The following is a 72,089-nucleotide window of genomic DNA, read 5'->3' as shown; positions in this document are numbered from 1 at the left end:
CACTGATGCGCCTGCAGCCTCTCAGAGTTCCTGCTGCTCTAAACATTAAAATAATTATTTCATTTTCTGTTCCTCACTTCTGATTACCTTCAATGGTGTCTGTTTGTTGCAACCAGCAGGTACAAAAACTACTTGTTTTTATTTGACTATTTTTCTGTCCTGCCTGTTTATTATCTTCCTGCATCTCCTCTCAATCCTAAAGAGAAACTGCTACCTGGGTTCATATATATTCACCTCATGAGTTACCTTTGAACTGCAGTTCTAAAAGATCTACCGACCGCTAAAACAGCGGAGTGTGTGCTGCACGCCGGCCGCGTCAGTTAGGTGCGTCACTGAGGACAAAACAGGTGATGCGCCCCAATTCACAGCAGCGAAACTCATCAGGCACAAATAAAAGATAGAGAACATAAAAGGAAATGAGCCGACATGAACGATCGCGTGTTATTAGTTTTTGAGGTGGCGACACCCCATTTGATAATGTTACTGTGGCCGTGCTCAGGACGCAGATGTCTGGAGCGCGTCAACAATCAGAGCTTTGCATGCGCAAGCTGGTTAAGGTTAGGATGGGGTGAGGGAAAGGTTAAATTGCAAGAGGGAAAAGGTCACAATTCGGTCAAATCTCTGTGACATTTGACCGACAACAGTCACTCTGTTGACTTCATCTCTGTAGTTTGACTCATCCCCTCCAGAGATGAGCCCAACCACGGTGGTGTCGTCCGCAGACTTAATGAAGGTGTTAGAGAGATGGATCGGAGCACAGTCCCATGTATAAAGTTTGAACAGGAGAGGACTCAGTACACATCCCTGAGAACCAGTACTGAGGGTGATGTTGCTGGACTGATGAGGGCCAAGTCTGACAGACTGCGGTCTGTTTGTGAGAAAATCCTTGATCCAGCGGCAGATACTGTTGGTAAATCCCAAATAAGCCAATTTCTGGACCAGGAACTCCGGAATGATATGGTTAAATGCTAAGCTAAAGTCTAAGAAAAGCATTCTCACATAGCTTCCCTGGTGCTCCAGATGTTCCAGCGCAGTGTGAAGTGCTATGTTGATAGCATCATCTGGAGATCGATTAGCCCTGTAGGCGAACTGATGTGGATCTAAGGTGGGTGGCAAGCTACCCCTGATGTGCTGGCAGACCAGTTTTTCTAAGCACTTCATCACAATATAAAGGCTATAAATATATAAATATAGAGCCTGGGTTCTCCCTACGGCACATACTCACTCTTGCTGCCCTACACTACAGCTTCCAGGTCATCGTGACGGTGCTGGTTCTTAGTCTGTTTCCACCAGAGGCATGAAGTACAAGTTTATGCCTCTGTTAGGCTGGGGTTTTCCCTCATTACCAAGGCTTCACGAGTTCCTTCCTCTTACACCCGTGTCAAGCTGGCAGGTAACGACTCTGGCGTTGAGTCACACCTAAAGTGGTTGTGTTTGGTCTGCTAGCACGCTCCAGCAGTTTCACTGGTTAAGGGACTGCAACAGGAACAAGCACTGTGGGAGGTCTTGTAGAAGGACCACCAGCGCTGAACAGGTGTGTGTGTGTGTGTGTGTGTGTGTGAGTTTATTTAGTATTTTTAACAAAGCTAATTGGTTCAAGTTTTCTTATTTGTGACTTTAATTTATCTTATGTTACGGGCTGAGAGCTGAAGGTGGTGGCTGGTGGTCCATCTTCATGTGTGTCCAAGGATTCTTTCACTCCTGAATGCATGGCCACGAGTACTTGGGGTACCTTTTGATTAAGTTATATTTTCTTTATTGAGATTCAACCTCCCAGTCATCCACTGGTAAGCCTCAGCCTGGGTTTTAGTTGGAGCTGAGGAAAATAGTCAAATAATTGATGCATCAGGATGCGGACATAAACGATTCTGCATCGTAGAAGAGTACGCCATAATCGATTATAGTGGAATGTAGTTTTGTTTTTTTAACGGCGGCACCAGTGCAGCATCCAAATCTGTCAGAGTGAGCATCCTCCACATTTACCAAGTGGTTCCGCCTTAATGTGGTACTGCAGGGCTGAGCGCTTGAGTTGTAACCTGAGACTGAACTGGAGCCGAATCAGCCCGACCGGTTCTGTTGGATTTGGGCCGTGAATTATGTTAAATGAGTGGGTTGTCATGCGGCGCGGTCCGCTCGCTCGCACAGTAACTGAGAGAGAGAGAGACACTGTCTGCTCACAAAGAGAGAGGATCGGAGGACGCTCCTCCAAACACGCGTTATTATTTTCATAATTTCATTATTGTTTCTCCTGGAAGCGCTCAGTCAGACCGAGTGCTGTGATGTAGGGAGATCCAGTCTTGAGGAGGGGGCGGGGTCAGTGATGCGGCTGCAGCGTGATCGTCTGTCTCTTTTATTTAGGGACATGGAGAAGTTAAAAGGAGAGAGAAATAGAAGATAGAAGTTCTTGTTCCACTTTATTATTTTGTCTCATGAAGATAAACTGATGTTAAATTCAGCTTAAAGAGAAACTGGGAGGAAGCTTTGGTCCATTTTAGGTTACAGGAGGTCTTGTCTCCTATCTGCTCCTCCAGAGACAGCGTGGACATGAGGGTTACATGGTGAGGGTCACACAGGACAGGTTAGTGGAAAGGTTTGTAGTTAGCTGGTTAGTGAAAGAGATCCATCAGCTGGGTAATTTAATCCTAATCCAGCCCACAGCCTTCTGCAGGTGTTATTATCAGAAAGAATAAAACACACATCTTAAATATTATTGGAAGTGTAGAATTTGTTTTATGTTTTATTATTTTCTGCATCAAACAGAACTTGATTCATTCTCCAACATTTCAGAAACGAACCACTGGGTTCAAATAAAATAACAAACTAAGTCAAACATTTCATTTGGTGTTATTTCTGACACCCTTCAACTGTGGCATAAACATCTGACTCTAGAGCTGCTCAGAGACATTAAACACTCATATATGAACCCATTATGTATTTTATTATTACATTATGTGTCCTGTAGGTTTTCAGTACTTTTTCAGACTTAGTGAGTTTTTGCAAAGCGTGTTTTTCTCAGCCTGAGGCGTGGTGTTGAACCAGGAAACAGATGTTTTACTTTGTTAAATCTTCTTAAATGTTTTGTCCTAACCTGTTGTGAATGGAGAGCTTTTGAGGGACGGCAGGTTGTGTCAGTTACGTTTTTGATTAAAAATAAATAGATAGGACTTCCAGGTATGGCGGCGAAGCGAGTGGAAGCGTAGTCAGGATCTCAGCGAGGGTCCAGCATTTCGCCATTTTTTTCAACTACGGATAACATCATACTTCGATAAATATTTAAGGGGAAATACAAAACTAAAAAGATACAAACCACAGAAAGGAAAACTGACGAAGAGAAGGAAGGAATGGCGACGAGGGAAGGGAATGAAGACGCCCAAAACACGATGGCCACGCTTCAAGCTAGCATGGAGGCTATCCGGGAGGAAATCATGGCTAGCCACGCAGATATGAAAAAACACTTCAGCGAAGCTTGGTAGACGATGAGAGTCGACATGAAGCAAGAGCTGGGGAGTTTTAAAGACGAGATGAACAAGAAGATGGATGAGGTGGGGGCCAACTTAAAAAGCGCGGAGACGAGAGTGGAAGAAATGGAGCGAAGAGTGGAGCGCTAATGCTAAGGAGGTGCTCCTTCAGACCGTAGAGGAACAACAGCGAATGCTGGCCAAGCTAACTGATCTGGAGACCCGGTCACGGAGGAACAACCTTCGTATATTTGGAATACCAGAGGACCAGGAAGCTGACAACCCAACTGAATATGTGGAGAAGCTCTTAAAGACTGAACTAGGTATGCAGAACGCAGAGTTGGGGATACAACGATGCCACAGATCACTCGGTCAGAAGCCTCCTGCACACTTGCCCCCCAGATCCATGATTGTATGTTTCCTTGAATATAACATTAAAGAGCAAGTGCTGAAGAAGGCATGGTTGAAGAAAGATATACAATAGAAGGACATCTGATTTACATGGATCATGACTACCCGATAGAAATCATCCAGAAACAAAAAGAATATGCCCCGTTACGGAAAATACTGAAAGAAAAAGCCATTAGATTCCAGACACCCGCCCCAGCAAGGCTCAGAGTCTTCTACAAAGATGGTCCAGTTACCTACATGAATGTGACATCAGCAAAGCTAGATCTTCAGAGGAAGGGCCTGCTGAAAGGAGGAGAAGATGAGGGATCTGGAGAACCGTCCAGCAGGGGACCAGCTCAAGGGACGAACGGGACTCAAGCAAGGCCAAAAGACGATTCGTGGACGGTCAGCGGACGAGAGCGAGGACGGGGAAGAGTCGTGGATGTTCAGGGGGCTCGGGAAAAACGTACACGTTTTCACCACCCATCCCAACTGAGAGACTGAAACTGGTTCAGAGGTTGTGAGTAAACATTCCGTTTAAGGTTGATTAACATAGGCAAAGAAACACTGTTTGAGGGAGTGAAGATAAATAATATTTAATATTAAGATGCAGATTAGGATTGTAATCGTGTTCACTTACCAGCAGACAGCTGTGGTTTGACGAAATTTAATAATCGGACCGCTGGACTGAGAAGAAGAGAGTGCATTGTCGCCACCTACAGGGGGTCAGGATGGCACCAGAGCAGACTTCACACCCCCACTTGAGGGGCCCTCTACAGAGAGAATTCCCCTCATAGTCTTATAAGTGAATTTTTTACTTCTTTCGTGGAAGTCACGTTCAAATGTACGTTTAGTTGTTGTTCGTTATGGCACAGGTTTTTTTTTTTTTACGGGTCGGGTTGATCAGTGCAGGGAGAGCCTATTTTTTAAATGTTGTTTTAAGAGAACACCATGTCATTTCAGGAATGTAACATTATACCATTAAACGTCAACAAGCTCCATGACCCCATTAAGAGGAAAAAGGTGGCTACTAAGATGAGAAGGGAAAAACAAGATATAGTTTTTTGGCAGGAGACCCACCTAAACAATAAGGAACATGAGAAATTAAAATTTCTGGGGTTCAAACATATATACTACTCATCATATGGACAGAGACGTGCAAGGGGAGTGGCAATATTGATTGGAAATAAGACTCACTTTCAGTTAACTCAACAAATAGGGGACAGAAAAGGGCGATATGTTATGGTAGTGGGGCAAATTGACCATAAACCAGTGATTCTACTAAATGTTTACAAGCCGCCAGGCAATGATCAGGAATTTATTAAGAGATTATTTAATCTGATTGCGGAACACACCAAAGGAACCCTAATCTGTGGGGGGGGGATTGGAACGTACAACTACAGCCCCATTTAGACACCAACAATAAGACTAAAAGGATGAATCTGGAAACAAAAACAGTTAAAAAACTTCTTCAAGAAGGAAACATGATGGATGTCTGGAGGGAGCTGCATCCCAAGGAAAGGAGCTACACTTTCTTCTCATTTCCCCATAGAAAGTACTCCAGATTGGATTATTTCTTTATGACTAACACTGATAGACATAGAATCCTCAGATGTAAAATAGGAGTAAGAGATGTATCAGACCATGCAGGGATCTATCTATCTATACATCTAGAGACGGAAATAAAACAAACTAGCTGGAAGTTGAACACAAGCTTGTTAAATGATCCCCAATGTATACAATTCATAAATGACGAGTAGGGCTGCTCAATTAATCGAATTTTAATCACGATTACGATCTGAGTTTTGGACGATTATAAAAAACAAAACAAGCCGATTATTTGCTCCTCCCGCTTGCGCTGCCCTGAGTTACAAATGAAGCGCTCCTCCACAGTGTTGCCAACTTAGCGACTTTGACGCTATTTCTAGCAGCTTTTCAGACCCCCTTCTTGACTTTTTAATCCTAAAAGTACCTGGCGAACATCTCAGAAACATCTCTGGTAACCCTTAGCTACTTTCTGGATAACTGTCGTCGACATTTCCTGCAAGTTAGCTAAACACTCCGCCTGTGCTCCGGACCGTTCTTCAGGACATTAGGAAAGGGAATGATGCAGTGATGTGTCGGTCGCTAAAGAAACAGCTCTCGGAGCCGGCTCCCTGTTGGAGTAACCAGAGTGAGTGACACACACACCGCACCTGCAGACTCCTGAGCCACTAAAAACAGCTAAATGTGCGCGTGCAGCGTGCTAAACACACGTGCAGCTTGCCCCGATTGCTGTGAGACCGGGTTGGGGGGTGGGGGGTGCAGCTGTGGTTGGGCAATTATTACATTAACTGATGGACTTGTAAATAAATAGTTTATAAATAAGGTAGAAATAAGTTCCTCACGCTGATAATTAATAACTAATCTCTCTGAGGACACGGTGCTAGTGCACGCTCCTACAGCACCTTGACACGACTCAGTAAATGTTACGCAACATTTTGTGAACATCAATTTATTTGCATGTATTTGTTATAAATGCCACTGTATAATTCTTGCTGTCAGTATTTGCAAGATATTGGTATTTGGGTCTGTACTGGTTAGACTTAAATGAGTTAAACCAAGGTCTATAGCCCTTGGGTCATAGACTATGAGCTATAAGTATACTGGTCTTTTTATACTGGGAATCAGGAGTTATTTTAGTGATCATCTTGTTTCTTATTTTTGTCCTGATTGTGCCCTGAGCAGTTTTATGACTGAATAAAAACAAATAAAATCAACATAAATTGAAAAATCGTCCTAAATAATCGTGATCTCAATTTCAGTCACCATAATCGTGATTATTATTTTTGCCATAATCGAGCAGCCCTAATGACGAGTATAAAAGCTATTGTGAACTAAATGATAATAAAGAGGTATCCCCTAGTATTATATGGGATGCATCAAAGGCAGTAATAAGAGGAAAATTGATCATGTGGTCCTCGAACAAAAAGAAAGAGAAACATAAACGAATGAATGAGTTATTAGCTAAATTAAAGAACTTAGAGACTAAGCACGCCACCGTTAAGGACCTACGACTATTGGAAGAGATTAATTTAAGAACACGGGAATTAAATGATATATATGACAGACAAGAGGAATTAAAAGCTAGATTTGTCAAGCAAAAATACTATGGTTATGGCCCTAGGGCAAAGAAATTATTGGCTTGGAGAACTAAAAAACAGGAAGAAGAAAGAGGAATTTATTGTATTAAAGATGAAGAGACTCAAATGCTGTGTTATACTGCTAAAGAGATACAAAACTCAATTGTAAACTATTACAAAACACTATACTCGCAGACCCGAGAGGTCGACCCTCTACATATTAAGAAATTTTTACATTCTTTGGACCTACCTAACATTGGGAGGGAACAAAATAAAAAAACTAATGCAACAGATTATTAAACAAAAACTGGATAAAGCCATTGCAAAGACAAAAACAAATAAAATGCCGGGTACGGATGGTTATACCTCAGAATATTACAAAATCTTTAGAGATCTGCTCTCGCCACTATTATTGAAATGTTTCAACTATGTGTTAGAGGGAGGAAAGGCACCACCGTCCTGGAGACAGGCAATAATCTCAGTAATCCCGAAGGGGGGTAAGGACAGAAGGCACTGCAGCTCATACCGACCAATTTCAATTTTAAATATGGATTATAGACTTTTCACCTCGATAATAGCAGACAGACTCAAAAATATGCTACCTGAAATTATTGATGAGGATCAGACAGGATTTCTCAAGAACAGACAGATTCAAGACAGCGTAAGACGAGCCCTACATATATTAGATTATATGAATAAAACCCAGAGCCTGGATGCAGAAAAAGCCTTTGATTCTGTCCGATGGGAATACCTTTTTCTGGCTATGGAACGATTTTGATTCATAGACTCTTTCATTCAGATGATTAGGAACCTATACTATCAACCCTCAGCGAGAATAAAAATAAATGGGAGTTTAACTGAAGCGGTAGGACTGGAAAGAGGTTGTCGGCAGGGATGCCCGCTCAGCCCAGCCTTATTCGCCTTATTTATTGAACCACTAGCACAAGCCATTAGGGAGGACGATCAAATTAGGGGGATGAGGATAGGGAGGACGGAATACAAGATAGGTCTCTACGCAGACGATGTTCTGCTGACTCTCGCGGACCCAGAAAAAAGTCTGCCCAACCTATTGACAAAGATGGAAATGTTCGGAGAACTCTCTGGATATAAAATAAACATCCAAAAAACTCAAGCGATTACACATAAATACACACCTACGGCAAGGATCAAAAACATATCCAAATTTAATTGGAACAATGAAATAATTACATATCGGTATTAAGATCCCCAAAGTACTGACAGAGATCTATGAAATAAATAACTCACCAATTACAAAGGAGCTAAAAGAAAACATCCAAACTGCCTCTTGATTTATATAATAGAATCGACATGATCAAAATGAATATATTGCCTCGACTACTTTTCCTCTTTCAATCTATACCGATACACATACAAGCCAAACAATTTGCACTATGGAACAGTATGCTCTTGGGATTTATATGGAAGGGCCGCAAACCTAGAGTTAAATACACAACACTACAACTGCCTAGGGAGAAGGGTGGACTTTCCCTCCCAAACTTAGAAAGTTATTTTAAAGCAGCACAATTAAGATATTTACTCTATTGGTGTGACCCATTGTATGTGACAAAATGGAAAGATTTAGATATGACACAATTAAAATTACCACTACAGACAATATTAGGGGATAAAAAATTATATCTGGAAAAGAAAAAAGACTTGAATGAATGGATTAAAACACCTTTAAAGATGTGGTTTGACGAATGTGAGAAACATGAATCAGACACCAACATAAAACAACTTAGACGGGTCACAAGCGATAGGGAATTATCCCCAGCACAAATAGATGGCTGCTATGCGGCATGGTCGACAAAAGGGATCGGACCATTTTGCTCAATAGCAGGGAGGGATGGACTACATAGTTTTGACAAATTAAGGGACACATATGGTTTGGAAAACCTGGATTTTTTTTAGATATTTCCAAGTCAGATCTTATTTCAACAGTAACATAAAAACAGAAGAACAGAGGGACGGCCTAGTCTCCCTTATAAAAGAGGCATATCAAAGTCAGATTAAAAACAAACAAATTACTAAACTTTATCAGAATCTACAATCACTCAAAGACCAATCAACTAATTATATAAAAATTTAATGGGAAAGGGAAGCACAAGTCACCATATCGGATGAAAGTTGGGCAACTATATGTGAAACACAGGAAAACTACCAGTTCGGGTTACTGGAGGGAATTCACTTGGAATTTTTTTTTTTTACCAGGTTCTTCATAACCCCTAAAATAAAATGCAAACAGAGAGGCCAACAGAGAGAAGGACATTGCTGGAGACAATGTGGGGAAAACATGGCAGACCACTTCCATATTTTTTGGAATTGCCCGGTAATTCAGCCGGTAATTGGAGGGAGATGGCCGACACAATCACAGTCGTGACAGGTTGTGAAGTAGTTAAGGATGTCTGTACTGTTTATTTGGGTGATATCCCATCAGTAGTCCCCACAAGAGACAAATATTTAATGAATATCATGCTGGCAGCAGGCAAAAAAGCGCTTACCAGGAAATGGCTAGAGAAGAATGCCCCAACAAAGAAAGACTGGCAGGGAATAGTCGAGGAAATATACAAGATGGAAAAACTGACAGCCTTTTTGAACCTTAAATTGGATCGTTTTCATAAGAATTGGGAGAAATGGGAGAGATTTACTAACAGCAATACCACGCAATGATGGAGGGCAGGTTGTATAACTGAGGTTTAACCTACTCCCGTATGTTTACTGGAAGTGGAAGAGCCTGTTGTGGATACGAACACTTCATAATGGACTGGAAACACCCCTTAAGAACATCATCAGAGGCGGAACATTAAGGGCTACATGGACCCCGATATATGGGCAAAACCAGAGGTCATGGGACTCTGAAGAGAAGGGATGATGGCTCTCCCGGAACAGGGCGGACCCGACGGTTCCACTGTGCCAATTGTTATTGTTATTGTTGTTATATGTTTTATGTACCTTAACAAAACTTTCAATAAAAAGAAAATATAAAAAAATAAATAAAATAAAATAAATAGATAAAAAGCAATTAAATCTAACATCTTCTGTTTATCCATGAAAACAAATCAATATGAAATAATCGTGATGCATCGGGATATCGAATCGAAATGAATCGTTGACCCAATAATCGAATCGGGAGACAAGTGAAGATTCACACCTCTAGTTTTAGTAGTTATTAGTTTTTAAGTCATTTTAATTAGTTTTAATAATTATTTCATTTAGGTCTTCTTTTTAATTATTATTTATAAACCATTCACTGCCATTGACGAATTAAGCCGTCATTTTTGTTGAGAAGCAACATGTCTTTAAACAAATTCATGTTACATAACAAATTACATTCCTGACTGAACACTCTTTGGTTTAAAAAGAGGTTTTAAAGATGGATCATTTTCTTGGCTCTCTTTAAATCCAACCGTTCACTGCCAATAACGACTAAAGTCGTCATTTGCATTTTTTTTACTGTGTGGGTGTCGGAACGAGCCCCCGCACCGTGAGAAGTAACATCTCAGCTCTAAAGCCAATCTTCATCCAAGTACGTCACACGTCACGTGATCAGGAAGCAGAAATTCATGTGTTAGGAGATCGTTTTGGGCCGCTGCTGTAAAATAAAATGAGGTGTGAACCGGAAAAGCTTCCACGGACAATTCAACAACGGATTATGAAAGAACGGATAACGCTTGAAACGAGCAGATTTTCCTGATGTAAGACGTGAGTCGCCGCTTTGTTTTGATTGTTTTGGCATCGACATCATCCTAGCGCGCAACGTTCTGGAACTCTTACAAAAACAGTGAAAACGGTGAGAAATGCTGCAGCGAATGAGTTAATAACGGTAAACAACTTTTTGAACCACATCTCCTGCTTTCCTAGTACAGTGGACTTCTGTGTTCTTTTAATGTCAATCTCATTGGGTTGTTTTACTTATTTCTAACTGTTCTCGCTTGAACAGTGTAAAAATATCTCATCATGCAACTTTTATTTTTTTGTGTTTGTAGGTGTTCAGCAAATGGTGCTGATTTATGAAGCAGCCAGCTCCTGAAGAACTGAGGCCTCTTTTGAACCAGAAGGACATGGAGCTCCTCAACATGAAGCAGGAAGAGGAGGAGCAGCTTGATGAGATTAAAACTGATGCCACCAACATTTCATTCTCTGCAGTTTCTCGTCAGTTTAAGGAAGAAGGAAGAGAAGTTCTGTTGTCACAGTTTGATCAGAACCAACCTAAAGACGCAGATCTTCCAACCAGCAGCACCACTGACCAGATGAAAGCAGAAAGTGGTAGAGAGGACTGTGGAGGAGCAAAACGTACCAGGAATCTAGATCCAAAACTTTATAAAGATGATTCCAACTCTTCAGAGACTGAAGTCAGCCAAGATGAAGATGATGACCAGGATGGCAACAATTCTGACTGTCAGCTAAAGCCTTTTGCTTGTGAGCTCTGTGGGAAAAGATTTTACCAAAAGACATATCTGAACATTCACATGATAATCCACACAGGACAGAAGCCTTTTGCCTGTGAGCTCTGTGGACAAACATTTGCTCATAAGGGAAGCTTGAAGAGACACATGAGAGTCCACACAAGACCAAAGCCTTTTGCTTGTGAGCTCTGTGGACAAGAATTTAGCCACAAGTGCAATTTGAACAATCACATGAGAGTCCACACAGAACAGAAGTTTTTTGCTTGTGAGCTCTGTGGACAAAAATATAAACATAGGCGTAATTTTGAAAGACACAAAAAAGTCCACACAGGACAAGATATATGTGTTTGTGAGCTCTGTGGACAAAGATTTGTTCGAACGGAACACTTAGACAGACACATGAGTGTCCATACAGGACAGAAGCCTTTTGTTTGTGAGCTCTGTGGGAAAAGATTCAGACAAAAGGGAACTTTAGACACACATATGAGAGTCCATACAGGACAGAAGTCTTTTGCTTGTGAGCTCTGTGGACAAAGATTTAGTCATAAGTCAAGTTTAAACGGTCACATGAGAGTCCATATAGGACTGAAGCCTTTTACTTGTGAGCTCTGTGGACAAAGATTCAGACAAAAGGGAACTTTAGACACACATATGAGAGTCCATACAGGACAGAAGTCTTTTGCTTGTGAGCTCTGTGGACAAAGATTTAGTCATAAGTCAAGTTTAAACACTCACATGAGAGTCCATACAGGACTGAAGCCTTTTGCTTGTGAGCTCTGTGGACAAAGATTCACACACAAGGGAAATTTAGGCAAACACATGAGACTCCACACAGGACAGAAGCCTTTTGTTTGTGAGCTCTGTGGACAAAGATTTAGTGTAAAGTCAAGTTTAAACCGTCACATGAGAGTCCACACAACACACAAAGCATCAGTTTAACTCTAATGATTATTATTGTAATTCTCACATCGTTAATGTTTAGTCGTTTAGTCAGTGGTTTCAGGTTTGGTTGGTCAACACAATCCTCCCAGACCTCCTCCAAGTCAAACTGTCCCATATGAACGTGCCTGACCCAATTCTGACGTACAGGAAGCAGAAAATGAGGCTGGGGAAGAATGTCTCTGACCTGCAGACCATCAGCACCAGTTCTCCTCAGGGCTGTGTTCTCTCCTCTCTGCTCTTCTTCCCGTACACCAACGGCTGCACTCCAACCACGAGTCTGTTGTCATGTGATGAAGGAGCTATTCCACCGAAGATTTTTTTTACCCTCTCTCCTTAGATGCCTCTGACAGAACTAATCTGCATGAGACTTCCTCAAGGTCATGCATTTTTTTCTTAACTGCTTCCTTTCCAGCCCAAGAGAAGAATGAAGACAAAGGACTCTTTCCTTTTAATAAATCAAAGAACTCTATTTTTAATAAAGCTAATCAAACAAAGTGTTAGTCAATAATATAATGTTGACCAATCTGTGAAATGACAATGTTATGATTAATATGTTTTAATAAGTAATATGACTTTAATCTAGCTGCACTAGGCATGCTGATCACACGTAATGTAAACGCATGACACATTGCTGTTACTGATCCAATCAGAACCTTCCTTTCTGAAGCGTGGTTTAGTCTCTGTGGTGTTTATAAATCTGTCCCAACTTTGATTCGACCAGAAATCAAAACATCCAGATTAAAGGAGTGTGGGGCAAGTAAATAGTGTAAGGTTATGAAGTTCGGAATTTTCAGCTCCACACAGCTGCCCCTGTACACAATAACACCCGTGTATAAAAGCCAAGGTCGGGTGTTCCTCAGACTGTTTACATTCCAGGAGAAGAGTCCGAAGGAGAAGAAGAACGCTTTTACTTAATCAAAGTACTTTATTTGTGATTAAAAAAATTAAGCAAAACATATGTTGATCATATCCAACCCCTCTCCAGGTCTCGGGTTCCAGAGCCAATGCAATGTGTCGAGGTGAGTCCGACTATATCTAGCCGGTACCGCTCAACCTCTGCCACAAGCTCCGGCTCCTTCCCCGCCAGCGAGGTGACGTTCCATGTCCCAAAAACTAGTTTTCTTGTCCGGGGATTGGACCGCCAAGGCTCCCGCCTTGGTCTGCCACCCGATTCGCATTGCACCGGACCCTTCATGTTCCTCCTGCGGGTGGTGGGTCCACAGTTGGACGAGCCCATGTATCCGGTTCGGGCTGGGCCCGGCCGGGCCCCATGGGCGAAAGCCCGGCCACCAGGCGCTCGCTCACGGGCCCCAACCCCAGGCCTGGCTCCAGGGTGGGACCCCGGTAACCCTCCGGGCCGGGTACTCCGACTCTTCGTTTTAACCGCCATGAAAGATCCTTCGAACCGTTCTTTGTCTCACCCTTCACCTAAGACCAATTTGTCATGGGAGACCCTACCAGGGGCACTAAGTGCCCCAGACAACATAGCTCCTAGGATCATTAGGGCACTCAAACTCCTCCACCACGATAAGGTGACGGTTCAAGGAGGAGTGCAGCAGTGGCAGTTGCCGAGGCAAAATCTCGGGCGTGGGAGGAGTTTGGTGAGGCCATGGAGAAAGACTATCGATCGGCTCCAAAGAGGTTCTGGCAAACTGTCCGGCGCCTCAGGAGAGGAAGGCAGCAACTCGCTCACACTGTTTACAGTGGGGATGGGGAGCTGCTGACGTCAACTGAGGCTATAGTCGGACGGTGGAAGGAATACTTTGAGGAGCTCCTCAATCCCACCAATGCGCATTCCGAGGAGGAACCAGAGCTGGGAGGCCTGGGGATGGACTGTCCGATCTCGGGGGCAGAAGTTGCTGAGGTAGTCAAACAACTACACAGCGGCGGAGCCCCGGGGGCGGATGAGGTTCGTCCTGGGTATCTCAAGGCTATGGATGTTGTAGGGCTGTCATGGTTGACACATCTCTACAACATTGCGTGGTCATCGGGGGCAGTTCCTAGGGAGTGGCAGACCGGGGTGGTGGTCCCCATCTTTAAGAAGGGTGACCTGAGGGTGTGTTCCAACTATAGGGGGATCACACTCCTCAGCCTCCCTGGAAAGGTCTACGCCAAGGTACTGGAGAGGAGGGTCCGATCGATTGTTGAATCTCAGATTGAGGAGGAGCAATGTGGTTTTCGTCCTGGCCGTGGAACTGTGGACCAGCTCTATACACTTGCAAGGGTGATGGAGGGGGCATGGGAGTTTGCCCAACCAATCCACATGTGCTTTGTGGATTTGGAGAAGGCTTTTGACCGTGTCCCCAGGGGCACCCTGTGGGGGACGCTCCAGGAGTATGGGGTGGGTGGCCTTCTGTTAAGGGCCATTCAGTCCCTTTACCAGAGGAGCGTGAGTTTGGTCCGCATAGCTGGTAGTAAGTCGGACCTGTTCCCGGTGAGGGTTGGACTCCGCCAGGGCTGCCCTTTGTCACCGGTTCCGTTCATCACTTTTATGGACAGAATTTCTAGGTGCAGCCGTGGTGTGGAGTGTGTCGAGTTTGGTGGCAGGAGAATCTCGTCTCTGCTTTTTGCGGATGATGTGGTCCTCCTAGCTTCATCCAGCTCTGACCTTCAGCTCTTGCTGGGTAGGTTCGCGGCCGAATGTGAAGCGGCTGGGATGAGGATCAGCACCTCCAAATCTGAGACCATGGTTCTCGACCGGAAAAGGGTGGCTTGCCACCTCCAGGTCGGGGGAGAGGTCCTACCTCAAGTGGAGGAGTTTAAGTATCTCGGGGTCTTGTTCACGAGTGAGGGTAGGAGGGATCGGGAGATCGACAGGCGGATTGGTTCGGCGTCTGCAGTGATGCGGACGCTGAGCCGATCTGTCGTGGGGAAGAGGGAGCTGAGCCAGAAAGCCAGGCTCTCGATTTACCGGTCGATCTACGTCCCAATCCTCACCTATGGTCATGAGCTTTGGGTAATGACCAAAAGAACGAGATCGCGGATACAAGCGGCCGAAATGAGTTTCCTCCGTAGGGTGGCCGGGCTCAGCCTTAGAGATAGGGTGAGGAGCTCGGACATTCGGGAGGGACTCGGAGTAGAACCGCTGCTCCTCCGGATCGAAAGGAGCCAGTTGAGGTGGTTTGGGCATCTGGTCAGGATGCCTCCTGGACGCCTCCCTGGGGAGGTGTTTCGGGCATGTCCTGCCGGCAGAAGGCCCCCGGGTCGACCCAGGACACGTTGGAGAGGTTACATCTCCAATCTGGTCCGGGAACGCCTTGGGGTCCTGCCGGAGGAGCTGGTGGACAAGGCCGGGGAGAGGACGGTCTGGAGCTCCATAGTTGGGATGGTGCCCCCGCGACCCGGACCCGGATAAGCGGAGGAAGACGAAGACGAAGACGATATGTTGATCAATAATAATCAAGTGAATGATCTGTGGAATAAAGATGTCATGATTTATGTGTTTAATGAAAACAGGACTATTGCACAGACAGACTGACCCTCATCTCCATAGAAACGCATGACACATTGTTCCAACCAATCAGAGCTTTCGGCTGCCACAGGAGAATCTGGCTTGTTGACTTAAAGTGTCCAATCCGCTTTACTAAAACTTATCAACAATTCAGAGATATAAAACAAGGCAACGCCATTTTAAGCTCAGTTCCATTTTGACTTCAGTTCTGTTCACCGTCATCCCAAAGAGAAGCACAGACTGGCCAGATGTGTTTTCTTCTTTAAACTAAGAACTGCGAAGTTGGAGATTTTCGTCGTTTAACAACCAGACGACATCCTTTCAAAATAAGAGCACCTGCTGACGCTGCCGACTGGTACCGGGGTCGACCCTTCAGACGGGCTTTGACGTGCTGCGACCGCTGCTTCGACAGCTCCAGTACACATCCGAGGTTCTTGGACCTGGGATTTCCTGATCTACCTGGGAGGCCCCCCACTGGGTACGTACACGGCAAATTAGCAGCTCATGTCATCACTTTATAAGCCTCGTGATATCTAGTCATAACAAAGACGACCAGATTCAATGACGTCAGCCTAAGGAGTCTGAACCAACCACACACACACACACACACACACGCACCATCACAACATCCAAATCCATTTTCATCCATCACAGAGTTAGTCCTGGTAGATTGTTAAGAATTTATAGTTAAGAAATTAAAGATTCTCAAACGATCCCAACTCTCTCTCTTTTCTTGTCTCAAAGTCAATACAGAGTGTTTAAATGAACTCCCTGATGATAAAAACAATCTATTCTTCTGATTATAATAAGTGATCTACTTGCAGTGTATTAAAATACAACTCTAGATAGTTACATCACTCTATTCCGTTACAATAGGATTCATGTTCATTCTTGTGAAGCTTATGGGTGATGAAGCATTTTAAATATTCACACAGCAACTCTTTAAAGTCAACAGCCTGAAGACTAAATGTAAGCTTGAAAGATAAGTAACCTGAGAATATTACAATAACCAACAACTCAAAATGTTGAGCAAATGTCATGGGGGGGGGGGGGGTGCAAAATCAAAAGCAGCATTAAACTGAGCAATCAAAAGCAAAACTCAAATATCAAAGTGTCATCATAAAGAAAGTTCTACTTTCCATTTTGTTCTACTGCTGTGGCCAGTCAGCAGGATCCATGGGGCCAGCAGCTCCTACATGTTCACACACATCTGTTGAAGCTGATGATGGTGTCTCTTCAGGCTGTTGGAGTGGAGCACTGAGTCTGCTGGTGTTGGGTTCTTCTTCTGTGAGAAAATAAACACACACACACACACACACACACACACAAAGCAACTTAACCCTCTGATGCATGAATTAAGAACAGCGCCACTTTCATGTTCAGTATTCCTCGGTCATGTGCAGTGATGCTTTTCATTATTTTTAATGTTACTGGACTTTTTATTTTATTGATCTTTTTTTTAATCTGTTCTATGAAAACATGAATAAAATGATCAAAAACAGGTGGAAGTGGGGAATATTTGAAAAAACTTATGTCTCACTCTCAGGTGCTCTTCAGCATTAAATAAATGTAGAACATGAGGAAGAAGAACCGGTGATCTGAGGCACTCTGAGGTTTTCATTTATTAAACAAGGAAACACCGACGCGTTTCGGTACGACCTTCTTCAGGTCATAAACCTTTCTGCCCTGAAGATGACTCACTATGTCACAAAAACTAACGTCCATCCTTTTTTTTTTACAAATTTACAGCCTAATTGACAATAACATCTTAAGGAGACAATTTCAGATGTGTATGTTCAGATTATTTAATATTCTCAATGCTAAATCAATGCTGCACTGATTGTGCCAAAAACAAGTGTCTGGTGTGGATTTAAATAAATTAATTTTGCATATCGATATATGTGATAAGCCGTTTAATTTGAAAATGTCCGTTTCTACTGCTGATTACAAATAGCCTAACAAGTAACTTACTCACCTGGTTCTAGATGCTGAGATTGTAGCTCAGTAAATGTGCTGCTGCGTGATGCCTGGATGAAGACGCTGCAGCGTAAACAAGAAAGAGACGCCATAAGATGTCATGCTGTGTTTAGGCTGTTCTCACTCCCCGCCGGGCCCGGCGGCAGCGCGGGAGTCCCCGCCACGGCCGCGGCGGTGCCGCCCGCCCGATGTGTCGGACAAAGTTGAAATTTTGCTACACCCACACCTAACGTTCTTCTGATATACAAATATTAAATTCATATTGTATGCGTACTTAAAACTTGAAACTAAGTTCATAAAAAGGCTGCAATCAAGCTCCAAAAACCAGTAAAAAATCTTACATTCTTCATCATCACAGTGAGACTCAACATTGTCTCACTGCATCTGGACACGACGATTCAAAAGTAAAATGAATGGGTTAAAGTTACAGATACTGTATTGTGTGTGTAAACAGCTAGCGAGGGTCCGTCCGTGGACCGTGCGTGGCAGGAGAGGCAGTTAGCTACAATGCTAACGCAAAAAGTTCCTTTGCCAAACTTATAAAGTCTACATACCTCTGCTTTGGGCCCGTTTTTTTTCTTCCTCCTTCCTTCGCTTTCGGCATGCTGATCCCGATGGCTTAGGTGTTCTTTTCATCGTAAAATATCAAAAGTTTCAACGCGACGACAACAGGATGTCCTTCTGTGCTACCCACACACGTGATCTACGACACCGTTAACGGTCAAATGCTTCAGAGCGGTGGCCCAAGCGGGAGCTCGTCATGCAGCCAGATCATTAGAATTTAAATATTGATGTTTTAATTTCATGTCATTTCAGAAGGGAATTTTGAGTATGTAGAGAGTGCATTTCATATTACAAACATAAATTTAATAAACTTTTTTTTGTTTTGCACCCTGTTCATCAGATGGAGCCCCACAGGGCCGCCTGTGTCGCATGTCAGCAAAGCCGGCCCTGTGGATGGAAAACTAAGGTGGAATGCGAGGTTTGAATGTGTGAATGAATCTCAGCAGGTTTCTTTCAGAGAGAGAAGCGCGTTCTGGGTGGGAAACGTTGTTTGGCAGCTAACCCAGTTGTTTCTTAGAGAGAACAGCATCTGACATAATCTGTGTGCTACCTCACCCCTCAGACCACCCTCTGTGTGGATCCCAGGGCCTGCTCTGGGTAATTTGGTGCCCAAGGCGAGAGTGCCCATTTGCCCCCCCCCCCCCCCACCTCTCACCCAAACCCAAGTCCACCCACCCACCACACATTGGAAAAAGCAGCTCCACAGTTATTCCTTAGTTACTAAATTTTTATTTTAAATATTCCCACAGCAACTCTTTAAAGTCAACAGCCTGAAGAATAAATGTCAGCTTGAAAGATAAGTAACCTGAGAATATTACAATAACCAACAACTCAAAATGTTGTGCAAATGTCATTGGGGGGGGGGGATGCAAAATCAACAACTGTGCAATCAAAAGCAAAACTCAAACATCAAAGTGTCATCATAAAGAAAGTTCTATTTTCCATTTTGTTCTACTGCTGTGGCCAGTCAGCAGGATCCATGGGGCCAGCAGCTCCTACATGTTCACACACATCTGTTGAAGCTGATGATGGTGTCTCTTCAGGCTGTTGGAGTGGAGCACTGAGTCTGCTGGTGTTGGGTTCTTCTTCTGTGGGAAAATAAACACACACACACACACACACACACACACACACACACACACACACACACACACACACACACACACACACACACACACACACACACACAAAGCAACTTAACCCTCTGATGCATGAATTAAGAACAGCGCCACTTTCACGTTCAGTATTCCTCGGTCATGTGCAGTGATGCTTTTCATTATTTTTAATGTTACTGGACTTTTTATTTTATTGATCTTTTTTTTCATCTGTTCTATGAAAACATGAATAAAATGATCAAAAACAGGTGGAAGTGGGGAATATTTGAAAAAACTTATGTCTCACTCTCAGGTGCTCTTCAGCATCAAATAAATGTAGAACATGAGGAAGAAGAACCGGTGATCTGAGGCACTCTGAGGATTTCATTTATTAAACAAGGAAACACCGACGCGTTTCTGTACGACCTTCTTCAGGACATAAACCTTTATACCTTGAAGATGACTCACTATGTCACAAAAACTGTGTGTTCAGATTATTTAATATTCTCAATGCTAAATCAATGCTGCACTGATTGTGCCAAAAACAAGTGTCTGGTGTGGATTTAAATAAATTAATTTTGCATATCGATATATGTGATAAGCCGTTTAATTTGAAAAAGCCCGTTTCTACTGCTGATTGCAAATAGCCTAACAAGTAACTTACTCACCTGGTTCTAGATGCTGAGACTGTAGCTCAGTAAATGTGCTGCTGCTGCGTGATGCCTGGATGAAGACGCTGCAGCGTAAACAAGAAAGAGACGCCATAAGATGTCATGCTGTGTTTAGGCAGTTCTCACTCTCCGCCGGGCCCGGCGGCAGCGCGGGAGTCCCCGCCACGGCCGCGGCGGTGCCGCCCGCCCGATGTGAAGGACAAAGTTGAAATTTTGCTACACCCACACCTAACGTTCTTCTGATATACAAATATTAAATTCATATTGTATGCGTACTTAAAACTTGAAACAACCTTCATAAAAGGCTGCAATCAAGCTCCAAAAACCAGTAAAAAATCTTACATTCTTCATCATCACAGTGAGACTCAACATTGTCTCACTGCATCTGGACACGACGATTCAAAAGTAAAATGAATGGGTTAAAGTTACAGATACTGTATTGTGTGTGTAAACAGCTAGCGAGGGTCCGTCCGTGGACCGTGCGTGGCAGGAGAGGCAGTTAGCTACAATGCTAACGCAAAAAGTTCCTTTGCAAAACTTATAAAGTCTACATACCTCTGCTTTGGGCCCGTTTTTATTCTTCTTCCTTCCTTCGCTTTCGGAATGCTGATCCCGATGGCTTAGGTGTTCTTTTCATCGTAAAATATCAAACGCTTAAACGCAACGACAACAGGATGTCCTTCTGTGCTACCCACACACGTGATCTATGGCACCCTTAACGGTCAAATGCATCGGAGCGGTGGCTCAAGCGGGAGCTCGAAATGCTGCCAGATTATTAGAATTTAAATATTGATGTTTTAATTTCATGTCATTTCAAAGGGGAATTTTGAGTATGTAGAGAGCGCATTTCATATAACAAACATGAATTTAATGAACTATTTTTTATTTTTTTTTTATTTTGCGCCCTATCCATCAGATGGCGCCCCAGGCGGCCGCCTGTGTCGCCTGTCGACAAAGCCGGCCCTGGTGGATCCGGAGGTCAAAGGAGGATGTTGTCAGCCTCAGGGTACTCGGTCCGGTAGAGAAGACCCGAGTGGAACCGACTCTCTGGTCCAGAGTTGTCGCAGGGTACACAGTATTGAGCTTGCGTCTGGCTTATCTCTGAAGGAGTTTTTACGTCAACTGGATACAGGTGCGTTTATTCGAAGCAATTCTATCGGCGTGACAGAATGCTTAGTAGAGACTTGGGCGGCCGTCCCTCGTCCTCTGGTGGGTTCAACAACTGAACTTACAGCTGCAGAAATTTGGTTTTAACAAAACCTCAGAACACGCCCTCTCAGCGTAAGAAAGCTTGTTGTTATGGAGTAAAGACATGTGAGGTGGTTACCTTTACCCTGGATTCTCCTCTGTGTGAGGTGGTTAACGTGCAAGTGACCTTCTGGTTTACTCAACACACGTCACTGATTATCATAATAATTATTATTATTACACAAAGCATAATAAGTTATTTCAGTAATTAAAATACATTTATACTGAACCAAGATGATTATTTATGATAATTGTAATAAACAGTAATAAAGTGAAAGAGTTTATTCAAATTATTATTGTGAAATCTTGAAGGAAAGACCGTTCCTGATGAGCATGTGCACGCTAACTCCAGCTCAAATAAATAAAAGGAATAAATGGACTGACTCTTAAAGCCTAAAAGGAGACATCATCCTTTTAAATTCTTCTTTTTTACATCTAAATCATTCAGTTGGGGTCTAAACTCAGTGGAACTGCAGTTCTTCGGTCTGATTTCCTCATTATTGCTGCTCTACAGACCCCTCATCTACCCCTGTTCTGAGGAGAGTCTGAGAATGAGCCGTTTTTGGGTACTGTCTCTTTAAATGTGGAGAAGGAGCTGCAAACTCCGCCCCCCTCCACAGAGCAGACCTACTCTCCTCCCCCAGTCGGACTTTGTAGTTATAGAGAAATCATGGAAAGAACCGCCCTCTCCACGTTGCGCAACACTCTCCCAGCGCCTGTTTACAAGTAGCTGTGTGGGTTCTCTCCGGGTCCTCCGGCTTCCTCCCACAGTCCAAATTCATGACAGTCAAGTTGATTGGTCTGTCTAAATTGTCCGTAGATGTGAGTGTGTGTGTGTCCAGGCACTCTGTCCAGCGTGTTCCTCACCTGATTCCCCAATGACCGCTGGAGATGGGCACCAGCACCCCCGCGACCCTACATGGACAAGCAGGTTCATAAAATGGATGGATGGATGGACTTAGCAGTTGTAAAGTGAAAATGACAATGTTTATGTTAACACATTTTCATTCTCAGATTTGACATTTCAAATTGAATTCAGTACAAATTTTGCTGGAGTGTTATTAGAAAATTAAATCTCAAATGTTTTTTTATTTATACTTTTCATTAAGTCACAGATTAAGCAATGATGAAGAAGAAAATCAAAAGAAGTTTGGAAGATTGCTTATTAATTTTATTTATGAGTCAAATTTGGCAGTTCTAATGTGAAAATTAAAAATTAATTCTGCTACTGCATAATCATTTAATTTCTGGTACACATACGCTTCCATATGATTCTTCCTTACTTTTATGTCTTATCCAAAAAATTCCAGTAATTGAGAAAAAAATAACATTTCTCTTTTTACACAAGATTCTATAAACTAACAGGACACACACTGTCAGTAAATTTGGAAAAATGTAAAATAAAACCAGAAAAGGGGCCCAGAGAGCTGCAGAGTGAGTCAGGGATAGGTTTCTACTATGTGCCTGAAAAGAAATCTGTCCTAAAGGCAAAATTCAAAAGCAGCGAGACTCCCACTTGGAAGTCTTTCACTGCTTTTGGAGCTGGCCATTAAGAAAATTGGCAATATTAGTTAAAAAAATATCATTTCCCTTATTTGTGAAATGAACTTTGACAAAAATATCCCTGGACTGTCGTGTCTGATGTGAGGATGCACAACAACTGCACCATTTAATTAGTAATAAGTGTAGCCATAACACTGTTGACAAACCTCCAGTCTTCTCCATTTTTGGAGGTTTTACACCTGCCCTCCAGCTACACCTTTGGGTGATGGATGAGAAGAAGATGACCATATGAGGGTGCAGAAGGTGAAGCTGGTGGAGGTCCTTCTCCATCATGTTGACCAGCATCACACTGCTGACCACCCCCATGTCATTGCCGCCACAGTGGATGAGAAGGACATCAGGAGCTGCTCTTCCTCACAGGGACTGGAAAAAGAAGGGGAGAAGGTCTTTCCACCTCAGTCCGCCCAAGCAAACCAGGAGACACGGACTTCAGGGAGGCCAAGCTACACCTGCTGCTTTGTGTAAGCTGATGTTGAAGACTCAGGCAGCCATGGTGGCCTTGTAACAGATCTAAAAAGAAAAAGTGTTGTAATAAAAGAGTGAACCCCTCCCAGACCTCCTTTCATGACTGCTAATCAGCTGATTTATTTTTGTGATCATAGTGAGTTACAGTAATCCTAATATATTTTATTTCTATTGCACAAAGGACACGTTTTCATTACTGTTATCAGGTTCTCTCTGTGATTTTGCTTGTTCCACTGGGTTATCTTGTGCTCATTTTATGGGTCTCTTTTCTCTTTGTGAACGAGTCCTGAATAAAGGCTACTTGGCTTTAATTGTGATAAAAGTTTTGGGAGATACAAACAACTATTACGTTTTAGAAGTATCGTCGTTGTCTTCCTCCGCTTATCCGGGTCCGGGTCACGGGGGCAGCATCCCAACTAGGGAGCTTCAGGCCGTCCTCTCCCCGGCCTTGTCCACCAGCTCCTCCGGCAGGACCCCAAGGCGTTCCCGGACCAGATTGGAGATGTAACCTCTCCAACGTGTCCTGGGTCGACCCGGGGGCCTCCTGCCGGCAGGACATGCCCAAAACACCTCCCCGGGGAGGCGTCCAGGAGGCATCCTGACCAGATGCCCAAACCACCTCAACTGGCTCCTTTCGATCCGGAGGAGCAGCGGTTCTACTCCGAGTCCCTCCCGAATGTCCGAGCTCCTCACCCTATCTCTAAGGCTGAGCCCGGCCACCCTACGGAGGAAACTCATTTTGGCCGCTTGTATCCGCGATCTCGTTCTTTCGGTCATTACCCATAGCTCATGACCATAGGTGAGGATTGGGACGTAGATCGACCGGTAAATCGAGAGCCTGGCTTTCTGGCTCAGCTCCCTCTTCACCACGACAGATCGGCTCAGCGCTCGCATCACTGCAGAGGCCGAACCAATCCGCCTGTCGATCTCCCGATCCCTCCTACCCTCATTCGTAAACAAGACCCTGAGATACTTAAACTTCTCCACTTGAGGTAGGACCTCTCTCCCGACCGGGAGTTGGCAAGCCACCCTTTTCCGGACGAGAACCTTGGTCTCAGATTTGGAGGTGCTGATCCTCATCCCAGCCGCTTTAAACTCGGCCGCAAACCTACCCAGCAAGAGCTGAAGGTCAGAGCTGGATGAAGCTAGGAGGACCACATCATCCGCAAAAAGCAGAGACGAGATTCTCCTGCCACCAAACTCGACACACTCCACACCACGGCTGCACCTAGAAATTCTGTCCATAAAAGTGATGAACGGAACCGGTGACAAAGGGCAGCCCTGGCGGAGTCCAACCCTCACCTGGAACAGGTCCGACTTACTACCAGCTATGCGGACCAAACTCACGCTCCTCTGGTAAAGGGACTGAATGGCACTTAACAGAAATCCACCCACCCCATACTCCTGGAGCGCCCCCCACAGGGTGCCCCTGGGGACACGGTCATAAGCCTTCTCCAAATCCACAAAGCACATGTGGATTGGTTGGGCAAACTCCCATGCCCCCTCCATCACCCTTGCAAGGGTATAGAGCTGGTCCACAGTTCCACGGCAGGACGAAAACCACATTGCTCCTCCTCTATCTGAGATTCAACTATCAATTGGACCCTCCTCTCCAGCACCTTGGAGTAGACCTTTCCAGGGAGGCTGAGGAGTGTGATCCCCCTATAGTTGGAACACACCCTCAGGTCACCCTTCTTAAAGATGGGGACCACCACCCCGGTCTGCCACTCCACAGGAACTGCCCCCGATGACCACGCAATGTTGCAGAGACGTATCAACCATGACAGCCCTACAACATCCATAGCCTTGAGATACCCAGGATGAACCTCATCCGCCCCCGGGGCTCTGCCACTGTGTAGTTGTTTGACTACCTCAGCAACTTCTGCCCCTGAGATTGGACAGTCCATCCGCAGGTCTCCCGGCTCTGGTTCCTCCTCGGAATGCGCGTAGGTGTGATTGAGGAGCTCCTAAAAGTATTCCTTCCACCGTCCAACTATAGCCTCAGTTGACGTCAGCAGCTCCCCATCCCCACTGTAAACAGTGTGAGCGAGTTGCTGCCTCTCTCTCCTGAGGCGCCGGACAGTTTGCCAGAACCTCTTTGGAGCCGATCGATAGTCTTTCTCCATGGCCTCACCAAACTCCTCCCACGCCCGAGATTTTGCCTCGGCAACTGCCACTGCTGCACCCCGCTTGGCTATCCGGTACCTGTCTGCTGCCTCCGGAGACCCACAGACCAGCCACGCCCTGTAGGCCTCCTTCTTCAGCCTGACGGATCCCCGCACCTCTGGTGTCCACCAGCGGGTACGGGGGTTGCCACCACGACTGACACCGGCCACCTTGTGACCACAGCTAGAAACAGCTGCCTCAACAATCGCAGAGTGGAACAAGGCCCACTCGGAGTCAATGTCCCCCACTGCTCTCAGGATGCGGTCAAAGCTCTGCCGGGGGTGGGAGTTGAAAACCGTCTTAACAGGTTCTTCTGCCAGGCGTTCCCAGCAGACCCTCACTATGCGTTTGGGGTTGCCAGGTCTACACGGCATCTTCCCCTGCCATCTGATCCAACTCACCACCAGGTGGTGATCAGTTGACAGCTCGGCCCCTCTCTTCTGTCATGGTCAGCCCCGGCCTCCCTGACTGTGTCTCTCCTGCCTTGATTAACCTTATTGTTCTCACCTGTCCCTCATTAATCTGCCCATGTGTTCCTGATTTCCCTGTGTATTTATACCTCCCTCCTTGTTGCTGTCTTTGTGATCAACTGTGTCAAAGCTGTGCTGACTTATGGCATTGAGTGTGAGGAAATAACGATCTTTCCACATAATCCAGTCCTCTCGGACCACTTTCTGATAACCTTTGAGTTTTTTATAACTGAGTTCTCGAGACATGAAAGTACATTTCACTATAGTCGGTCTCTATCTGACAACGCTGTTGCGTCTTTTAAATCAACTGTTCCATCTTTACTGTCCTCAGCATCTCAGAGGAACGTAGCAGAGGCAATGTTTTCAGTTCTAGCCCCTCACAAATTGATGCCTTAGTTCATCATGTGAATTCCTCTTTACGTGTGGCATTAGATGATGTAGCCCCTTTAAAAAAGAAGGTAATTAGGGACAGGAAGTTGGCTCCCTGGTTTAACTCTCATCTACGAGCCTTAAAACAAAACTCTAGGAAATTGGAGAGATCATGGCGCTCTACGCACCATGAGGAGGCCTACCTATCCTGGAAAAATAGTCTTGTGCTATTATGTCATCTTCTTCTTTTAACTCATACAGTCTTTTCACTAAACCCAGTTTCACACATGCATCCCCTCCTAGGATTGTACTAACATCTTCCTGTGTGATTTCAAACAATCTCATTTTCGTTCCCTTTGTACTCACAGGTAAGCGCTTTCTTGCCCAACGCTGCCACCTTGTGGCCGAAAAAGGAAACTAGCTTTGTTTTACTAGCTCAACATTTTCCTTTCAGTCCAAGGGCTTTTAAATGTTTTGAGTCACATTGCATTGCAGTCCGCTCCGGTGTCCAGCTTACAGATAAGTTCTTTGTCTTTTATTTTTAATCTTTCAGTCCATGCATCTTCCATTTTATCCGACCTGACCTCTGTAATGTTTTTTCCTTCTGTTTGGAGCATGCCGAGAAACATCTCAGTTTCACTTTCACTTTGATTGACAGCATGCACCTTCTTCCCGTGCTGCCTCCTCTGATCAGTGGATCTGCACATCCTTGCAAAATGATTCTTTTTACTGCACACTCTGCAGGTTTGACCTATTGCTGGGCTGTTTTTTCCTTGTTTCCACCCACATCTGTTACAACTTGTCTCGTTCAGATCAGGTTTCCTTGTTTTCGCTGCACTTTTTACGTCATTCGGTCTTGCTGTTCTCAGTTTGTTGACTTCTTCTTCAGTAAGAGCTTTCACTTGACTGGTTGTGATCTCACTCGCCCAACATACATCTATAGCTTTATCCAATGTGAAATCAGCTTCTCTCAGAAGCCTTCCTCCCACTTGATCATTGATTATGCCGCAGACTATTCTGTCCCGTATCAAAGAGTCGTGTAGATCACCAAACTCAGTCTTTAGCTCTATTTTTTAGTTCCGTTACATATGCGTCGATGATTTCAGCTTGTTTCTGTGCTCTCGTGAAAAACATGTGCCTGATGTATGGTAAATTTTTCCTTGGCTCGCAGTAGTCCTGAAACTTCTTCTTTAGCACAGCGATTTTATCTTTTTCCTCTTCAGAGAAATTAAAAGTATTACATACTTTTATGGCTTCTTCCTCGGCCACGTGTAGGATTGTTGCGCATTGCACCTTTTCCCCCGTCTCCGCTATGCCGCTGGCGGTGCAGAACAGCTCGTAGCGTTGCAGCCAGGTTCTCCAATTCTCCGCAAGGTAACCTTGCAAACTGAGGTTCTGTGGAGGCTGAAACTGTGCCATTTTCTTTCCGTTTATTCTTCTGACACCATGTTGTATTAATGAATCAGGACCACAAGTTGTTTAAGTGAATCAACTTTATCTCTTGCTCCTAGCCTCACATGTTACAGTCATCTTGAACACCATTCTCTTATGCTCCACCCCCCAGCTACGGGTGCCCGCATATACAAATCTCAATACATCACACTGAGGAAGTTTACAGCCACGAAAGAAACTTCCAGCAAGGTTAAAAAAAACCTTTTCTGTGTTTAAAAAGAACCAAAAATGCAACGTCATACTAAAACAAGTCACTTTAGTGTTAACCCTCTCAGGCTCAAAATAAGTCTTGATTAAAGGACGAACAACTAAGTCCTTCAGGGGAACTTCTGAGTTAAAAATGCTCATGAAGTACGTATGTGGAGTAACCAGGTAGGTAGGTTTTTACGTTGCTAATCTGCAACGCCTGCCTCCAGAGGGTTAAACAAATTATTAAATCTGAAATCAGCTTTAGTCTTCAGTTTGTTCTCAATGTGCATGGCATAACGGATGGTGGCCCTCGGTAGTTTAGAAACTCTGGATGCGGCCCTGCTACTGTCTCTCATCAGAAGCGCACGCGAAGCACCGCAGCTAGAGAGGAAGAAGCCAGTGGCTTTTCAAAATAATGTAAAAAATTTAACGTTTCATGATATTTAAATTATTTCAAACTACGATTGTGGTTAGCATAAGTGCGCAAATATAGGCTATATATGTCACTTCTTACGTTGTTGTACAGTAGTGTAACTGGTTGGGATTTGTTATGGTTGGACTTTTATGTTGAAGGGATGTTCTTGGCCGGCTGTGTGCAGAGTTCCGGTTCGGTTGTTTAGAAGAAAACGAGCTAGTGTGATCGGAGATCGTTAACGGTGTTTCTGCTGGAGTTAAGACGTGGGCTGCGGCCAACAGTAACCCGGAATAAAGATCCGAAACGGAAACAACAAGTTGGAGTCATTAGCATCTCTTAGAAAAGGCAACAAAAGTGTGTTTTATAGGTGTGGTGGCTTTTGTTGAGCCGTGGCGGTGCGACACGAACTAGTTTAGCCCAGCAGAAAGGCCCCGCGGCTGGCTGGACCCAGCTCGACACAGCAGCAGAGCGGTAAGCTTCATATCACTCTAAAATGTCGGCTAACTTTACTGTACACGCTCATTTACGGGCATTAGCAGCGTGCTAGCATTAGCATCCGACCCGCTAACGCTAGCACAACATGCTAGTAAAGCTAGCACCCAGATTAATGTGGATTCTGACGATTTTCGTGGAATAAAACGTGATCTGGGAATTGTGATGAACGCCTTTTTACACCAGATGATAACCTTCCACTGACTGTAGCAGCAGAGCGCCTGTGTGCCTCCGTGAGTGTGATGTGATGTTAGCATCCAGTAAAGAAATCTTGGGCTGCAGCTATCGAATATTTTTGTAATCGAGTACTCTATCGAATATTCTATCGATTAATCGAGTACTCTAATAAATTACCCTTTTGCGTTTGTAAAGCATTATATCAAACACCATGCTATAAAATATGAAAGACCTCTTAAAATGAGCAATTGCCAGTTATTCTTCAAGTTTATTCAAAATTAGTTTTCAAAACTTCAGCACTTAAACTTTACAGTAAATGCGAGCGGCTGCGGCCCAAACAGCAACAGAACCGCTCAAGGCGCATGCGCAAACATGGCTCGCCAGCTGTTTCCCTATTAACACACGTCCGTTTTAATTTCTACACTTTTTTTGTCTCACACTAACAAGGATTGTCGAGAAAGCATGTTTGCCGTGGTTATGTCAAATTACACTGATCACACAACATTTGTTTACTTTCTTTCGTTTTCCTCCGCCACTCCTAAATACCCGTGTCCTCCTGCAGCAATCCTGAGGGACAACGGACATCAATAACAAGTACACAGTAAAAAGTCAGACGTGTTGTAAAAACTGCTATTTTTTAGCACATTTTAAGACCGACGTGTTGCTACCAGACCCACCGTGTGAGCTGAAACTTGAGTGCTACAAACGAAAAAGTCGCAGTGTCCGCAGAATATATAGAAATACAGGCTAAAATGCATTATCATGTAGAGGCTCTGAGTCCGCTTGCAGAAGGGACATTTACATGTGGATGTTTCCTGGTCAGGTGCTGCAGCATCGAGGATGTGGTGTTGTGGTAGGCTAAATCCATTTTACAGTATTTACACTGGACTACGTTTTCCGCCTTACGACGTGAAAAATGGTCCCACACCTTTGAATTTTTCTGTCTTTTTCGCACTCCACCGGGATCCACGTTGTCCGCCATGGCTTAAGACAGGGATTCCCAAAGTGTGGTGCGCGCACCCCCAGGGGTGCGCGAGCTGCCGCTAGGGGGTGCGCGACATGAAAAGTGTAATGGCTGCGGAGCTCAGAGAAGTCTGTCAGGTGTCACCATTAGCGTTGCCAGAAAACTCATTTGTGGGTGGGCCAAAGAAAAAGTAAGTGGGCCCAATAAATGTAATTGAAAACAAGTATATTTTACTTGTGTGTGTGTGTGTGTGTGTCCTCCACATGTGCCCTAACTTCATAATAACAATGCGCCGAGCTTCAGCACTCTGGCCTGCGCACGCCGATATGTTCCGTATTTTATCATTTTTAACGGTGTTGGAGAAATCTGAAGGTGGTAATTAACACCCTGTCTCATGCAGGTGTTCTGACACTGTAAACCTCACACGCGCTGAAGATCTGAAGTTTAGAGTGCGTCTGTCAGAGTTCAGACGTGTTCCAGCGGAACCACGGCTCACGGGTGCACATGTGAGCACATCTGGGCTGGGCAGAAGTAATTTTACAACATTGGTTTAAATAGCGCCAATAACGAGACACAGTGACTTAAACGCTGCAAGTTGTGAAGTGCGTTCCATCCGCGAGCCGCATCACCAAGCGGAAAGTGAATGCGTCAAGCATAAACCAAGCTTCGTGGAGCTGTGCCGCGCGCGCACACACACACACACAGATTCAATAAGTGCACGCTGCGCAAACTGCGGCGCGCCGTCAGACTGAAGGCAGAAATGAGAGCTGCCTCCTCTGTGATAAAAAATTTTAAGAGGTTTTATAACAACATTTTTCATTCAAGGTCAAATTAAGATATTAGCATCTATTTTGGGATGATGTATTAAAGTCGGGTCCGCTCCAGCCAGTGACTCCGAACCTGACCACATCTCATGTTACTGCAGCATTTGTTATTCCAGTCCGCGTGGCAGCGGATCGCAGATTCAGCCACACCATAAAACAGCAATAAGTCTGTCTGAGGCTGTCGCGTGCACGTCCCATTTGCCGGTTCCGTTAAAACCCAGTTCCGTTAGAACTTATGAGACAGTGCATCTATCAGGGTTCTGTGGGGGTGTCGGCGAGTTTTATCGTACTAGACCCTGGTTTTGGACGTCCTAATTAGAATCGTATCTTTTATTTTAAAGGTGAAATGACTTGCACGAATAGTGTCCCCAGAGTAGTCCACTTCTTTCAAACTCGTTATCTTTTGGTTAAGATACTAGAGTGAAGTCTGTAGGAAGGCCAATCCTCTCAGCAATTGTTTGGATTATCTGGATTAATAATGCCCCTAACAGCTTATGTGGGAGGTTGGTAACTATAAAATGATTTTTGTTAGTTGATCAGGCTAACATAAATTTATCAATTTATTTAATTAATCCAACCCTCCAGCTGGTAGAGACTTTTTCAACCTGCAATCAGAGCCAAAAATAACCTCTAATATTTTGGTTTTATCGCCGTTAAGACAACTCGTTACAAAAACAACCGCTATCCCCCAAGGAGGAATTAGTTCTAAATGATTAAATAAGAGAGTTAGTTTACACTAGCTCCTGTCTTCTGAGAATCTCCCCAAACTACTCCCCAGCTTCGATCTGGGCTGCTGTTTTTATATCATTCCTGAGACTGCTCTAAACAATGTAAGAGTCACAAGTCATTCTCTCCTGACAGTTTAGGTCAAGAGGTCATTTACCAAATACACTTTTTTAGCTCTACACAAAACATTTTGGTGTCATTATCACTTCATGCAGTATTCACTTGAGGGCACAAAAGTTACATGTTGCACTCCTTATGGTAGCACAGGTCATAAATCTTCATGTTGGTAGCAAATTGTAGGTCTTCCTTCAGCATTCCTGAGGACTTCTGGATCCAAATGGACTGTCTTTTACTCTTCTCCATTCCTTCTTTTCCCGCCAGAGGTGGATCCAGGGGTGGGGCCATGGGTGGATCCAGAGAAGCCAGCCTGCCTCTTGACCCTTGGCCTAGTTCTGTCCCCGACAGCAAGTCCTGAACTCTTGTCCTCTTGACCCTTCTGTGACCCTTGTCTCTGACCACTGTTTCTAAGTCTTGACCGGCTGGGACTTGCAACATCCCCCACGGGGACGAACTTGGGCAAAGGACCATAAAAAGACAGAGCAGCAATGCAAGCCTTCATAAATCTAGCATCCATCTCACTCAGGAACGGCTGAACACTCAGACACCTAACTGTGGCCTCCACATCAACCCTCATTCTCATCATAATGCCATCATCAGCTACGGGTAAACACAAGGTCCCTTTGCGGGTTGTTACATAACCTTTAAACTGCTTTCTCCCATCAGCGGGATCTTCACCCAAGAAGAATAAAGATAAATCCATCACCGGAGCTTCTCCACGTGGAAGCGATCCCAGCATTTGCGGTGGGAAGCTGGCGCTGAAAACCAAAACATGATTTCTCGTATCTAACAAAGGCGCGGTCCCAAAAGAGTCACAGACTTCTGGGCCGAACCATCCAGTCTTTACAGACAAAATATTCATAAACTGGAAGCAATCTATAATCTTGCCTTGACAAACAAAGTAACACCCCTTCTGGGATTTAGTCCTCCATCGCAACTCCTTGCCGGGGGCAATTCGAACAGGGGGAGGGAATGCCTGCTGGCTCCCTACTAAGACAGATCATAGGGACTTCACTCATCACATCAGGACACGGGACACATGTCGAAGTTGTGGTCATTACTGATACAACCTCTTCAGTCACGTCAGATGAGGGCGCCGTTGTCAGCTCCTCGTCGTGGTTCCCACCAAGCAGGTCATTCATGCCAGGAGAGGTCAACATTAGTACGTCGTCCTCCTGACCAGCCTCCCGCTTGAGTCCCGTTTCCATTTGGTTTGGACGTACTGAATAAACCTGCAAGACACGCAGCGTTCATTCATCGTAGAATGCTCACATTGGAGTCCGATCGTCTTAGTCTGAGGCAATCCGTCCCTCCTGCGATTCACGGTGCACAAATAGTATGTGCCATTCAGAGAGAAAACAGTTGGTGGATTTGCAGAGGGGATTAATCCCTCTATGATATTCTGCAGGATCTAATCCATCTCAAGATTCAGAGCGTCAAGCAGTTCAGATTCAGGGTGAGTTTGATGAGCCATTTGTGTCCACTTCAAGTGACAGACTGACAGGTAAGGAGCAAGTGACATGCTGGTACATGCAGAGAGGCCTGCACTTAAACAGGAGCAACAAGAGGGGGGGCTAATGCTCCCCCTGTCCTGACACCTCTCTTCCCATCTTATCTAGATCTACCAGGTCAGGTCTTCTATCTCCTAACAGCCTTCTTCCTGTCATCTGCCACCTGTCGTGCTTACAGGCCAAAATCATACCGATTAATAAAACAATCACCCCAGACATTAATCCGAGTGCACAGAGAGGCCAGAAGAGAGCATCCCAGACTGGCCTAATTATGTGCTCTCTTACTCCTTTTACTAAAGTTTCCATTGAATCGGAAGTTCCTTGAATTACATTATTAGAAACTTGCACCACACTGTCACTCACAATCTCCCCCACACCGCGAACTATCAAACTCACGTGACGTAATGTGCCATTTATGCCATACGCAAAATAATCAAACCAGTCGGCTTTTTGCTGATCCAACGATCTTCGAAATGGTGAACAAAAACCACTTCTCAGGTCCCAATTTGGGAAATCTCTGAAGTTAGGAAACTCTTTGGGCGTGTCAGGGTCAATTGTGAATCTTTCAGGTTGAGGATTTTTCCCTAATCTAGGTTCATTAAAACACACATGATGGTCTATGCTTAATCCATTAAGGTAATTAAAATTAACCAGACTAAATGCTCCCCACTCCTGGGGCTGTGAATCCAGGGGGCACTAAGTCTCCAACCTTATCATTCATAATTATTATACGATCTAAAAGACCATTTCCGGTTTTCGTATCATTTACTTCCCAAGTATTTGATTTATCAATAGAAAACCAATTTGTTTTAACTCGAAGTTGACCATGTTCCATCACAAGAGTTTTAGTTCCCACTAATTTTCTTTCAAAGGTTTCTGCTTCAGTCCGTGTGTCCTGGGGGTAATAATCATATTTTTGCTTATTATATCCCTCTCCATACCAATATGTCATAGGATATGTCTCGTACATTCCTTTTCTATAATATCTATAATCTTCTGGAATATTTCTTTGCATATAGCCACGTAAGACTTTATAGCATAATTCTCCAGTTCCTAAAGTAGCTATGTTTATTCAGGGTGTCCGCGGGGTTTTAAAAAGTATTAAAAAGTGATAAATAAAAACAGTCAAATTTAAGGCCATTAAAAGTGTTAATTTGGTCTCAGAGGTATTATTTTTTCCAAATTAGGTATTATTTTTTCAGACTATCAGATGTCGTATTCTGAACATCGACATAGAAATATATTCCGAATGAAATGTTTTGAACGATTATAAAAACAAAACAAGCCGATTATTTGCTCCTCCCACTTGCGCTGCCTTGAGTTGCAAATGAAGCGCTCCTCCCAGTGTTGCCAAGTTAACTTAGCGACTTTGACGCTAATTCTAACAGCTTTTCAGACCCCCTTCTTGACTTTTTAAATCTTAAAAGTACCTAGCGAACACCTCGGAAACATCTCTGGTAACCCTTAGCTACTTTCTGGATAACTGTCGTCGACATTTCCTGCAGGTTAGCTAAACACTCCGCCTGCGCTCTGGACCGTTCTTCAGGACATTAGGAAAAGGAATGATGTAGTGATGTGTCAGTCGCTACAGAAACGGCTCTCGGAGCCGGCTCCTTGTTGGATTAACCAGAGTGAGTGACACACACACCGCACCTGCGGACTCCTGAGCCGATAAAAACGGCTAAATGTGCGCGTGCGGCGTGCTAAACACACGTGCAACTTGCCCCTGATTGCTGTGAGACCGGGTTGGGGGTGGGGGTGCAGCTGTGGTTGGGACAATTACTACATTAACTGATGGACTTGTAAATAAATAGTTTATAAATAAGGTAGAAATAAGTTCCTCACGCTGATAAATAATAACTAATCTCTCTGAGGACACGGTGCTAGTGCACTCCTACAGCACCTTGACATGACTCAATAAATGCTATGCAACATTTAGTGAACAGCAATTTGCATGTATTTGTTATAAATGCCACTGTATAATTCTTGCTGTCAGTATTTGCAAGATATTGGTATTTGGGTCTGTACTGGTTAGACTTAAATGAGTTAAACCAAGGTCTGTAGCCCTTGGGTCATAGACTATGAGCTGTAAGTATGTTGGTCTTTTTATACTGGGAATCAGGAGTTATTTTAGTGATCATCTTGTTTCTTGTTTATTTTTGCCCTGATTGTGCCCTGAGCAGTTTTATGACTGAATAAAAACAAATAAAATCAACATAAATTGAAAAATCGTCTTAAATAATCGAGATCTCAATTTCAGTCACAATAATTGTGATTATTGTTTTTGCCATAATCGAGCAGCCCTACTTTAGCATATCCGGTCACATAATGATGACGTCATATTCAGTGGTCGTTGTGCATCATTTCAGGCCTCGTGGTTAACTGTCTGAACCGCTGAACAGAAGTGCCTGGCTTATTTTCTAAGTAAAATAAATATGTGCAATACGTTGTCAACATCAGTGAGTCTCTAAGTCTATTCTTTTTGTATGTTATATATGTTAAAATATGTGTAAGTAGGTCGCTGATTAACACTTGCAATTTAGTGTTGTGATGGTTTAAAAAAAATTCTGAAGGTAGTAAAAAAAAAAGTATTAAAAAGTAGTAAATTTTACTTAAGGATTGCTGTATATACCCTGTTAGATAAGGAGGCCTAGGTTTAAAAAACTCTCGATCTCCTAATGTGTCCGGACGCAGACCTCCCACTGTTAATCCATATAGTTGTGAATACCAAAAAATACACATCCTTCTAGTTAATCCTTTAGTATTATTACAGACTTCTACCTGACATCCTTCAAGCATTAAGGTGTAATTTCTAGCCCATGTGGGACTGTGATAAAAATCTTTCTTATGGGTTGGTCTAATCATTTCATTTACTGCTTCGAAAATGGAGTCTGCCTCAATTATACTATCGGGAGTAGCTGTACCTTTTTGATAATATGCTCCTGCGATCCTTATTCTAAGTGGCTCGCCTCCCTGCCATAAAGCGCTGTTATTCGCTTTCTTGGTTAAACAGAGTCTAGTTTCCTCATTCCATGCATGAAATCCTGTATCTAAATTAGTGGGATCAGATTGATTCTTTTTCATCCATTGCACTACTTTTGGGTGTTTAAAATTAGGAACCTCATAAACCCATTCTGTATAAAGAGTGTGTTTTATTTGATGCAGTTCCCATCCTTGTGGCTGAAGGCCTACCTCATTATGGAGGCTAAAAAATGTCCAATTAAAATATGTACTATTAATGGGGAGTATATAATTCTGATACCCCGTGTAGTTTGCGTATTCACTGTGACCTTTACGTAAGAGTTGAGCTAATTCTGAAGTAGATCTCTTACCCCGCACACCGGGCTCTAGAAAGAGAGGAACGGTCTCTTCACCTTCCTCCATCTCTGCCAGGGGATCAGACACTGCAGGGGGTACTTTTGATAACCATTTAATCACATTATCCTTTACTTTCTGCCACATGTGACTCTCTCCTATCATGGACAAGGAATCATATTTTAGTGTTGTGTTAGGAGGGGGGGTCGGGCAAACATCTCTTCGTTCCCTCCCTCTTGATAATCTTTGATACCAATGCGTAATATTTCCTGTTTGCCATGAACTTAAACTACTGTCTTTGGTCTGAAAACACCCAAATTCGATTCTACGAGGCCACCATCTTTCTATTTTTATTACTTTAAAAGTGGTGAAGTTGTGTCCCCATTCTAAATTATTTCTAAGGCAATATTTGTAAACCCACAACTCTACTTCACCTGAAGTTTGATTTAAGATTTTCTTTTTCCTTAATATTATCTGACAAGATCGATCAAGCTCTGTGGATCCTGTCTGATCCATTAAGACTGCCATATACTCCGCCCATGGGCCGGTCTCACCACACTCCGTGTCATTCTTCTCCTCCTGCTCTGCTGCAGAAAATGTTGTCACGGAGGGTGTAGCCATGATCCGGTCTAATCCATTTTCTCCACAGGGCAAGCGCAGGCAACCAGTTTTGTTCCCTGTGTAGCGTTGTGGTTTTATGCTCTTTTATGAAAGAGGAACCATGCTACGTATTAATTCGGAATATTAATTTTAATAAATCAATAACCAAATTTTATATTGTTCAGAAGACTCAAAGGTTGTTTTCATCTATAAACTGCCGATAATATCTGAGTGTCTGTGTTTCAGTTCAATGAGGAAACCAGTTTGACGTTTAAAAGTTTTAATTCTTCAAATTAAACTAATGATTTTGAAATTGACAAACAGGAAATACAATCAACATTGGTAACTTCGTGGGACAATCTTTTTAACAGTTGATATGCTGTTCTGGCTCAAATAGACCTTCTGATGAATTTATGACGATTGAGAATGTTGTGATTGTGAGAGTGATATGAGATGAGATGAATGCGTGTGTGCATCTGATTTTGCTTCAGGAAGAAACAGGTGTCTGAGTGAAAAGGGATGGTTTGAATAAACTTAGGCTCTTAGTTGGAATGTCACGTGCCCGTCCCATTTACCGGTTCCTTTAAAACCCAGTTCCGTTAGAACTTATGAGACGGTGCATCCATCAGGGTTCGAGGGTGTGTCGACGAGTATAATCGTACCAGATCCGGGTTTGGACTATCTAATTAGAATCTTGTCTTTTATTTTAAAGGTGAAATGACTTGTACGAATAGCCAGCCCCAGAGTACTACACTTCTTTTAAACTCGTTACCTTTTGGTTAAGATACTAGAGAGAAGTCTGGAGGCAAGCCAAGCCTCTCAGCAATTGTTTGGGTCACCCGGAATTAATTGCGCCTCTAACAGCTTATGTGGGAGGTTGGTAACTATAAAATGATTTATGCTAGTTGATCAGGCTATCATAAGTTTATCAATTTATTTATTAATCCAACCTTCCAGCTGATTAGAGACTTTTTCAACCTGCAATCAGAGCCAAAATCACCTCGAATATTCTGCTTTTATCGCCCTTAAGACAACTCGTTACTCGCAAGGAGGGGGAAGTTAAAACTTCCCTTATCTTAAGGTTTCTTTATATTATTCTATTATAAACTGTAAAGTAAGTCCCGATAATTCAGAGACCGATCTTCGACATGCTTACCTCTGTGCAATTATGGCCAGGGCTCCAAACGTGAAGCTTTAGAGAAAACCTGAAAGAATCAGGATTATGTTTCTTTTTCAAAAAAGGTTTATTACAAAATCAAAATACAAAAATGGGTAGATGAATGAACAACTGCTATCCCCCACGGAGGAATTAGTTCAAAATGATTAAGTAAGAGTTAGTTTACACTAGCTCCTGTCTTCTCAGAATCTCCCCAAAAAAGAAGCCCAGAGACCTCTCGAGTTCTAAGACCCCGACTGATCTGAGCTGCATCCTTTTATATCATTTCTGAGACTGCTCTAAACAATGTAAGAGTCACAAGTCATTCTCTCCTGACAGTTTAGGTCAAGGGGTCATTTACCAAATACACTTTTTTAGCTCTACATAAGACATTTGGTATCATTTTCACTACATGCAGTATTCACATGAGGGCACAAAAGTTACATGCTGCACTCCTGGAATGAGAGCACAGGTCATAAATCTTCATGTTGGTAGCAAATTGTAGATCTTCTTTCAGCATTCCTGAGAGCTTCTGGGTCCAGTTGGACTTTTCTCACTCCATTCCAGTCCTTCTTTTCCCGCCAGAGGTGGAGTTAGGGGCGGGCCCAGGGGTGTGTCCATGGGTGGATCCAGAGAAGCCAGCCTGTCTTTTGACCCTTTGCCTAGTTCTGTCCTCACCAGCAAGTCCTGAACTATTGTCCTCTTGACCCTTGTGTGACCCTTGTCTCTGACCACTGTTTCTAAGCCTTGACCGGCTGCTCGGACTTGCAACAGGAAAAGATGCATCAAAACGCTAAACACCGTGTTCTGTCTCACCGAATTCTTGTGGACCCTCTTTCGGATCCGGGCCGTGGAGGATGTTGGTTCATCCGGATGACACCGACGGCTGACAGGAGACGAGGTGTCGAACGGAACCGGTCCAGAGTTGCCCTCGGTACACGTTGATGGTAAAGCGTTTTGTCGACGCGCTTTCTTAAGTTAATTCACTCAGAAATCAAAAGACTCGGTAATGAGTCTGCGTTAGAAGTTGCGATTCAGCTATTCTGCCTGGCTTGGCAGAAACAGCGTGAAAGGGGGGAGAAACGAGCCAGCCGGCTCTGCCCCCCCTTTCGGTTTTCAGGTCCACTCTCTTTCGTTGTCCAACACGAACTGAATCCAAAAGACTGAAACTTACCAAAAACCTCTCTCTTCTCAAAGCAAAACATGTGCGTCATCAAATGTGTCTGGAGTTTACTGTGGGAAGGTATGTGTGGGTGTGTGTGAATGTTTGTTTGCTTGAGTGTGAAGGTCAGTACCAAACATTCTCAACACTATTTAAGAATGGATTCATTAATCCATTATAATTACCCCAAAGCATAATAGTCATTCATTTGATTAAACACATTTATAATGAGCAAAATGATAATGGTTACTTTAACATTAAAATCAAGAAAAAGAAGTTTAAACTTTATGTTTTGACTTGGTCTGGGTACAACTCATGTAAACACATCTTCTGGTAGACTGCAGGTGGTTGATGTTATGGTTTCCTCCCAGACTTGCTGGCGTTCAGGACTTAATCTGTGGGTGAAAGTTCTCAATGACCCAGCTTTGACCTAGCTGCGTCCAGCACCACCTTTGTGATAGAAAACCCATATTTCCTCACGTTACACCTGTTACACTACAAATCTTGAATCCAATCTGTGTTGCTATCATGCAGGTGGTTATATTCTCATTAAAATCTTCTTTGGGCCATAACAGCTTAATTTTGGATACATTCCAATTCCCTACTAATTGTTGCGGTCCTCCGTGAGTTATGTTATATGTCACCGAGGACACATGATACGTTCGGAGATATACATGTACCCCATATGCAACCGTTATACTTAATCCTATGAGGCTAAATTCGAAAAGGATAAAAAAGGCCCATTTAATCCATTTTATTATCCAATTCTTTCCTTTCGGAATATTTACATTTTTCTTTTTAACTTTGGGGTCAACTCCAACCGGAGTTGCATACCTGGCCACTTTTCGTTTTCTGCTGCTTTCCCTCTTATGCTTCTGAGGAGAGAACATCTGCAAAAACAGAAGCATAAAAATCAGCAGGAAATGAAAGCGCCCTGCTCTAGTTAGTTAGAGTCAGATTGGAGACCAGCCTTCTACGAGACATTCTAGTGTAAACAGTCCCATAAATCTTAGGCCAATATGCCTCCCCTCTCCGGGTGGTCACTATGTTAACAGCCGAGCTGCAAACGCGACCCGACAGGTCTATTACCTCTATCAAAGTTAACTGATAAGGCATGAACTTACGCTCCACCCCTGGTCCAAGACTCTTCAGCTCAACCAGGTATGATGTCACACGCTTACGCATCCCTGGAGGCTCTTGAACAGACAATCCTGTATGCCAGTCCAGAGTCCCTGACAGATAAGTTCCCCATCTGTCGTCTTTATACTCTTGAGTTACCCCAATCTGTGTACCTGTTTCCCATGCATCAGCCAGCGTACCAAATTGTTGTCCTAATATCAAGCTCTTAATAGACTCAAAATTGGACCGAGCCTGAAGCTCTTCCAGTCCTTTTTCTCTGGTCTTGAGCTTGAACACAAATGGATAAGCTTCCACCCATAAATCTCTAACCGGCTTCACCAGGCTAGGATTCCTGAGCAGCTCTCCTACAAAAAACATACTTGGCTGGCTTGTCGGCAAGCATGTAGTCAAAACACCATTCTTCGTGAAACAGCACCCATCTTTGATTTCACCTCTGTGAGTGCATTCACAGACCTGCCAGGAGATGATGCCTGGATTATTCCTCAAGCAGGTTCCGCAAAAACATATTTTAATGGGAGCAGACAGCTCCACTGCACCTGTATGTAAGTCCGTTCCTCTCTCCAGGTGAGTGGGCTTCTGCTCCCGGAGCCCCGACCATTTAATTAGGGTGCACAGAGATCCGCATGCCACGCATGTTCCCGGCTTCCAGCCTCTCCATTGCGCGTAATGATACACATTTGCAGATTCTATGAAGCCCGGAAACATAGCCACTTTACAATCTTTAATAAAACCCCCCGTGTCACCAAAATTAGGCCCGGATCACCTGGGATCTTACAAGTCATTTCTTCACTAGATTTTGAACCAGCCATGACCTTCAATCAAGTAATTATTTAATTATATATTTTTTTTAATTAATTAAATTTCTTTTTAGAGTTATTTTATAACTTGATGAGGGTGAACGCGCAAACCAGTGTCAGTTAAGACCACGTTCCCAGTTACGTCCTGTATTATAAAGGGTCCACTTACGTTATGCTTAATGCAATCTCCTTTCCGAACTGGTCCTCTTTTGACCCAAATTCTTTCACCTTTCTGTAACACAGAGACGTGTTCCGGGTTAGTTTTATTCTCAGCTCTTTTCAGCTTCGTCCTATTAAGGATCACATTTAGTTCTGAAACTCCCTCCGGTGTATCCCATCGGGAGCTCAGGTTAGTTAGGATGTGATTTTTTATCGTTCTAACTGCTCTTTCTGCTATTCCGTTAGTGTGGGACTCGTATGGGATAGAAAAAATGTGTCTTATCCCCCTTGATTCAAGCAGACAAGAAACTTTGTCATTCTTAAATTCAGGTCCTCCATCTGAACGGAGTGACTCACAGGTGAGGGGCAGGTGTAGAGATAAGGCCATGCTGACCGTATTTCCTGTGACACGTTTCAGCGGTATTATCTTGCTCTGATCACCTGGTCCATTATCTTTGATTACCAAAAAGAACTTATGTCCGTTCACTCCTCTAGAGGCACATTCACCAACATCCGTGCTGAAATGTACCCCCGGCACATCACACATGATGGGCAAATGGTCATAAATCACGGGTTGAGCCCCTCCTTTTACTTTACACGGCTCACACGTCGCCTTTACTCGTGCCGTTAGTTCTTTCAGCTTTGGTACAGAAATATTTTCTTTTTTGAAAATCTCACGCAACCGTAATACTCCTACGTGTCCGTAATTTTTATGCGCAAATGTCACCAGCTCTTCATCAGCTGCAGCGCTCCTGTTCTGTAAAAACGCTGTGGGTAGAAACAACGCTCGAGCTTGTACTAATTCATCCACTTCTGCGTTTCCGATCTCATCCTCGCTTTTTCCATTTGTATGGCTATTTATATGTATCACCTGAATCTGTAATTTCTTCTTATAACACGATACTAAGGTCCACAAGTCAGCGTGTTCCAATCTCTCTCCATCAGTTTTCTGAAAATCTTTAGCTTCCCAAAATGACAGATGATCATCTAGCCCGTCTTTAACGTATTTAGAGTCTGTGACCAATCTTACTGATCTGAGTTTCAGCTTACACGCGTCAGCAAGCGCCATGACAACAGCTGTTAGTTCAGCAGTCTGAGCAGACCCAATTGCCTGTCCAGCTTGTTGATATTTCCTGTCCTTTAGCTGTCTCACAAACCCCCACTTACAGAAGTCTGCATCTGCTGTTTTCTTAGATCCATCAGTGTAGTAAACTGCCTCTGGTTTTATGGCTTTAACAACCTCTTTCCTGTCAGGCTTAAGTTTTGTTTCTCCTTCCACGTGAATCTGCGGGTTTGCCAATAACATCTCCCACTTTGCCCATCTGGGTAAAACGGCCCTCGCCTGTGGGAGGAGATCTTTCCGAAGTTCTTTAATCATATAATCAGTAGATTGAATTATGATTTTTTGCGATCCGGCCAGAGCGAACATCATACCTTTATGTTTCATCAGGGTGGTCAGCACCTTTTCGCTGGGCGTGTAACGGCTCTCGGTGCGAGTTTATAGCCTTTACATGTTATCAGACTCTTGCTGTCATAGTTCTGAAATAAACACTCTGTGAAATCCTGTCCTACAATCACTCTTACAGCTAACGGTTCGTGATGCTCTCTATTTGAAAGATTCACTAGATTAGCACCTATTTTAACCATCACTGCTTGATAAGTCTCAAGCTCCTGTGAGCTCAGTTTGCGGTTGTGCGTCACCAGTTTCTGACCCACTTTGGTTCTGAGACCTTTTTTAAGTGACATTATGGGGTCAATGATGTTTCGAAAATCACGGACGTTGCTGGAAATGTACTGAAGCTGTCCGACAACACCTTCCAGCGTGAGTAAGTCATGCGGGGGTGTTATGTTTTGCAGATAGGTGAAAGGTACCGACACTGAATCTGACACTTCAAAACCTAGGAACGTAACTTTTGTGCGTCCTAGCTGACTTTTCTTCAAGTTGAGTTTGAATCCTGCACATGTCAGTCTGGTCACCACCTCGTCCAAAGTTTTCAGGTGTTCGCTTTCACAATCATGTGTGAAAAATATGTCATCAATATATTGAACAACAGGTAAACCTTCCAGATATGACTGTACGACTCCTTGAAATTTATTTGGCGCATTTACATATCCCTGAGGTAAAACGCACCATTGAAAATGCTTTCCTTCAAACGTAAATCCAGTTTTTGCTCGACTTTCTTGTGCTAGAGGGACAGACCAAAAACCGTTAGCCAAATCGATGCATGTTTTATATTTTTTAATAGGCATGGTTCGGAGCTGCATGTACGGGTCAAAAGTTTTACGCACGTCATGCGGAGTCACTCTATTTAATCCTTTCAAATTGTGTACCAGTCTGTAGGTGCCATCAGGTTTAGGAACAGCTTGAATGGGAAGACAGGTGGATAATGTATCTTTCTCTTCGATTATCCCTTTTTCTTTAAGCTCAGCGAGAGTACATCTGATCTCATCTCTTCCTTCTCTGATCGGATACTGCTTTTCCCTGGCAGGCATCGCTCCTTTAATAATGCATTGTTCTTTTACTCTGCCACAATCATTTTTGTGTGTAGCCCAATTACCTTTTTGGATTATTTCTCTGAGTTTGTGTGGGTCCAAACTAGTTTTCTCCAGTTGCTCTTTAATGAGACTGTCCATATTTAATTCACCTAAAAAACTCACATGCAGCGCTGGGTCTTTTGTTATTTTAACTAAATCCTTTAAACTAATTAAGTTTTCTGCACCTTTTATGTAAAGAATTCCCTGTTCATCTTTATGAACTGCCATGTTACGTACAGAGCCGTCTGCGAGTATCACATTCTTGTATCCTATTTGTTCCATCGGATTATTTTCACGCTTTACTGATATTAATGCCCCGGTATCTAAAATGTATTTTGTATTTTCGTATTTTACTTTAAGCCACTCTCCGTCCCAATGTGTGTGAGATGAGAGCGCCTCAATTATTTCTACTTTTGTGGTGGCGGTCTTCTCTGATTGTTGTATTTCGCGTCCCAATCTTTGATTGATTGGATCAATTTCTCTTTCTGTTCTCTGGTCATCTGGGCCCATTCCTCCGGGTTCGCTCTCCTGGGTCGAGCCACAGGGCAGCCGGGGGGTCCCATGAAAAACGGCCTTGCATTCGGGTCCAATTGGTCCCAAGATCTCTGGTTCTGATTCGGTTCTGTCCTGGGTGGGAGTTGCCTCGGTTGAGAGCTCACTGATTGGCTCCCTTGCTGTTGGTGTGGAGGGGGCAGAGGGGATGGTATCTGACCTTTCAATCTGTTTCCGGCCTGCCGTCCTAATTCGTTTTTTGACTGCTTAAATTCCCTTGTGCGATCCCACGCCTGCGCTTGTCGGATTTTTTCTGCAGGAGAGAGATTATGCCACATCGCGGCCATCATTAATCCCCCTGGCAGATCAGCTAAAAGTTTTTCCTGCTGTACTTGGGAAAGCCCTGCGATTGTTCCCAAACACCCAGCTAATGTAACTTTTCCTGTACTTATTTCAACGCTCAAAGCTTTCCTCCGTCGTTCACCAGAATCCTCACCAATCCCTCTGGGAGAACTCTCCGCCAGGGATATCAACGAGGCTCCTGGGGTTAAACGCAGATCGTTCTTTAATGCTATGACCTGAGAAATCTCTGGACTTGAAAGCTGTTCAATCGTCATACCTCGATCCTGAAGCCGCTGCACATAACCAGTGTCTGTCTCACCCGGTGCTCTCTGTGGCAGGATGGTATGATCAAAATGTCCTAAGCTTACTTTTGACTGTTCCTGAGCAGTTTGCCAATATGGAGAATATTCCTGTTCTAGGATTCTCTCTTTAGGCATTGAATTAAGCTGTCCTCCCTGCGGAGTGCTTCGGTTTGCATCCAAAGGTTGGGAGGGGCTGCACGGCGAGTAGCAGTGAGTTTTCACTGCCGAATCTCTAGCCATACATCCACCTCAATAAAAAATCATATCCTTGGCCCAAAAAGGCATGTTTAAAGGGCTGCCCCCGTCCTGATTGCAACATGACTTCCTCCCTACTTTTTGCTCCTTGAATCGCCGTAGCCGTGAGGCCATCCACAGGGTACCAGTCTGGAAAAGGATTTTCTGCTTCTTCTCCTGCATAATTCGGGTCTCCCTCTGTATTAATTGCGAACTGGCCTCGTCCTGGTTCTGGAACCGGTCTAACTGGGCCTATGTTAGGAGGTGCCTGAGGGTCATAATATTTCATCTGTACTGGACGGCTTTTCTTATTTAGTCCTCTAATGCCATAAATTATAGGATTTGTCTCATCTCCTTTTTCTGCTCTCTGGGGTTGCTGCTCTACATTTTCTCTGTTCTCACCTTGCTCATGGGCTGTAACTGGGGATAACCAACTCACTTTTTCAGGTGTTTTGCCTCCAGGGATCCGAGTGCTGCATTTTTGTTGGGATCCGCATTCTGACCTGAGCGTCCCCTTGGGTGTGCCACGCACCACCAGTTGGGAACCCCGTTCTTCCTCAGTTTCAGTCTCACTGTCACTGCTCCTGTCTCTGGCCTCAAACCAATATTTGACTTTCTTCTCTACTCGCGGCAAGGCTGATTTTTTCCACTAGAATTACGACCGGAAATGTCTCCGAGCCTGCTAGAGGCTTCGGAATAAACCACCAAACCTGCACCATATGCTTCAGTTATCCGGCACACCTGGGGTTTGTTATTAAGCTTAAACACTAGCCGTCGTGCTCCTAAATCCAAGGCTTCTGACACCACCCGCTCCCAAGCTTGGTGAAAAGAGATGTCGGGATTATGAGGGTCTACGTTAATTATGGAAATAGCGCTGACACGACCTTCCAGATTCCCTAATTGCTTGTCTAAGAGAGTAGTAATTTCCCCAGCTTCGTAATTACGATCTACCAGCGGGATCATGGAGTTCCGGCCTTCCGTTCCTAAGAGTCTCCTCACAGAACTTAAAGAGGACGTGGTACCAGCAGAACTTTGTCGATCTTTCAGAAAGATCAACACATCTTCCTCTCGGATCTCCGCATCTATTTTCTCGCCTGACAGAATTATCACCGGCTCTTGACCTATCATAACATGATTCGGAGGAGCCGCGGGACTATGCGGTTCTAACGGGGGAAAAGGAAGTGGGTTTGGAGTCCTTTCAGCCCCTGACCGTCTCTGAGTCTCGTCTTTCTCCCACGCAGCAACATGCTGTTCAGTGGGCGATCTCCCCGCTCCTCTCATGGGCACCTGAGAAGGGGTTTGTACATGTAGAAACGGGTTCCACTGCGCCGGCCGAACCGCGTCAGGCGGGTTCGGTGGGGGTGCAGGAAATCCGCTCTCGGAACCGGGGCTCACAGGGAATTCCCCGCGGAGCGCTGGATACAAAGGGGGCGCGGTCGGTATCGGTGGGTCCTCATCCCATGAGGATGACATTTCGACCGCAGCTCTCCTTCGGTACATTTCCGCTTGGAGCTCCGTAATTCCCAGTCGGTTACATAACGCCTGTCTCATTTGAATTGCCTCATTTTTGCTTCTAGATAAGAAGTAAATTGTTCTACCATTAGCCTGTTGAACCACAAACTCTGCCTTAGCAGAGTACATCGCTCCCGGATCACATCGGTACTGCCCGACTCCAAATGGGGTCAGAACTAAAGGTTCCGGTCCAGTTGGAATTTGCTCCAGCAATCCCAGAAGGATCTCATATTGCTCGCCCGTGGGGAGTTTCGCTGGATTTTCCCAACAACACCACGCTATCTGATTAAAAACAGGATCATTTTGTTGTTCTGCTAGAATCACTAAATCACCCACTAACGGAAATACATGATTATTCTTTACTTGAGTTTCAGCATTCGGACAGCGCTCCGCTACGGCTTGAGCTGTGCCGGCCTCGTTCTGAAAGCTTCGGTTACAGGATACTGCTAAAACGCTTTGTGGTTCACCTTGAAATGTCGCTATTTCTCCGGTGACAAATCTCACATTAAGGAGAATATTTTCCGGTTTTACCGTTAATCTGCCATGGCTGGTTGAAAGTTTCTCTTTATTTATTTATTTATTTTTATTTTTATTCGTTTTCACGTCTTATTCTTTATTCTTACTCTTTATTCCTTTTTATTTTTTGCCTAGCTTTTATCCTTGGCTTTTCTTACGTCGGAAAGCCGTGATTTCTTTATACCTCTTTGAGTTAATCGTCCGTTCTCCCAAATTTCTTTCCTTTTCGAGAAATTGGTGCGGTTTTCACTCCAAGGTTATAAGCGTATCAGGTCCATAGCGCGTAAGCTTTTATCAGCCTAAAAGACAGTTCTACGTCGGATACTCCGGTATCTAATATTTGAACCTTCGCTCAGCAGCCCCACGTTGCAGGCGCCATGTCGCGTGCACGTCCCATTTGCCGGTTCCGTTAAAACCCAGTTCCGTTAGAACTTATGAGACAGTGCATCTATCAGGGTTCTGTGGGGGTGTCGGCGAGTTTTATCGTACTAGACCCTGGTTTAGGACGTCCTAATTAGAATCGTATCTTTTATTTTAAAGGTGAAATGACTTGCACGAATAGTATCCCCAGAGTAGTCCACTTCTTTTAAACTCGTTATCTTTTGGTTAAGATACTAGAGTGAAGTCTGTAGGAAGGCCAATCCTCTCAGAAATTGTTTGGATTATCTGGATTAATTGCGCCCCTAACAGCTTATGTGGGAGGTTGGTAACTATAAAATGATTTTTGTTAGTTGATCAGGCTAACATAAATTTATCAATTTATTTAATTAATCCAACCCTCCAGCTGATAGAGTTTTTCAACCTGCAATCAGAGCCAAAAATAACCTCTAATATTTTGGTTTTATCGCCCTTAAGACAACTCGTTACTCGCAGGTGGGGGGGGGGAGTCAAACTCCCCTTATCTTAAGGTTTCTTTATATTAATTTATTATAAACTGTAAAGTAAGTCCTGATAATTCAGAGACCTATAATCGACATGCTTACCTCCTGTGCAACAATGGCCAGGGCCCCCACTCGTGAAGCTTTAGAGAAAACCTGAAATAATCAGGATTATGTTTCTTTTCCAAAAAAGGTTTATTACAAAATCAAAAATACAAAAATGGTTAAATATAAAAACAACTGCTATCCCCCAAGGAGGGATTAGTTCAAAATGATTAAATAAAAGAGTTGGTTTACACTAGCTCCTGTCTTCTGAGAATCTCCCCAAACTCCTCCCCCAGAATCTCTCTCCCCGATCTGAGCTGCATCCTTTTATATCATTCCTGAGACTGCTCTAAACAATGTAAGAGTCACAAGTCATTCTCTCCTGACAGTTTAGGTCAAGAGGTCATTTACCAAATACACTTTTTTAGCTTTACACAAAACATTTTGGTGTCATTATCACTACATGCAGTATTCACATGAGGGCACAAAAGTTACATGTTGCACTCCTTATGGTAGCACAGGTCATAAATCTTCATGTTGGTAGCAAATTGTAGGTCTTCCTTCAGCATTCCGGAGGACTTCTGGATCCAAATGGACTGTCTTTTACTCTTCTCCATTCCTTCTTTTCCCGCCAGAGGTGGATCCAGGGGTGGGGCCATGGGTGGATCCAGAGAAGCCAGCCTGCCTCTTGACCCTTGGCCTAGTTCTGTCCCCGACAGCAAGTTCTGAACTCTTGTCCTCTTGACCTTTCTGTGACCCTTGTCTCTGACCACTGTTTCTAAGTCTTGACCAGCTGGGACTTGCAACAAGGCAAAAGTGAACCTCATGGCTATAGCTTTTCCATCTTGTCCCCTATTGACATTTGATTACACACAAGTAGGTGACCAGCTCAGGTTTACGCAGAGCAGAAGGAAGGAGAGCGCTCTGGCCGCACAGGTTAAACGTTCCTACTTTAAGAAAACCGTTAAATTGCATTTTTTTATGTGCTACCTGGTAGGGCTGTAGCGAAGCCTCGATGACATCGACGGCTCGATTCTAAAAATTCGTCGACGTCAGATCCGGTAGTCGACGCACCGCGCCCACTTGTTGCATCCCCAGGAGTTTGTAAATAGAGGTGGAATCTGCCTGTTTTTCCTCTAGTTCGCCCTCTTCTCCGCCTTCACTAACATCTCCGCCAAATACCGAAGACCCGGAACAACGTCCGTCCACTACTAGGTTCCTTTCCTGTTTTGCCCGCCTTCGTTTCCCGGCAACGGACAACAACCTCCGGGGTCAGATGCGCTGCTCCGTCTCTATAGCAGATGTAGAAAATCACCGGGAGCGTTTCTCCCTTCATAAAGGAGCTTCTTTCAGACTTTAGGAGAGCTGTTTTGGTGGTAGCAGTCTCTCCTCCGTGCTGGTCTGTTTGCTGCTGGGTGTTTTTGGTTTATTTAAACTTGGCAACTTGAACTTAACGTTGGTAAAGCTACTGTTAGCATTTTCGCTAACAGCTTCTTGCATTTGGATAAGCTGTTACGTTTTGGTTTAGAGTTGATCTTTTTTCAATCCAATCCAATCCAATTTTATTTATAAAGCGCATTCACAAGGCATTACAACCAAACAAGGCGCTGTACACTGCGGACAGGAGTCTGCGTTCATCTACCTGTAAGTTTTTTTTCTGCCTGCTTCACGTCAGCTGGATAGATTTTAATATCAGAGCTTTTGTTTACATGCGTTTGAGTCCATGGCTAGTGTGTGTGGGGCAGAGTCAGGTAGCTGCATGTCTGGGACAGAAAATGAGACGTGAGAGAGAGTTCTCCTGAAGAGTTGCAGAAACTCAAAGAATCACGGATGTGTCTCACTCTAGATTCTCCGGGTCATAACTTTTGAATTACTAATCGAATAAAAATACTTCAAACGGTTTCTAAAAGTACATAAAGCGAGCTTTCCAACGAGGTATTACATGATGTAATTCATGTTATTCCAAAAATCGCTATTAGAAGGAAACCAGCTTTGCAGCGTCACAGAAAGAAACGGTGCGGACCGCGACGGGAGAGCAGAGAACCGAAAGGAGGAGACAGTCTGATCCTCTTCATCAGCAGCTTTTATAAAGTTATGGAAACGTCACAAATAAAATCCACCTGGTTGGTCAGGTGTCCCAGAAGGCTGTTTCTGTAGATGGTGACATGAGGAGGGACAGATTAAAGTCACACTGGTTTTTATTTGAACACTCAACTGTTTACTAAATGGTTCAGCTTCATTCCAGCATTATTTATACGTACAATAAATATTTATTTAGCTGAAAATATCATGTTATCAGTGCGGAATTTTATTAGTTGACTTTTTGTAATGAAATGTTTAGATTTAACCTTTAATCTGCTTATTGATCTTCATGATGCTGGTAGAAATGTAGCTACAGCTGTGAAGTAGCCCATGAGTGTTATTTTATGATACCTAGTATTTATTTTACTGTATCCCGTTCTCTGGACCAGAGCGTAGACCTGTGGTCACAGACAGGCTGCAGTCATTAAACTGGTTAACATGAGGTCAGGGGTCACACTGTTTTCTGAGTGTTTGCAACACAGTTCTGAGTTTAAATAGTTCTTCTGACATAGTTTGCTCGAGTCATTTAGAAGTTCCTGTTTAGTAATAAATGTAAAGAAAATTCTAATCTGTTTTTTTCTTTCATTTAAGCTGCAGTTTTACAGACTTTAATAAACATAAACACTAAATACAAACCAGACACTGAAAGCTGAGGTTGTTCTGAAAAAACGAGCAGAGTTACAAACATTTTACACTTTTATTACAATTTTAAAGCCATAAAACAAAAAAAAAATACTTGTTATATTTATGGTCATTAGAGGGTTAAACGTGATTAATGTTCCGCCTCCCACAAAGAGATGGTAAAAGTGAATGTGAGCATAATTATATACGTTTTATTACTTTATTATGTATTTTTTATTATTGACTATTACTCCAAAGAGTTCAGATGAAGGCAACTGGACTTCTTTGGTTTCTTTAAAACGTTTCACTTCTCCTCTGAGGAGCTTTGTCAGTTCTAACTGGAATATGGGAGAGTCCAGCTCATAAGCTGTAGCTTTCTGTTGTTATTTAAAGAGCAGAAATTACTCTGAGTACCCCGCCTCTCCATCTCCTGATGAGTGGTTAGCCTCTACTGATGGTGAGTCATCGTGTTGATTAGATGCAGGAAGATGTGACCTAGACTGAAACTGAATGAGATTCAAAAAAAAGTTCTAATCTTTTAAACGACGCTGTTGGTCCTCTTGGTCCTTGTTCTGGTTTTCTAAAACCCGGTGTTAACAACCTTGGTGTGTTTTTAGATGGTTCTTTTAATCTTTACAGACAGGTGAGTGCAGTGGTCCAATCAGGTTTTTATCATTTAAGGCAGATAGCAAAGGTGAAGCCATACCTTCCTGCTAATGTCCTCGAACATGTCATCCACCTGTTCGTGTCTTGCCGATTGGACTACTGCAACTCCCTGTATTCTGGCCTGGACCAGTCCTCCCCACACCGACTTCAGCTGGTCCAAAATGCAGCGGCTCGCTTGCTGACTGGAACCAGCAAGTGGGATCACATAACCCCGGTTCTGACCTCTCTCCATTGGCTTCCTGTCTCTTACAGGATCCGTTTCAAAATGTTACTTTTATTTTTAAATCCCTTCATGGCCTGGCCCCAGTTTACATCTCTGAGCTGCTGTCCGCTTACGTCCCTGCCAGAACCATGAGGTCCAGCTCTCAAGCTCTTTTAACAGTTCCAAAAACCCGCCACAAGACTCGCGGTGACAGAGCGTTCTCTGTGGTTGGGCCCAAACTGTGGAACAAGCTACCTCTCAACATCAGGACCACACAGAATCTAGAGCATTTTAAATCTCTTCTTACGACGCATTTTTTTGATTTGGCTTTTAATGCAGGTTGACTTGAGCATCTTAATAGTTTTTAACATCATAGATTGTGACTGTTGTGTGCTCATCTTATTTTAGGTTTTTATTGTTGACTTGTTGTATCTTGACTTGTTTTACCTTGTACAGCGCTTTGGTGGAGCTTTGCTGCTGTAAATGCGCTCTGTAAGTAAAATTGACCTTGACCTTGACCAAAGCTGCATTATTGGTACTGGAAAGGTGAAATCTAAGCCCCGCCCCTATTTAAAGTGGGGTTTTCGCGTTTGACATAGATAGCTTCTTTTACTCCTCTCTCAAATCATCTATCTTCTCTGTCCAGAATGTGGACTTTGTCATCTTCAAAGGTGTGTCCCTTGTCCTTCAGGTGAAGGTGGACTGCAGAGTTTTGACCTGAAGAGGCGGCTCTCCTGTGTTGTGTTATGTTCTTGTGTACTTGTTGTTTAGTTTCTCTAATGTAAACATCTGGACAGTGCTCCTACACTGGACTGCATAAACGACCCCACTGAGCTTCTGTTTGGGTGTTTTGTCTAGGGCCCGACCGATATATCGGCCGGCCGATATTATCGGCCGATATAGGGGTCATTAACTCTATCGGCTATCGGCCAAAAAGACGGCCGATATGGCCGATATAGCGCTACCTATCCAGCAGATGGCGCCAGCTTTATGAACTCATGTTGTGGGCTCCACTCCTGGGGGGTGGTGGAGCCACCATCACAGCACACATGCAGCGGAGCAGCGGAGTCAACCAGAGACAATGGTGATGAGGAAGTAGGAGGTAAGTCTTCAGTTTTAAGCATATTTGTTGTGTCAGTGGTAAGTTGAACGGTAAAATAAGCAATGACAAAAGTATGTTTCCCCTCAACATGCTTCCTAAGTTTATTGTGTGCCTCGTGGCCTCGTATTGAAACGTTAACCTGAAAAAATAAAATAAATACTGCCGCAGCATTAAGCTCTATGCAGAGCTCACGCTGCTTCCCCTAGTCATGCAGGGCAGTAAGTAAGTAACATTGGCCTTATTCTGGTAGACATTCTGGAATATTCTCAGACAATTTTCTCTGCTCTTCTTCTGCAGTCTTTTCAAACTCACGCGGTTCACCCGCGGCTCGCGAAAAAAATAGTGCAGACGCCGCGGGCTGGAGCGCCGGCGTGCAGCGCTTCGGCGGCTCATGTGGCCTATAGAATAGGATAACAAGGGCGACGAATGAAGGAGTTCCCGTTTAGCGGCGCTTCGGCGGCACACGACCGTTCTCGCAGCTGAGGACGGGCGAGGGGGGGTTGGCAACAAAGCAATGAAACGCTGTGCAGGGAGTCCCCCCTCCTCTCCCTAGAGGGGGGGCGGTAATACGAGAAAATAAACATCCCTCTCTACAATAGAATAAATCTATTGTATTTTTCAGCCTTATATTTTACATAAGGCTTATACATTGCCACATACTAATCTAACGTATCTTATTTTTATTTTCCTAATACTGTCGGCTTTGGAAAGGATCAAAACACAAAAGTGTAAAACTCAAAAGTATTTTAATGCCAAAAATCAGGTGACAGAAATAAAATCAGGTTGCTAGGACGCTGAAACCAGCAGAGTACGACTGAAACTGAACCGTATGCACTGAGGAGTGAGAGAGAGGACTAGTTATGAGGAGGAGCTATGAGTGGGAGCAGAGTACAGCAGGGGAACACAGGAGGAACTATAAATGAAAATAATTTTAAAGAAGAAAGAATCCTAAAAGGGAAAGAAGAATAACTAGAAAAAAACCTGACAACAAACAGAAGACGAATACTAAATGAGAAAACCTTAACAGCTGGGGAACCAAACAAAAACAGAGCCATTGGTTTTGAGCCACAATGTCTGATATCATTTATTTACATGATAATTTTTAAACTTTTAAGTATAAAAATGCCACATTTAATGTATTTTACTTTGTCTTGGTATCAACAGATATATAACTGTACTTTTATGCTGATTATTTTGTTACAGATGGAAAAAGAGGGTCGTAGTAAGGTGTGGGCCTACTTCACTAAAGATCCATCCGGTGATGTCATCTGCAGCATCTGCTCATCTTCAGTAGTAGTTTGTGTGTTCTGTTGTTTTTGAGATTGCAAAATAAATCTTATTTGCATTACTTGGAAACCCTACTGAGTTGTTGAGACAGTTCTTTGGTGTGTAATAGAGAAATAAGTTTGCATCAAAAAGGCAGAGAATGAAGGGTTTAATCTTAAGAACATTTGTATTTATTTTTTTGTGAGGGAGATTTATCGGCCATTATATCGGCTATCGGCCTTTGTTAAAAGTTTTATATCGGTATCGGCCCCCAAAAAAGCATATCGGTCGGGCCCTAGTTTTGTCTTCTGGATGGACCAGGTTCTGTCTGAGGGTGCTGTTGGGTTAAAGTTTACCGGGATGTTGTGTTTGGAGAAGATTCTTCTAAGTTTCTCAGAGACTCCTGCCACGTATGTGATGATGGTGCCTTTGTGTAATGGGTGTTGTTGTTAGGTTGGTAGCAGAGCTCTCATGTTTAGTGGTAAGTTCAGTGAGATCATGGAATGGGATCAAGAATTTTCTACTGACAGGAAAAAGATCTCAGCCAACATAGCTGTAGATCACACTGGATAACTCTCTGTGGTGCATTTATTTTACATTTATTTTACTACCTCTTACTAGAACTGTCTTTAGTAAGCACAACATATCTTTGGTTGTACACCTGTGCAATAGCAATAAAGTATCTTGATTCCTGTTAAATGTACTTCCTGAATGAGTGACCTTTTCAGGCTAAAATAACAAAATGACAAATACAGACAGAAGGACGACTTCTTTCTTCTTTTATAAGCGTTGCATCACCACCTGGTATCAGAACAGGACTCAGTATTGGAAGATAATCAAAAATCAAACAACTTGGACTTGGATCAGGGGCAAAAATGTGGTTGTAACATCTCTAGATATAAGTCAGCTTTAAAAACTAAAACTGTTATTTATGAACTAACATCAACACTAATGAAACTAATTTATATATATTTATTATGTTGTTTGAGCCCAAGGGTCTCTATCTGAATTTTCTAACTTATTGGATTGCTCTATAAGTGCCCCTTTTTTTACTTTGAGCACCCGCCCCGTCAAAGGTCTCTGCACGGCCCTGATATACAGTGATCATTTATTTTGATAAAAATGTGTTGTGAGGCGTTTTACAGCGTTAGATAGTAAAACAGCCTTTTAATAGTAAAAAAAAGACTTTTTCTGAATTTCTCCTGTATTTAAAAATTGAAAGCGTACAACTATGCCGCGTTATATTCACATGGACACAGCTCGTCTGTATATTTTTCTCCGTGGAGTTGTCCTTTCTTGAATGAGGAGCATAGTTATGGGTTTGTGCCGTTTTTCTCTTAATGAGAACATTCTTATAAACAGACGTGCTAAATTTGGCAAGCGCATGATTCACAACACGGAGATTCACGATTGCATTTAGTCTATCAGAAGTAGAACACCGTAGACTGACGCGGCAAAAAAACATGTTTAACATCCACTATAACAAACTCAGCTAAAACACTAACCCCCAAATTCCACTACCTCCGCTCCGCTGCGCTCCGCTCCGACACGAACGCCGGAGCAAAATCGGTCCCGTTGTAGTCAATCAGAGCAATTCCACTACTGCGGCCGTGCTCCGGCAGTGCGGCGCCGTGCGCCGCCCTCTGTTCCGGCGTCCGGCAAAAATAGAATCGATCCTATTTTTGCCGGACGCCGGAGCACCTCCGCAGTAAATGGACAGAAATCACAACAGTCCAACAGGAAAAGGAGCAAGCACAATTTCCGTTTTTCACAATTAATCGATAAACAAAGGGCGTTTTTTGTTTCATATGCACAGGTTTAACAACTTTTAACAACTATCAATGACGGCTGAAGTTTAAATGCACAAAAGTAAGCCATAAATACAGTTTCTACTATCAAAGTAGTCACACTTTGTTGATCCAAACACTGCTGATCTCTACACACAAATGATGGGAAGATTAAACAGCTCATGCCGATGCTTCTCCCACACAACGGGTGTTTGGATCTAACTTCCGCGTTTATTGTTCGGACTGTATCGCAAGATCTCGAAAATCCCGCGCATGCTTATTTGCCCACCTCAGGTCTCCGCACCGGAGCGGAGCCGTTGTAGAGCGGGTAGAAGTAAAAATTGAGTTCGGAAGCGAGCGGCTTCGGAGGGCGGGGGCGGACCGGAGCGGAGCGGAGGTAGTGGAATTTGGGGGTAAGTCCCGAATTTGATCTGCGTGTAGTGATGGACCACTATATTTAGCTTGTTTATTTTCTGTTACTTACCGGGCTGGCTCTTCCTCTGCTGCATCAGCCCCCACATGTTTTCATCTCAAATGTTCACTTAGGGACGTCGTGCTTCCGTGCCATGCTAGATGGTTTTTGCATATTTTGCAGGTCACCTGTCTTTTCATGTCATCTAGAGTGAAGTGCTCCCATACTCGTGAGGTTTTTGTCCGGGGTTTCTCTTGTTTTGTCGCTTCTATTTTTCTTCCGTATTTCTTCTTGTTCCGCCATCTCTCACAGCAAGATGTGCATCAGTAACGTGATACGTCATGAAAACCGAGGGCACTTATTGGCTCGTTTCTTCTTCTAAGGCTCCACTGGTAGATCAGTGGCTCATTACTGCCACACACTGGCGGCAAATTTAACAGATTGTAACCAATGTCAGATTGTGGTAAAAATAGACTTTATGCGGTAAAATATGATTATTAAACAACTAATCGATGACTAAAAAAGTTAACTATTTTAATAATCGATTATAATCGATTAAATCGATTAGTTGTTTCAGCTCTAGTCGGGGTAATTCTTTCTATTCTTTCTCCGTCAAAATAAACGGTCAAATACGGGAACTATCCGGTCAACACAAGCCCTGCCTTTGACTGTTTTGTTTTCTTGTGAAAATTGTTGGAAAGAGATAAAATTTAACTTGATTACCACCAGAGCCAGTGCGCCGTTATCTCCGTGACGGTAAATGAGGGAAAAACAAATTGATCGGATCCTGCACGTCTTTTAACACATTGGTCAGGATTGACGCACTTTGTTTTCATTTAGTTGGTTAAAATAAAAAGTCGGGCTCGGGTCAGGCCAGAGAATCCTGAAAACCTTTTCGGACCGGGTCGGGCTGGGTCTCCACCCCCTCGGGCCAGGCCGGACACGGGCTCAGATTTTAGGCCCGTGCAGGGCTCCAGTGCAGGCTGCTGCCTGAGAGGTGGTTGGAGACGGAGTGTCTCCATGCTGCTTTGTTTTGGTCACTTATGTGCGTGAGGCGAGTGGTGTTACGACCCTTCCTGGGGAGTTTGGCTCGTGTGCAAAAAGGAAGGGACAATAACGGGATTTAAAAGTTAAAATGATGATCAGGTTTATTTACAACTACAAAAAAAATAAGCCTTCCCATCCACAGGTTGGGAATAATAAAACTAATTCTGCCTGCGGGGAATTAAAACAAAGTACAAATAAGTAGGGATGTCCCACTGGGCAAAGATTACTGGGTTCTGGACCAAAATAAGGATCTCCAAAGGTCCAAACTCTGAACTAGGCGGTTAAGCCAAACTCAAGGTGATATTTTACACTAAACCGAAAACCCACAACACTCTAAATGTAATAAAAGGGAGATCTGCACCACAAAAACGATGAACTCTGAACCAAAACTAACCGCTTATCCAAACGCAAGAAGCTGTTAGCAAAAATGCTAACAGTAGCTTTACCAACGTTAAGTTCAAGTTACCAAGTTTAAATAAACCAAAAACACCCAGCAGCAAACAGACCAGCACGGAGGAGAGACTGCTACCACCAAAACAGCTCTCCTAGTGTCTGAAAGAAGCTCCTTTATGAAGGGAGAAACGCTCCCGGTGATGTTCTACATCTGCGATAGAGACGGAGCAGCACATCTGACCCCGGAAGTTGTCGTCCGTTGCCGGGAGACGAAGGCGGGCAAAACAGGAAAGGAATCTAGTAGCGGACGGACATTGTTCCAGGTCTTCGGTATTTGGTGGAGATGTTAGTGAAGGCGGAGAAGAGGGCGAACTAGAGGAAAAACAGGCAGATTCCTCCTCTATTTACAAACTCCTGGGGATGCAACAAGTGGGCGTGGTGCGTCGACTACCGGATCTGACGTCGACAAATTTTTAGAATCGAGCCGTCGACGTCGTCGAGGCTTCGCTACAGTCCTGCTGCTTATATTAAATTATCTATGTGGACTCTGGGAATTATTTAGAGTTGTGAGGCACAGAGCTCTGATCGTTGACGCGCTCCAGATAGATGCGTCCTGATCACGTCCGCAGTAACATTATCAAAGTCTTGCCACCTCAAAAACAAATTTAACACGCTATTGTTCATGTCGGCTCATATCCTTCATGCTTTCTGTCTTTTATTTGTGTCTGATGCGTTTCGCTGCTGCTGCGGAGCGAGCGCTCATCACCTGTTTCATCCTCCGGAGACTTCATGTTTCTGTCTGAGGTTCTGCTCAGACACGTGAAAAGAGAGTTACAGTAGTCTAAGCGTGAGGAGATGAAGGTGTGGAGAACTGTCTCAAGTTCAGAGCGGGACAGAATGGGACTCAGCTTAGCAACGTTCCTGAGATGGAAAAAGGAAGAGCGAACAAGAGAACTGACATGAGAATCCAGGGTGAGAGCTGGGTCAAAGGTCACACCAAGATTCCTGACAGAAGGTTTGGTGTGGGAAGCAAGCTGGCCAAGAGAGTCTCTGACTTTGGGAACCAGCTTGTCTGGGGCACAGTTGAGGATCTCAGTCTTATCTTCATTCAGCTGAAGAAAGCTCCCACCATCCAGGTTTTGATAGAGTCTAAGCAGGTGTGTAACAGCTGCAGCTTAGACATCTCATGGGGCTTAAAGGAGATGTACAGTTGGATGTCATCTGCATAAAGATGGTAGGAGATTCCTTTGAAGGAGCTCAGGATGTGCTGAAGAGGAAGCAGATAGATGAGGAAGAGTAGAGGCCCCAGCACAGAACCTTGTGGGACACCATGGGTAAGAGAGGTGGTGGAGGACCTAAACTTGGAGATGGCCACAGAAAAGGAGCACTCTGAGAGATAAGAGGAGAACCACTCCAGAGCAGATCCTGATAGGCCTACCCAGTCTCTCAGCCTCTCCAGTAGCAGGTGATGGTCAACAGTGTCAAAGGCTGCAGTCAGGTCCAGCAGGACCAGAACAGATCAGTCCCCTGCATCACTGTGAGTCAGAAGGTCAGTAGAGACCCTAAGAAGAGCTGTTTCAGTAGAATGAGCTCTACGAAAACCTGACTGGAAGCTATCATAGATGTTATGTCCATCAAGAGCAGCTGTGAGTTGTTTAGCCACAACCTTTTCCAAGATCTTGGAGATGAACGGAAGTTTAGAGATGGTCTGAAGCTGCTATGGAGAGAAGGGTCGAGACTCGTTTTTTAAGAAGCGGGTGGATTACAGCGTTCTTAAAGTTAGGAAAGTACATTAAAACTTTAACTCTCACCGACACTCGTCTGTATGAGCGTCAGAAATCTGATCAAATCAGCTGTAAAATAATGAAAACAACAGTAAAAATGCTCCTTTGCTTTTTAGAGTCTACCTCCAGAAGGCTGGAGCCGTGTTTCACTGACAGGCTGTCAGACTAACGCCCTGATGAGCTCAGCTGGGACAAACTGGTCTGATGTTTAGGTAAGTGAAGATCTGCTTCTCCAAGGCCTTGAGATGCTAGTAAAAATAATTTAGCTAGTGCTAATGTTACTTTTCTTCTCCTCTGAGGAACACAGAACGCTCAGATGTTGGAGCTTCACGTCACCTACTGAGGAGCACCAGTAAAGAGACGGCGTCTGGACCAGACCAAAGTGAGTGATGACACTTTAGCCCTACACCTCAGCCTCTAGGAACCACCCTCATCATCATTAACTCATTCACTGCCATTGGCGACAAAAGTTGTCATTTTAAAAGGAACCCAGGTTACAAAACTCTGTGCTTCTTAAAAGATAAATGTTAGTATCAGTTATATTAAAATGGTGTAAAACCCTTCTTGATGTCTTAATCTTTATAAAATTAGTAAAAATGGTTTAACTCGTAGGTCGCCATTGTTGTTAGCGTCGCACTGCACTCTGGGTAGTGACGTCATATGGTTGTACCTCGGTTGCACCGGCGGCTTTGGGACCCTGTAGTGACTGTTGAGCGACATCAACACGTCATCTGTTCAGCCTTTTCACTTTGAACCAGAGCGAAACATTAATGATGACATCACTGACCATGTTTCACAAAACGAGCATAAACATGAAGAGCAAGAAGGGCGGGATGAAGCGAGAAACAGTTTGTGCATCCAGGGCTCTGAACCTAGTAGCTGGAGCTTCACACACAGGGACAGGACATGGCAACGTAACATCACAGAGTATAGGAGAGTGGTCAGAGAACACAGGAGGCAAAGTCACAAGGTTCATGACAGGGAGACCAAAAGAGAGAACCAGGTCCAGGGTGTGACCCCTGGCATGAGTTGGGGTAGGGCTGCAACAAACGATTATTTGGATAATCGATTAATCGGATGGGGTCTCGACACGATTAATCGATTAATCGGATTACATAGGGACATTTTTCAAAACTGCTAGGGAAACGTTATTTCTCTTCTCGAACATCTTAGGTGTGTTCTTGCTGTGTCTTTCTAAATCCATGCTTTCGTTCTTTTTTAAACACAGAAACAGTTTTGTTTACCTGTTTGTAGCAACAGTTTCGCCGACGGCTGCCGGCTTCTTCAGGCTGACGCTGATGGTGGCGCGTCACTTCCTTCTCCGTTTATCTGCGGGCAGCAGAGGACGTTGTCGCCCTCTGCTGCCCGCTCTCCCCTCTCCGACGATGCAGTCCCATGCGTGGTCCAGCGTGTAAACTCCGTCGTCCCTGTTCATGGTCCCACATCCACGTCTCCTTATCTCGATTGCTTCCTTGATCCATCTTTTGTATTTTTGTTGTTCTGTGGTTATGATCCGTGTGCTGTCCCAGTCCATTATATGGTTTTCTCTTAAGCAATGATCTGTTACGGCTGACTTTTTTATTGTACTTTCTGCTTCTTCTTCCTTTGCTGCTCTTGTGTGTTTACGATTTGCCTCTTTCTCGCACTCCTTTCTGTGTTCTATTGTCCGTGTATTGAGTTGGCGTCCGGTTTCTCCTATGTATGTTTTATTGCATATTTTGCATGGGATTTCGTAGATGACTCCACATTTTTGTCCAGCTGATATTTTGTCTTTTGGGTGCACTAGTCTGTTTCTAACTGTTGTGTATGGCTTTGTTGGTGTGTTTATGTTGTGTTTATTCATTGTTGCTCTTATTTTTTCTGTTATGCCTCTGATGTATGGTAGGGTTATCACTGGTTTTGGTTCTTGTCTTTCTGGGTTTCTGGTTCTTTTTTTGGGTTGTTCTTTGCTTTCTGTTTTTGTTTGTTGTTTTCCTTTGTTTATAGCCCTTGTCGGGTATGCGCAGGTCTTTAAAGCGTATTGTATGTGTTTGTCCTCTTGTTTACGGTCTATATAATGTATATATATAATATATAATATATATATATAATGGACTGGGACAGCACACGGATCATAACCACCGAACAACAAAAATACAAAAGATGGATCAAGGAAGCAATAGAGATAAGGAGACGTGGATGTGGGACCATGAACAGGGACGACGGAGTTTACACGCTGGACCACGCATGGGACTGCATCGTCGGAGAGGGGAGAGCGGGCAGTAGAGGGCGACAACGTCCTCTGCTGCCCGCAGATAAACGGAGAAGGAAGTGACGCGCCACCATCAGCGTCAGCCTGAAGAAGCCGGCAGCCGTCGGCGAAACTGTAGCTACAAACAGGTAAACAAAACTGTTTCTGTGTTTAAAAAAGAACGAAAGCATGGGGTTATCTCTCTCCTTCTTTCACTTTATTAAACACAACATTATTAGAAAACAGTTCAATAGCAGAAAAACAACATGCCATCACCTAAATTGTCTTATAAGGTGTATAGACAGAGACCCTAAGCTACACCTATCTGTGACCTAAAATGCTTGGTCCAAGTTAAACAGCTTAAAGAGCAAGTCAACCCCTACCAGAGTCTAACTCCACTCCCACTTCATGTTTGAAAAATGCAACACATGCTGTTGCCTGGCAGACCGAGAGGGCGGAGCCGCTAACAAATACACACACACACTCAGGCTCACGACAGCATTGTGACATCATAATGTACCAGTTTACATCATAGCATACTTCTTAGCCAATAGCGGTGGCAGATTTAAATTAAAATACAGTGCCAAATTATTGACCACATGTGTCTGCAGCACGATTAGACACTCGTTTGTTTAGTTTATCAGCAAAAAAAAGTTTATTTGGGGGTGACTTGCTCTTTAAGGGGAATTCTCATCTGTTTTGTTTGATCTCATCTGTAGACATTTATTATAACTGGGGATGTCAAACAACTAATTTTTAAATGTAATTAAACATAGGCTGTGAATTAATCAAAATTAATCACTATTTCCAAAAATGACTGAAAAAATACCAAATAAAACAAAAGTAAATGAATGCCATCCTCCTTGTGATGATGCCCTGGGCAACTGCCATAAAGTCACATCAAGAAATGCTGCTGATCATTCCAATGATCCCAAATAAACTCACATTAGGCCACATGAAAGCAACTGAACCCAAAAATATATTAACCAGTATATAACTGCACTCTCACACAACACGCCTGCAGCAACAGTTAGGACTCCTCCCTCCCTTTTAAAAGCGTTTTTGCTTCTGAGGACATTGTGGTTGTAAAGCCACATGTTAGTAGTCTGGCCCCGGTGTGATCAACCAGTTTCTGCGGGAATGTGACGGCGGAACCGGTTTGCAGCAGCGTGAGTCCCCCCCCCCCCCCCCCCCCCCCGTTTATCTAATAGCGTCGCACATACGATTTTATAGACTTTTTTTACGAGCTTAGGGCATGTCTAGCCTGTGTAATAATCCGGGGCTTGGGTGAATCACTTTTGAAAAGTTTTTAACTTACCCGGACACCGAGCTCTCTCCTTCCTCGCTGATGATTCTGACATGCTTGCGTTTAAGATGCTGCATCATCACCGTAGTACTCCCGTGCCATGCTGAGTCTGACCTACAAACGTTGCAGGTAACGAATGTCTTCGCCTGATTTAACTGAAAATGCTCCCAAACTTTAGAAGTTTTTACTTTTTTGGGTCTCGCTGCTTCTGCCATGTTCCTCTTCTAAACACCTGCCGGCTCTCTCCCTCGTGCTGATCTGACTTGCTTCCGGTCTGTGCGCAACGGCGGTGGGGGGGGGGGCTTTTGGAAGAGTTGCGCAACACAACGAATCGATGACGCAATTCGTTGCCAACGCTTTTAGTAATCGATTTTCATCAAATTTATCGATTCGTTGTTGCAGCCCTAAGTTGGGGACGGTACCCATTGAGTTAGATTGAATGAATCTAGCAAATTCAAAAAACCTTTAGCAAGCACATTGTCAGGACAGCAGATATGGATATTAAAATCACCAAAAAATAGGACATAATCATATTTTAGGATGCAGTCTGCCACAAGATCACAGAAATCGTTAAGGAAGTTAGAGTCAGTCTTTGGAGGCCGATAAATCAGCACAACGAGCAGGCGGGGGGAGATGCACAGTTCAAATAAGCACAGTTCGTTGCTAGTTAATTAGCTGAGCTTCTGACTGACAGTTTATGTGCAGCAGCAAATCAACTATCCTGATTAACAAGGTTATAAAAGCTCATAAAGGAAAAATCACTTTGATGTGTGGGGGAACTTTTCCAGGCCCTCTTTAGCAGGGTGGGACTGGGAGGAGAGTGCTGTAGCCTTTTAGCTGGAAGCTAACCGGAGCCTGGGGCTAACACTAGCGACATGAAGGTGGGTTGGTTCACCGGCACGTGTCGGAGTCAGCCCGGTAAAAATGATTAACGACACCGAGCGGAGTCACGTTCACGTTTGAAAGCAGCGCTGAATCCAGAAACATCAGCACAAAGTGCATTCCTTGCTCTGAGCCAGCATGACGAACAAGGGAACAGCGCCGCAAACTCTGTTCAGGTGTTGCTTTCCAAAAGGGTCTATGTAGGGGGCGGCCCTAGAAATGGTTGTGGGTGAAAATCCCAGTAACTGAGCAGATTGTGAAATACTCAGACCGGCCCGTCTGGCACCAACAACCATGCCACGCCACCTTTCTTTCCCATTCGGACCTTCAGTTTGGAGTTCAGGAGATGGTGTTGACCAGGACCACGCCCCTAAATGCAGGGTGGTAGAGACGTATGGAGACGGTCGTTCTGAGACATGAGACTGTGTGTTTTTGGTGAACATTAATGCAGGAGTGTGTAAAACAGCTCATGTTTAATTAAAATGAAATAAAATATTTATTTAACTTGACATAAATTGTAATGCTTGACTGTTGTGCTACAGCCATGGGAGGAACATTTTGGGTCCCAGCCAGATTCTCTGCTTCCCTGCTGCTCTCTCCATCATCATGCTGCTCCTTGCTCTGCCTCTCCACTTGTCTCTCCTTCACTCACCTCCTCCACTTCAGCCTACTTGTCTAATATATTAGCCACATGTTAGATTCCCTTCAGTCACCAATAGGAACGTTGGGAATATCACACGTATCACGGTACAGATCACTCAGAGGGAACTGGGTCACGATAAAGAACAATGAGCATCTTCATCTAACGTTACCTCAACATCTTCCTCGGCTTCCTTCCTCTTCTTCTGAAAATGCGAGCAGAAATGAGTCTCGGTGGGAACATGACCCGACATGAAGCTGTACGCTGTTACCGATCTGGAATTACGCATTAACGACAGACCACATTGACTACGTTACTGTTCACATGTAGCAGCGTGCGTTAGCATGAAGCTGGTTTTCACAGGTCTGAACTAAAAATGCCTTCTTCTAACGTAAGGTTCCTTTCTTCCACCTTTTCTCTCCCTGTAGTTTTCTTTAACTCGTGAGAGCAGCGCACCGCACAGAAGCCGGCTCCTTCGCACACGGGGAAAAACGGCAGTACTGGTTTTTCAAAGTAAAATACATTTTAAAGTTTTGTTATATTTAAATTCATTTTAAACTGTGATAATTCATTCTCTTTAGTTTTGTGTCAGTTTAAGGAAGAAGGAAGAGCTCCTGAAGAACTGAGGCCTCCTTTGAACCAGAAGGACATGGAGCCCCTCAACATGAAGCAGGAAGAGGAGGAGCAGCTTGATGAGATCAAAACTGATGCCACCAACATTTCATTCTCTGCAGTTTCTCATCAGGTTAAGGAAGAAGGAAGAGAAGTTCTGTTGTCACAGTTTGATCAGAACCAACCTAAAGACAGAGATCTTCCAACCAGCAGCACCACTGACCAGATGAAAGCAGAAAGTGGTAGAGAGGACTGTGGAGGAGCAGAAACTACCAGGAATCCAGATCTAAATCTTTATGAATATGATTCTAACTCTTCAGAGACTGAAGTCAGCAATGATGAAGATGATGACCAGGATGGCAACAATTCTGACTGTCAGCTGAAACTCTTGTCAGATTCTGAGCCAAACACCAAAGATCATAACAAAGACTGGAAGGAGAGCAGGTCTTCTAAATCACATGTTAAGGCTGTCAAATCTTTCAGCTGCCCAGAGTGTGGTGAACAGTTTCTCCATGAGCGGTCTCTCCAGAAACACATGAGAGTGACTAGTCATTCAGGACTGAAGTCTTCAAGCTGTTGTGTTGATAAGAAACGTGTTAGAGTGAAGCAAAATGTAGACTCTAGCAGGAAAGTTCAGACAAAACTAAAATCATTTAGTTGTGACGACTGTGGAAAAAGTTTCAGCTGCAAATCATCTTTAAACAGACACATGAGTGTCCATACAGGACAGAAGCCTTTTGCTTGTGAGCTCTGTGGACAAAGATTTAGTGTAAAGTCATATTTAAACAAACACATGAGAATTCACACAGGACAGAAGCCTTTTGCTTGTGAGCTCTGTGGACAAAGATTTAGTGTAAAGTCAAGTTTAGACAGACACACGAGTGTCCACACAGTACAGAAGCCTTTTGCTTGTGAGCTCTGTGGACAAAGATTTAGTGTAAAGTCATATTTAAACAATCACATGAGAATTCACACAGGACAGAAGCCTTTTGCTTGTGAGCTCTGTGGACAAAGATTTGGTGTAAAGTCAAGTTTAGACAGACACATGAGTGTCCACACAGGACAGAAGCCTTTTGCTTGTGAGCTCTGTGGACAAAGATTTAGTGTAAAGTCAAGTTTGGACAGACACAGGAGTGTCCACACAGGACAGAAGCCTTTTGCTTGTGAGCTCTGTGGACAAAGATTAAGTCAAAAGACACATTTAATCCGTCACATGAAAGTCCACACAGGACAGAAGCCTTTTGCTTGTGAGCTCTGTGGACAAAGATTTACCCAAAAGGGAAATTTAGACACACACATGAGAGTCCATACAGGACAGAAGTCTTTTGCTTGTGAGCTCTGTGGACAAAGATTTAGTTTAAAGTCAAGTTTAGACAGACACACGAGTGTCCACACAGGACAGAAGCCTTTTGCTTGTGAGCTCTGTGGACAAAGATTTAGTGTAAAGTCAAGTTTAGACAGACACACAGGTGTCCACACAGGATAGAAGCCTTTTGCTTGTGAGCTCTGTGGACAAAGATTTAGTCGAAAGACCCGTTTAATCTGTCACATGAGAGTCCACACAGGACAGAAGCCTTTTGCTTGTGAGCTCTGTGGACAAAGATTTACCCAAAAGGGAAATTTAGACACACACATGAGAGTCCATACAGGACAGAAGTCTTTTGCTTGTGAGCTCTGTGGACAAAGATTTAGTTTAAAGTCAAGTTTAGACAGACACACGAGTGTCCACACAGGACAGAAGCCTTTTGCTTGTGAGCTCTGTGGACAAAGATTTAGTGTAAAGTCAAGTTTAGACAGACACACGAGTGTCCACACAGGACAGAAGCCTTTTGCTTGTGAGCTCTGTGGACAAAGATTTAGTCGAAAGACCCGTTTAATCTGTCACATGAGAGTCCACACAGGACAGAAGCCTTTTGCTTGTGAGCTCTGTGGACAAAGATTTACCCAAAAGGGAAATTTAGACACACACATGAGAGTCCATACAGGACAGAAGTCTTTTGCTTGTGAGCTCTGTGGACAAAGATTTACCCAAAAGTCAAGTTTAGACACTCACATTAGAGTCCACACAGGACAGAAGCCTTTTGCTTGTGAGCTCTGTGGACAAAGATTTAGTCATAAGACAAGTTTAAACTTTCACACGAGAGTCCACACAGGACAGAATTAATGAACGTAAATAAAATATATATTTTGGGACTTCTAAGGGTGTTGAATGAAATGTGCTACTGATCTGGAAGCTCTTTTAACTAAAATGAAAGGCAGCAGTTTTATTAAATGTTTTGTTTTTGGAGACGAAAAGGTTGAAAATGAAATGTTTGTTTGCCACTAAAGTGTTTTATTAAATCTTTGTTCACTATTCAGTTTGATGTTCGCTGTTTCTGGAGTTTAAACGTAAATGCTGATGTTTTGCAAAGTGAGAAGGCTCGCCATCAAAGTCACCAGATTAATCCACTCATGTAATTATCTGTCATGCAAATAAACCTGATCAAAAATTAATACCTATATTATCCATATTGTTTGACATCCAAATACAATTGGAAACGCGGATTCACAGTTAGCAAAAGTATAAATCTGGCTTTCTCAATAATCAGACTTTTGTGCAACAGTTATTAACCAGAATATGTACAATGAATCGTTATTAACGTTTTTCAGGTAAAATAGTGCCAACTTATTTGAAATAACAGCATAAGATTTGCTCACCTATTCCAGAGTTCATCTAGCTCCACTGCACGGTGTAGCGGCTCTCCCTCGCACATCTACACAACATTTTACTTTCTGTAATTACAAATCCAAGTTTCACTGTGACATATAGAAAAAGTTCATGTACAGGTTAGAAGGTTTTACTTTGCTGTTTAACGCTAGCAGGGTAAGCATCGGATGGAAAGGTAGCAAAGCAGGTTAGCTTCATGTGGCGCTCAGCAAACTGGACAAAACCCGCCACTTCCATCGGTCTAGCTGCTTCACTCCCAAACCAAGGAAGATTCATCCACCGGCAATGGTACCAACTAATCCAGCTTATTTTTTCCATTCCTTCTGTTTTTGTAATGTCTGAGGTGCAACCTGAGGTGGAAAGAGTACTACAACTTCCTACTTAAAGGTATAGCAATCGATGTTTCTGAATATCAGGAAAGAACTGCCCTCTCCACGTTGCGCAACACTCTCCCAGCGCCTGTTTACAAGTAGCTGTCGGCCGTAATGTGTAATAAGAGGCTCTTAAAACAGCATGCAGAACGTTAGCTTACCTCTCGAGCAGAAAACCGGCAACAGCGGCGTCTGTGGGGAGCAGACTGGACCGCATTATCCTCTTCCTGATTTCCATGAGAGTGCAGGGGTGCACAGAGTACGCATGTGCAGGAAGTGAGAACAAACCCAGGGTTGGCTTCACCAGAAATTTACATTTTTGCAGACCAATGGTTGACGTGATCCACCCGGAAGAAAAACATTGATTGCTATACCTTAAAATACGAGTACCAATACTTTGATAATTTTTTACTCAAGTACAAGTAAAAGTACTTGCCTAAATTTTTACTCAAGTAAAAGTAAAAAGTATTGTAAACAAAATGTACTCAAAGTAAAAGATACTTGGTTACATTTCTGTCAGTGTAAGGATGGCTACATCTAAGTAGTGAAAACTCTCGCCAGTACACGACACGCTTGTGTGTGCGTGCACACACACACAGTTTGATGGAGGGATTTTTATCCAATCAGTGAGAACTGGACGTGCACATTGATTGGACGAGGTTCTTGTAGGATTGTGATTAAAATTATTTATTTTGAGAAAGAAAAAATAATTTTTTTAGACACCATCAGCATGTGAGGTATCTCAATGTTCTCATGACAAAACATAAGACTGTGCTCTAACCTGTCACATAACAATCTAAATGAAAGTCAGGCATTTCAGATGGACCGTATGACAGCTGCTAACGTTGGCCCTGCCCTACTTTACCTCTACATTACAGTTCCTTTATCCGTGTCCATCCTAGAGCTCCTCTCTGACCTTCATGCTTATTTAGAGCAGCTGATTTTTAAAGCTAGCAGAGTTCATCCTTGGTAGTGGGTTCACTCACTCATTTAACCCTTCACCACTGAAATCAGTTTGTTCATTCCAATCCTCCTAAATAATCCTCCAATCATCCAAATGGAATCCTTAAGGGTCCCGTAACGTCCATCCTATCAGAATAGGCCTTGGGAGCCCAGGTGTTACTAGAACTAATGGTGTCTCCTCACCAGCGTGAGCCTCCAAACTGTGAAGGTTGGTCTCCAAACATGAACTTTAAATTCATGCATTTATCTCCTCTTGTAGCACTTTAACATGTTTTAAAAGGCTTGTATCATGATAAGTTACCCCCCCCCCCCCCCCAGACCAAAGATAAGATAAACTAGAAAAATTTGCATTTATTGCACAAATGCTGTTTGAATGCTGGATAGCTGAAACTGTAAGCTGAAGCTGCTGAACTAGCTGAAACTAAGCAAAACTGTCAAAATGAGCTGAATATATTGAAAGATGTTGAAGCAAAAAGTAAGTGAAGAATGGAGAAAAATCATCCTAAATAGCAAAAAACTGAAATCTGTGAACATTGTATAAAAACTGGACAGCTAAAATGTCTAAACACCTGTTATTTCAGTAGGACTATTTTAACAGTTTAATTTTTACATTTAGCTGAAATGTGAAATTAGCATCATATGCTGAATTCAGAAACTAATTGCTGAAGCTGCTGAATAGCCCAAGTGAAGCTGAACTAAGCAAAACTGTTAAAATGAGCTGAATGTTTTGAAAGATTTAGAAGCAAAAAGCACCAAAATGTAAATAAAACACAAAAAGTGAAGAACGGAGAAAACAATCCTAAACAGCAGAAAACTGAAATCTGAACATTATTTAAAAATCTGGACAGCAAAAACGTCTAAACACTTGTTGTTGAGTAGGACTAGTTTAACAGTTTAATTTTTATATTTAGTTGAACTGTGAAATGAGCAGCATAAGCCAAATTCAGAAACGGATTGCTGAATAGCTGAAGTGAAGCTGAAACTAAGCTAAACTGTCAAAATGAGCTGAATGAATTTAAAGATTTAGAAGCAAAAATCACCAACAAGTGTAATAAAGCTCAGAATATAGGTGAAGAATCGACAAAAAATGCCAAACAGCAGAACACTTTAATCTTTGAACATTGATTAAAAACTCAAAATTTGAAATGTTAAACAGCTGGCATTTGAATGAGAATAGTTTAACGGGTACATTTTTACATTTGGCTGAACTGTGAATTTAGAAATATCTGCTGATATCTGAAACTGATAGATTAATGTTAGGGGTGGGCCGTTATCGGCGTTAACGTGCTGCGGCAAAGCCAGACTCTTATCGCGCGATAAAAAAAAATGACGCCGTTAATATATTGTAGTGACCCCGGGCGTCTCAGCGGCAGTCCCCAACTCAACCAGCAGGAGGCAGTAGTGGTTCTCACACCAGACCTTTATTAGGCTTCTTCTTCAACCCTTTGTAACACTACAGACACAGAACTTCTATCACGCTCCTACCACACAGAGTCACGGTGTCAGTTAACCATGCTAATTCAACCCGCTCCACAGAACACACATCACCTTCCCTGTGGCTTACATTAACATAACACTCAAATCAACACATAGAAACTAGCAGAGGGATAGGAAACACATATAACACAATACCCAGAATGCACCTGGCTTACAACCCCAGCCAGGTCATTACACTGCCCCCCCCCCCCCCCCCCAAGAGGTTTAGTGTCCCCACAACCTTAACCGTCCACTCTGTAGTCCTGTAAATATCCGGGCCGGCGTCGAGTACGCTTTGGCCTTGACTGGGGTTCCATGGCGCCCCCAGCTGAGCTAGGCGTAGGAAGCAAGGAATCCCCAGGCTGCCCACCAGTCTGCGGGTTCGGGGCAAGCGGATGGTATGGCGCCAGCCGATCCTTATGCAGCACCACCCGCCTTCCCCGCCTTCCCCGCCCCGGCATCCGGACTCGGAAAACCACCTCTGATAGCTGTTCCAGGATCTCGGCCGGGCCTTGCCAGTGACTCATGAGCTTGGGGGCCAGCCCCCGCTTCCGCCGGGGGCAGTACACCCAGACCCGATCTCCGGCCCTCAGCATAGGACCGTGCGCACGGGTATCGTACGCTCGTTTCTGGCGGGCCCCGGCCCCCTCCAATGTCTGTCTCGCCAGCTGATGCACCGTGTGCAACCGCTCTTTGAGCCGCCGGAAGTAATCCATCTCTGGTCCCCCAGCAATTTCCGGCTCAGGGGGCGCCCCGAACACCAAATCCACCGGAGCTCGGATCTCCCTTCCGAACATTAAGGCTGCAGGGGTACACTGACTTGACTCCTGCACTGCAGTTCGATACGCCCACAAAACAAGGGGCAGGTGTTGGTCCCAGTCCCTCTGATGCTGGCTGGTCAGGATGGCCAGCTGGGTGGCCAACGTGCGGTTGAACCGCTCAACCAGACCATCGCTTTGAGGATGAAGGGGGGTGGTCCTCGTTTTTTTACCCCCAGCCTCCGACACACTTCTCCCAGCACTTGGCTCTCAAAATTCCTCCATTGGTCGCTGTGGAGCTCCTCCGGTACACCAAACCGCGTGAACATCTCATCCACCAGAGTGTGCGCAGT

The 72,089-nt window shown here is 43.8% G+C and overlaps 1 protein-coding gene across 4 annotated transcripts; it reads left to right on the top strand.

The window, feature by feature from the left end:
- Positions 1 to 28,592: 28,592 nt before the first annotated feature.
- Positions 28,593 to 67,954, top strand: LOC139066236 (gastrula zinc finger protein XlCGF57.1-like). 4 transcript variants are annotated; one of them, XM_070548614.1, is made up of 5 exons: positions 28,593 to 28,904; positions 59,908 to 60,003; positions 60,099 to 60,173; positions 65,278 to 65,362; positions 65,442 to 67,954. In XM_070548614.1, exon 5 carries the CDS (start codon positions 65,499 to 65,501, stop codon positions 66,945 to 66,947), a length of 1,449 nt encoding a protein of 482 aa, XP_070404715.1. In that variant the 5' UTR covers positions 28,593 to 28,904; positions 59,908 to 60,003; positions 60,099 to 60,173; positions 65,278 to 65,362; positions 65,442 to 65,498; the 3' UTR covers positions 66,948 to 67,954. The 4 variants fall into 4 exon arrangements, with proteins under 4 accessions (XP_070404715.1, XP_070404716.1, XP_070404714.1 ...); XM_070548615.1 differs by having other exon boundaries at positions 65,431 to 67,954; XM_070548613.1 differs by having other exon boundaries at positions 60,091 to 60,173; positions 65,278 to 67,954.
- The last annotated feature ends 4,135 nt before the right edge of the window (positions 67,955 to 72,089 follow it).

Source organism: Nothobranchius furzeri, chromosome 2 (genome assembly GCF_043380555.1).
Source record: "Nothobranchius furzeri strain GRZ-AD chromosome 2, NfurGRZ-RIMD1, whole genome shotgun sequence".
Lineage (NCBI taxonomy): Eukaryota > Metazoa > Chordata > Actinopteri > Cyprinodontiformes > Nothobranchiidae > Nothobranchius > Nothobranchius furzeri.
This window is presented reverse-complemented; position numbering and strand designations above follow the sequence as displayed.

Bases quoted from the DNA above. Each gene is read 5' to 3' on its own strand.
- LOC139066236 (XM_070548614.1), top strand. From the start codon at position 65,499: ATGGAGCCCCTCAACATGAAGCAGGAAGAGGAGGAGCAGCTTGATGAG.